The sequence below is a fragment of the Eleutherodactylus coqui genome, chromosome 6 (assembly GCF_035609145.1).
Source record: "Eleutherodactylus coqui strain aEleCoq1 chromosome 6, aEleCoq1.hap1, whole genome shotgun sequence".
In the NCBI taxonomy this organism is placed as follows: domain Eukaryota; kingdom Metazoa; phylum Chordata; class Amphibia; order Anura; family Eleutherodactylidae; genus Eleutherodactylus; species Eleutherodactylus coqui.
In genome coordinates, this window is record NC_089842.1 from 221,579,251 (window position 1) to 221,629,956 (window position 50,706).

The 50,706-nt window shown below is 46.3% G+C and overlaps 2 protein-coding genes across 6 annotated transcripts; one reads left to right on the forward strand and one right to left on the reverse strand.

Moving 5' to 3' along the window:
* The first annotated feature begins 2,787 nt into the window (after window positions 1-2,787).
* On the forward strand, window positions 2,788-12,271 carry USF1 (upstream transcription factor 1). 5 transcript variants are annotated; one of them, XM_066608884.1, is made up of 11 exons: window positions 2,788-2,917; window positions 9,395-9,436; window positions 9,769-9,818; window positions 9,892-10,010; window positions 10,242-10,343; window positions 10,415-10,613; window positions 10,681-10,768; window positions 11,008-11,066; window positions 11,144-11,238; window positions 11,746-11,874; window positions 11,944-12,271. In XM_066608884.1, the coding sequence occupies exons 2-11, from the start codon at window positions 9,429-9,431 to the stop codon at window positions 12,031-12,033; spliced, it is 939 nt and encodes a 312-aa protein (XP_066464981.1). In that variant the 5' UTR covers window positions 2,788-2,917; window positions 9,395-9,428; the 3' UTR covers window positions 12,034-12,271. The 5 variants fall into 5 exon arrangements, with proteins under 5 accessions (XP_066464981.1, XP_066464984.1, XP_066464983.1 ...); XM_066608887.1 differs by having other exon boundaries at window positions 10,415-10,607; XM_066608886.1 differs by having other exon boundaries at window positions 9,898-10,010.
* Window positions 12,272-18,708: 6,437 nt separating this feature from the next.
* LOC136631620 (immunoglobulin superfamily member 11-like) lies at window positions 18,709-34,821 on the reverse strand. Its single transcript, XM_066605908.1, has 7 exons — window positions 34,576-34,821; window positions 28,014-28,174; window positions 27,725-27,929; window positions 20,915-21,070; window positions 19,972-20,091; window positions 19,750-19,885; window positions 18,709-19,180 (listed from the first exon to the last, which is right to left on the reverse strand). The coding sequence occupies exons 1-7, from the start codon at window positions 34,667-34,669 to the stop codon at window positions 18,889-18,891; spliced, it is 1,164 nt and encodes a 387-aa protein (XP_066462005.1). The 5' UTR covers window positions 34,670-34,821; the 3' UTR covers window positions 18,709-18,888.
* Between the last annotated feature and the right edge of the window lie 15,885 nt (window positions 34,822-50,706).

The following is a 50,706-nucleotide window of genomic DNA, read 5'->3' on the forward strand; positions in this document are numbered from 1 at the left end:
AGTAGAGGAGCAAGAGACACCGATCACAAACTAAAATGTTTCTGCACAAATGCCCAGAGCATGGGAAACAAACAAGGAGAATTGAAGCTCCTAACACAAGCAGAGAAATATGATGTCAGAGGCATCACGGAAACGTAGTGGAATGATACACATGATTGGAATACAAGACTTGAAGGACACAACTTATTTATAAGAAACAGGCGTAAAAAAAAGGGGGAGGGGGTATTGTGTTGTATGTCAGGAAAACATTCATCTCCACTGAGATTCAAGCTTCAGAGCATGGGAGTTCTGTAGAAACTGTTTGGGTAAGAATACAAGGAGAGAACAGAAAGCACACTATTGTAGGCATTTACTATAGGCCGCCGGGACAAGCAGAAGATATTGATGAACTCATTTTGCATCAGATGGCCAAGCTCTCCAAAAAGCACAACATAGTGATCATGGGAGATTTTACCCATCCAGACATTATTTGGGAATCTCTCTCAGGTAAAAGTAATGGATCCAACAAATTCTTATCCGCTCTTGCTGACAACTGTATCTTCCAAAAGGTAGAAGAGAAAACAAGGGGATCTGCTATCTTGGACCTAATTCTCACCATCAGGGTGGGAATGGTTGAGGAGGTAAGGGTGGCTGGGACCTTAGAAGGTAGAGATCATGCAAACCTTGTATGTTGTATAACAAGGGGAGGAAGACCTGAGAACACTCAGACCTCAAGGTTGGATTTCAGAAAGGCAGATTTTAATGGACTCAGAAAGATGGTAGGAAGAATCCAATGGCTGGATGTTCTTAAGGACAGAAATGCCCAAGAAGGTTGGGAAATATTGTGAAAAGAGATTCTCAAAGCACAATCGTTAACAATCCCTAAAAGAAGGAAGAACGGGAAGCATTTAATGAGACCAGGATGGATGAACACAGAACTTGCACACATGGTAAAAAGGAAGAAAAATATGTTTATCAAATGGAAAGAGGGGGGAATATCTAAAGAAGAATATAATGGGGTCTGCAGAAACTGTAGGGCAAGTGTCAGAAAAGCTAAAGCTAATAATGAATTGAGGCTTGCAACAGAGGCCAAAAGCAATAAAAAAGGATTTTGTCAAAAACAAAAGAAAAGTCAAAGATGCTATTGGATGCTTACAGGATGAAAATAGGGAATTGGTTGAGAAGGCCGAACTTTTAAATTCCTATTTTGTATCTGTTTTCTCTCAGAAAGTAGATGGAACATCAGCTGATCTTCTCTGTGCTATTGGGGGAATAAAAGAATGTTGTTCAACATCTTTATAAATGATCTGGAGGAGGGAATTGATGGGAAACTGATCAAATTTGCCAACGACACAAAGCTAGGAGGGATAGCTAACAATAGGGAAGAGAGAGAGTAGTCAAAAAGATCTAGAAAAGCTTGAACAGCGGGCAGCGACTAACAGAATGGTATTTAGTGCTAATGCCCACGGGCAGATTTTTGCCACGTTTTACACGGCGGAAATCTGCGGCGTTGTCTCGCAGCCATTATGTTCTAATGAACCTAATAGCTTAATGTTCACGCTGCAGAATTCTGCAGGGTGAAAGAAAATGCGGCATGCTCTATTTGCCGCAGGAATACGCGCAGCTGGCTTGCATTGTAGTCAATGGAAGCCGGCCATCACGCTATACTTCCGCTGTAGCACAGCGGAAGTATCACATGAATTCGTGTCCCCGCCCACCGCGTCATCCAACACTGCCGGCGCGTCACACGCTGTACTGTGAATGCGCGCCGGCTAGCCAGACGGACCGCTTTATAGTCAGCACACCAGACGGACCGCCTTATGGTCAGCACACCAGACGGACCGCCTTATCGTCAGCACACCAGACGGACCGCCTTATGGTCGGCACACCAGACGGACCGCCTTATGGTCGGCACACCAGACGGACCGCCTTATGGTCGGCACACCAGACGGACCGCCTTATGGTCAGCACACCAGACGGACCGCCTTATGGTCAGCACACCAGACGGACCGCCTTATGGTCAGCACACCAGACGGACCGCCTTATGGTCGGCACACCAGACGGACCGCCTTATGGTCGGCACACCAGACGGACCGCCTTATGGTCGGCACACCAGACGGACCGCCTTATGGTCAGCACACCAGACGGACCGCCTTATGGTCAGCACACCAGACGGACCGCCTTATGGTCAGCACACTAGACGGACCGCCTTATGGTCAGCACACCAGACGGACCGCCTTATGGTCAGCACACCAGACGGACCGCCTTATGGTCAGCACACCAGACGGACCGCCTTATAGTCAGCGGGTTTGTGCGGTGCTGCCCGCTTCTGTCAGGATACGGACCCTATTCGGCGGCGGGGATTGACATCTGTGGCGGCGATTCCGTTTTCCTGCTGTTATGACAGAACCGCACAGCGCCGCACGGACCCCGCTGACTATAATGGGGTAGCCCGGCATTTTGTGCCGCATCTGTGATGTGAACACGGCCTTATACCCTCTTTATGGGGTAGAATTAGATTGGTCCCCGCCGCGGGGCGCAGCTTTGGGGGTCATCCACTGGTAACTTCCTACTACCTCTTGGTCCTCTCCGGCCCCCGTAGTTACCACATAGACCAGGACTATGGAGACCACTAACAGAACTACAAGGCCCATCGTCCCCTCATTCATACAGTGGGAGGCAGTGGCGGCATATATTGGGGACACATCCTCCATTTTGCGCTCCGATTCCTACAGAATGGAAGACGTTGCCCGGAACAAATCGGGCGTCTCCGCCCACACTAAAGATGTCCGCAACGGAAGTTCCGTCTGATCACAGAACCAGCTGACAATTTCCGCCCGGAATAAAGAAGGCGACTGCCAGAGTCTTTGCGCATGTGTGAACCTCCATGGCTGGCTGGACCGGGAACCGGAGCCTCAGGTCTGGCAGAGAAGTCCAGGTACCAGTGAAGGAGGGTTCCAGGACAGTCACGTGATACGGGGAGGGGCTTATTATCGAGTCACTGCAACCCTAACCCACCCGTATATATCCCCTTCCGTATATAATGATACACCCCGTATCCCTCTATAGGATATCGCACCCTTGTGTTATATCACCTTCCTCCTCCTATGAGTCATGTCACCGATAGGTTTCTACCCCCCAAACCCCTGTATATTCTGTCTCCCTCAGTATTAACTCTCATCTCCCGTATATTCCCCCCCCCCCCCCCCCCCCACTGTATCAGCTCCTATCCTGTATATTCTGTCCCCCTCGGTATCAGCTTCCATCTCCTGTATCAGGCCCCCCTGTATATACGGACCTCCTCTGTATCAGCTCCCCTCTCCTTTATCTATGGTTCCCCTCTGTATCAGCTCCCATCTGCTGTATATACGGTCCCCCTGTGTATCAGATCCCTCTTCCTGTATATTCCGTTTCTCTCTGTATCTTCTCCCGTCTCCTGTATATATACGGTGCCCCTCTGTATCTTCTCCCGTCTCCTGTATATACATTTCCCATCTTCTGTATATACGGTGCCCCTCTGTATCTTCTCCCGTATATACATTTCCCATCTTCTGTATATATACGGTGCCCGCCTGTATCTTCTCCCGTCTCCTGTATATACATTTCCCATCTTCTGTATATATACGGTGCCCCCCTGTATCTTCTCCCGTCTCCTGTATATACATTTCCCATCTTCTGTATATATACAGTGCCCCTCTGTATCTTCTCCCGTCTCCTGTATATATACAGTGCCCCCCTGTATCTTCTCCCGTCTATACATTTCCCATCTTCTGTATCTATACGGTCCCCCCCTGTATTTTCTCCTGTATATATACGGTGCCCCCTGTATCTTCTCCTGTATATACATTTCCCATCTTCTGTATATATACGGTGCCCCCCTGTATCTTCTCCTGTATATACATTTCCCATCTTCTGTATATATACGGTGCCCCCTGTATCTTCTCCTGTATATACATTTCTCATCTTCTGTATATATACGGTGCCCCTCTGTATCTTCTCCCGTCTCCTGTATATATACGGTGCCCCTCTGTATCTTCTCCCGTATATACATTTCCCATCTTCTGTATCTATACGGTGCCCCCTGTATTTTCTCCCGTCTCCTGTATATATACGGTGCCCCCCTGTATATACATTTCCCATCTTCTGTATATACACGGTGCCCCCCTGTATCTTCTCCTGTATATACATTTCTCATCTTCTGTATATATACGGTGCCCCCCTGTATCTTCTCCTGTATATACATTTCCCATCTTCTGTATCTATACGGTGCCCCTCTGTATTTTCTCCCGTCTCCTGTGTGTATATATACGGTCCCCCTCTGTATCTTCTCCCGTCTCCTGTATATACGGTGCCCCCTGTATCTTCTCCTGTATATACATTTCCCATCTTCTGTATCTATACGGTGCCCCTCTGTATTTTCTCTCGTCTCCTGTGTATATATACGGTCCCCCTCTGTATCTTCTCCCGTCTCCTGTATATACGGTGCCCCCTGTATCTTCTCCTGTATATACATTTCTCATCTTCTGTATATATACGGTGCCCCTCTGTATCTTCTCCCGTCTCCTGTATATACATTTCCCATCTTCTTTATATATACGGTGCCTCCCTGTATCTTCTCCTGTATATACATTTCCCATCTCCTGTATATACTGTGCCCCTCTGTATTCTCTCCCATCTCCTGTATATACGGTCCCCCTCTATCAGATTCCCCCCTCCCCCCTCTGTATCAGATTCTCCTGTATACCTCGCTCAGGACGCTTCTAAGGAAAAGAGGAAACGTCTGGCGTTGGCTAATGAGCGCCATACAGGGGAAGAAGGAATACACTACAGACAAGGAGATGTATTTCCCCCCCCCCCCCCCAGTATATCACATGCCCCCCTTTCCTTGTCTGTAGTGTATACCTTCTTCTCTTTTATATTATTTGACACTTCCCTACCCCTCCGTATATTATATGCGACCCTTTCCTTGTCTATGGTGCATCCCTCCTTCTGTATATTGTATCCCTTCTGTATATCATCTGAACCCATCCCCTCTTTCTCCTTGTCTGTAGTGTTTCTTCTCCTGTATATTACCTGAACACCCCCTCCGTATATTTCATGCCCCTCTCTCTTTGGCTTTAGTGTATCCCATCATCTCCTATATAGTATCACAACCCTCTCTCTTCTCAGTATATTACATGCCCCCCCCCTCCCCGTGTGTAGTATATCTCTTCTCCTGTATATTATCGGCCCCTCTCCTTGTCTGTAGTGTATCCTTTCTCTAGTACATTATCCAGCCCACCCCTTAGACATTAGGTACTCACTTTCCTTGACTGTAGTGTATGCCTTCTTCTCCTGTATATTATCCAACACCCCACCTTCTATATATTACATGTCCTTCTCTGCCTGTGTGTAGTGCATCCATTCTTCTCCTGTATATAATCGTACAACCACCCCCACCAAAATATTACATGCCCCTCCTTACTTGTCTGTAGTGTATCCTTTCTCCAGTACATTATCCAACACACCCCTCTGTATATTACATCCCCCCCCCCTCTCCTTTTCTGAGTGTATCCTTTCTCCTGTTTATTATCCAACGGCCCCACAGTGTATGTAGTGTATCTCCTCCACATTATCTGACATGCCCTCCTGTACATTATTCGATTGCCGCCCCACCCCCTTGTGTGTATTTTAACTGACACCCCTCCCTCCGTATAGTACATGCTCCGTCTCCTTGTCTGTAGTGTATCCTTTCTCTCATATATTATCAGACACCCCTCTTTATATTATATACGTCCCTTCCCTTGTGTGCGGTGTATCCCATATCCTGCATAGTATCCAACACCCTCTCCCTGTATATTACACCCCCCCTCTCCTTGTCTGTAGTGTACCCTTTCTTCTCCTGTATATTATCAGTACACCCCTCTTCCTCCTCCCTGTGTGTAGTGTATCCCTTCTCCTCTATATTATAATAACCACCCTCCTCTCCCTGTGTAGTGTAATATATGGAGGGGGCTTGTGATAATATACAGGAGAATGGGGGGGATGTATCACTCGTCTGTAGTATAGACCTTTTTCTCCTGTATATTATCACAACCCCCAGAGATTGGAGCTATAGGGAGATAATTTACATTTTCCCGGTGCATTCTGGGAATATTGTAGAGTCGCTGTGCGTAGGAAGATTGCTGCAGGGTTTAGCTCGGTCTAGCTGCTTAGAGGACATCACCGGTTTTACACTTAAGCCTCGTTCACACGGGCGACTTTGTAGCACCACATACGAGGTTTTTCGGGGAGGCTTAAATATAATCCTTCCCCGAAAATAAGCAGTAGCTGAATAAGAAAAAAAACCAAAACACACATACATCACCTCTCCTGTGCTGTCAGCCCGGCCGCATCCTCTCCCTGGGTCCCCGGCAGTGATCTTCTCCTCTTCTGGCCAGGGATTCAAAAATCCCCGCCTCCTGGAAGCGCTGGCTGTGACTGGCTGACGCTTAGCCAATCACAGCCAGCGCTCGATAAATGGCTGTGATTGAACCAATCACAGCCATTCATCGAGTGCTGGCTGGGATTGGCTCACAGGATAGGTGATGTATGTGTATTTTTTTTTTTTATTCTTGCAGCCAGGGCTTAGATTTGCCCTTGACAGTGGCATTTCCTACTGTCAAAGTTGCATCGCGCCGCACGATAATCATGTCTTCGTGCGATGCAACAGAAAGGCTCGATAGGGAAACATGGGCTATAAAACCTCACAATCGTGTGCATATAGCAGGAGCCGTGAGGTTTTTGTGTTTTGTAGCATGCTACAAAACATTGCATGTGTGAAGTAGCCCATAGGAAAGCATGGGCTTCACATACATGCGATTTGTAGCCCGTGTGAACGAGGCCTTAGTAGCATCTTACAGGTTAGGTATCTTCACTAGAATTCTTGACTTTTAGAAGGTTGGAAGTGACCATCAACTGACAGCATGGAAGGGGAGAGCAGCCGTATGGTGAGCTGCAATGTATGCTGCGGTATATGTTTACAGCCCTACCAGAGGAAAGCCAAACTTCACCTGCCAGAACTGCAAGCTTGTGTCTCTACTGGGGAAGAAGGTGCAAAGTCTTCAGGAGAGAATAGCTACATTGTAACTAGAGATGAGCGAGCATGCTTGGATAAAGCAGTTACTCGAGCGAGCATCGCTCTTGAGTAACTGCTTACTGGTTCGAGCAGGTTCGGGAGGGCGGCGGGTGTTAGCTGAGGGTAGAGGGTAGAGAGAGAGAAAGATCTCTCGCTCTCCTCCCCCCACGACTCCTCACGAGGGATGTGCTGTCTTCATGTGCACATTCAAAGATGTGTCTGATAGGCTGTCAAGACTCTTCAGTCCTACAGAACACCACCCATTCCTACTAATACATGTACGGACAAATGACACTGCAAAAAAGGACCTTGCTACTATCTGCAGAGACTTCGAAGACCTTGGAAAGAAGGTGAAGGAACTAGGAGCACAGGTGGTCTTGTCATCCATCCTCCCAGTGGATGGCCATGGAATAAGAAGATGGAACAGGATTCTAGAGGTGAACAACTGGCTACACCGATGGTGCCGTCAGTAATGATTTGGATTTCTGGACCATGGAGTGAATTGCCTATATGATTGACTCCTTGCTAGAGACGGGTTGCACGTAGCAAAGACAGCATATATTTAGCAGGCACCTTGCAACACTCATCAGAAGAGCTTTTAAAGCCCAATGTCCACAGGTAGATCTGATTTGCGGCTCACCTGCAAATCAAGCCGCCCATAGGGAATCATGGGTGTTTGCACATGAATTAAAGCATGCAGACTTGATTTGTGGACCTTTTGGTCCCAAAAACAAATAGTAGCATCTTCCATTTCAGTGCGGTTGCTGCACGGACGGCTTCCATTGAAATCATGGAAGCTATCCAATCAGCGAGAAGCAGGAGTTTAAAAAAAAAACCGGCCGGTGCTTTTGCGTACATCAACAGTGGAGAAAATAGAAGACCCGGACAGGTACGTAGAGTCCTCAGCCGTGGGTAGGGTCGGATTCTGCTGCCGGCTCCTGCATGAGGAATTCGATCCGCCCGTGGACATGAGGCCAAACAAGAACAACATGGGAAAGGGAGTCAAAAATTTACACCTATTGAATACATTTGAGAACCTCGCTATTAGAAGTGGAAAGAAAAAAACAAAGACAAAATTCAGAAAGAAAGTAGAGGAGCAAGAGACACCGATCACAAACTAAAATGTTTCTACACGAATGCACAGAGGATGAGAAACAAACAAGGAGAATTGGAGCTCCTAACACAAAAAGAGAAATATGATGTCATAGGCATCACAGAAACTTGGTGGAATGATACACATGATTGGAATAGAAGGCTTGAAGGACACAACATATTTATAAGAAACAAACCTAAAAAAGGGGCGGAGGTGTTGTGTTGCATGTTAGGAGAACATTAATCACCACAGAGATTCAAGCTTCAGAGCAGGGGAGTTCTGTAGAAACTGTTTGGGTAAGAATACGAGTAGAGAACAACAGAAAGGACACCATTGTCAGCATTTACTATAGGCCACCTGGACAAGCAGAAGATATGGATGAACTCTCTCTGCATCAGATGGCCAAGCTCTCCAAAAAGCATGACATAGTGATCATGGGAGAATTTACCTACAGGGAGGGAATGGTTTAGGAAGTAAGAGTGGCTGGGACCTTAGGAGGCAGTGATCATGCTATCCTTGGATTTTGGATAAAAAGGGAAGGAAGACCTGAGAAAACTCAGACCTCAAGGTTGGAATTCAGAAAGGCAGATTTTAATGGACTCTGAAAGAATCCAATGGCTGGATGTTCTTAAGGACAGAAATGTCCAAGAAGGTTGAGACTCGACTCCTTAGTCAGACCTACTCTGGAATACCTATGGAGAAAAGGAGCAAGTTCAAAGAGGAGTTACCAAGATGGTGAGCGGTCTGCAAATCATGTCCTATGAGGAACGGTTAAAGGATCTGGGAATGTTTAGCTTGCAAAAAAGAAGGCTGAGAGGAGACTTACAAGCTGTCTACAAATATCTGAAGGGCTGTCAGTGCAGAGGGATCAGCCCTATTCTCATCTGCACAAGGAAAGACTAGAAGCAATGGGATGAAACTGAAAGGGAGGAGACACAGATTGGATATTAGACAGTGAGGGTGATCAAGGAGTGGAACAGGTTACCACGGGAGGTGGTGAGTTCTCCTTCAATGGAGGTCTTCGGAGGCTGGCCAGACATCTGTCTGGGATGATTTAGTGATCCTGCACTAAGCAAAGGGTTGGACCCGATGACCCTGAAGGTCCCTTCCAACTCTACCATTCTATAATACCCCCCTCCCTCCACTTATTACATGCCTCCCTCTCCCTGTGTGTAGTGTATTCCTTCTCTGTATATTATATCATGGTAATATTTCTTCCCTTGCAGGACGCAGACATCTGATGAGTTACATTTCTGAGAGATGAAGGGGTGAGTGATATTGATGGGTGGGGTACACTGGAAGGTGGGAGATGTATGGTATGATGCACTTGGAGGGAAGACTGCTACTGTATATGGGGCTGATACAGTACATTCCCCTGACAGACAGTATCTGGTTGAGCACCATATTGTGTTTTAAGGAAGGGGGGGGTGCAGTTTGAGGGAGAAGCATTGTACTGTATGTGTTGGGGCACTGTGTTTATGGGGGGTGCTACAGTATGTGGGGGCCTGTGCTGTGTATATACGGGACTGGATGTGGGGGGCCTGTACTGGGTATAGGGGACTTTGGGTTTGGTTTTCTGAGGTTCTTCTTCATTTTGCAGGCAGCAGAAAGCATCAGAGATTGAGGAGGGCACAGTCCGCGTGCAGGAAGGTGAGGGGATAAGTTTGGGATGTGGTCTATGGAGGGTCTTTTCATTTTCCTGACTTGGTCTTCTCTCCACAAGGTGCAGTGGCCACAGGGGAGGACCCCACCAGTGTAGCCATTGCCAGTATCCAATCAGCTGCCACCTTCTCAGACCCTGGGGTGAAATATGTCTTCCGTGCAGATAGCGGTGGTACACAGGTAGGTGACCACAGGAGGTGGGTGGGGGGGTCACTGTAGTACACTGAGATAGGGATTATATATTATACAAGGGGTGGAGGTCTTCTAAAAGACAGGAAGAGAAGGAGGTTAATGTGGGTGGATGGGCTGGGTTATAAAGCTCCTCGCAGTGGTGGTTCACTTGTGGACTGCAGCAGGTTTCCATCCTTTGCTGCATGGTTGTAGCCCGTCTTGTGTGATGCTTCTCTGCAGGTCATGTACAGAGTCATCCAGGTGGCAGAGGGTCAGTTAGACGGACAGACGGAGGGCTCCGGCGCCATCAGTGGATTCCCGGCCGCGCAGTCAATGACTCAGGTGAGTCCTGCTCCTCTTTGTGGGGCACCTCCAGTGTGACCGAGAGGTAATGCCATGCCCGCTCCCTGCAGGCCGTGATCCAAGGGGCGTTTACCAGTGAGGATGCTGGGGAGAGCGACGCCGGCACCACGGAGACCCACTACACCTATTTTCCCACAGCCACTGTGGCAGACACCAGCACATCGGTCGGAGCAGGAGCCACCGCAACAACTGTGGTAACAACGCAAAACAGTGAGGCCTTGCTGGGCCAGGCAGCTTCCACCGGTGCGGGTAAGACTTGGCGTTTACCTCATTGGACCGCCCACAGCACTCGCTAACCTCTACCTTCTCCTTACAGGTCAGTTCTTCGTCATGATGTCTCCTCAAGACGTCCTACAGGGGGGAGCTCAGCGATCCATCGCACCCCGCACTCACCCGTACTCCCCGTGAGTAGCTGCTCCTACCTTTCTTTTTACACAGCTGACACAGGTGCACAAAATCACTTCACAGCCTCAGATGTCCAGGGGGATGTCTTGATTCCAAACCGATTAGATATCACATGACATAAGCGAGTGACGTTTCGGCTGAGCATCCAGCCTTTTCCAAGCTTCAAGTATCTGCTGCGTAGTGATGGCGGTCACCGAGGTTAAAAAAAAAAGTCTCACATGTCCTCTCCCGTCTACAGGAAATCAGACGGCCCTCGCACCACTCGTGACGAGAAGAGGAGAGCGCAGCACAATGAAGGTCAGGCCGAGTAACACTCTGCACCTCAGCTGGGGGGCGCCGTCATCTCCAAGGTAACGTTGTCTGTTTCTTCACAGTGGAGCGTCGACGTCGGGACAAGATCAACAACTGGATCGTTCAGCTTTCCAAGATTATCCCTGATTGCTCCATGGAAAGCACCAAGTCTGGTCAGGTGTGGACCCTCAATACACCCAGCTTGTCTGCTACCAGGCAGGGGCACACCGCGCGGTGCCTAATCTAGTGCTGACCTATTCTATAGTGCTGTACACAGATTGTCATGGGTTTTTTGTATTGCGCGAAGCACAAAAACAGACCCACTGTTTGCAATGGGTATATTTTTATTTTTCCCTGTAATTCGGACTCTTATGGATGCCCCAGCTACTGTGGAAAAGTGGCAAAAAAACAAACATGAGTGACTCCCAAAGGTCTTATGACGTCATGGGTCCCCCATAGTGTCTCTATCCCACTATTTTTACCAGTAAGAGGATGGTGGCCACCATAGACTATGTGGAGCATGTGCGGACTACAGGGGATTGGGGCCGGAGATTAAATCTGACCACGAACGACCAGTGCAGTAAGACCGTGGAGTTGACCGTTGAGTCCCAGTAATCAACTACTCGATAGGTTCTTGTGTCGTCTCCTCGCGGTCAACTCCTAACTTCTCCTCTTGTCCCTGCAGAGTAAGGGTGGCATCCTCTCTAAAGCCTGTGACTACATCCAGGAGCTGCGCCAGGGTAACATGCGCCTGTCCGAGGGCCTGCAGAACTTGGAACAGCTGCAGGTGGACAACGACCTCCTACGGCAGCAGGTGAGGGGTGGAGGCAGGGAGGGCTGAGCAGGGTGAAGGACATTGTGGTGACCGCGTCTCCTCTCTTAGATGGAGGACCTTAAGAACAAGAACCTGATTCTCCGAGCTCAGCTCCGACATCATGGGGTGGAAATCGTCATCAAGAATGATGCCCGCTGACTGTGCTGCCCTGGAGACCAAGGCCGAAGGACAGCGGACCAAGATTTCCCAGCCAGCACTGAGCATCCTGTCTAGCTGTGTGTATGATAGCGCACTGTAAATACGCTGGAAGGAGAAGACTCGTGAGACGAGCTGTAGAAATGTATATTTGTCACTTTTTTGTACTTGTGTGCCGACCCCCTCGGGGCTGGCCGTGATGTCGTTTTGTTTTTATTAGAATTAATTGTGCTGTACAGTCGCTGCCGCCTCCTTTTCTCATCATTGCGCCTGTTTGGACCCGACCAATCATAGCTCAGTTTCTCGGCGCTGACACCCGACAACTCGTCGTCTCGGGGGGCAGCAGAGTCATCTGCTGGAGTATTGGGGTACATGTGTGAGAATCGCCCACATTTTGCCGTCAGTATTGTACTGGAAGCCTTTTACATACCAAGCTCCTATACACGAGTGTGAATGAGACCCAAGAAGGACTCATTTTTATAGTACCAGTTTTCTGACACTAGAGGGTGCCAGCGTGATCGCTCTTATGGTAGAGCACTCCATAGTGTGACCGCTATGATGACCCCAGTTAAAGGGCATTTTCTGTTGATGACCGATCCTCAGTTACGGTTAGGAATAGATGATAGCTGGGCGTCTGCCGCTTGGGGTCCCCTCTTTCAGCGTGTTCAGTACTGGAAGCCGATGGCACTGAGAACATTGCAGCAGATTGTAGTATAAAGAAGAGGAGAGCTCACCACCTCGCTCTACACAGCACATTCATCCTTCATAGGCTACGTCCACCGGTGACGGTCATGCTGTGCGGTCCACATCAGCGCTTGTGAAGATACATTCAAGTAGGAAAAAATGCGTATCGCTGTTTTGTGAAAAATCTGAGCCTTTATTAATAAGTGTTTCACATAGAATCCCAGACAGAGGACGCGTTTCGATTCAAGGAGGAATTTTGATCACCGCACATAAATAAAAAAAACGTCATTTCCTTTATACCCACGTGGTTAAAACTTAAAGGGGTTGTCTCGCGGCAGCAAGTGGGGTTATACACTTCTGTATGGCCATATTAATGCACTTTGTAATATACATCGTGCATTAAATATGAGCCATACAGAAGTTATATACTTACCCCCTCCGGTGCTGGCATCCCCGTCGCCATGGCACCGACCAAAGCCTTCTTCTCCCTGGATTAGACGCGCTTGCGCAGTCTGCCCTCTTCTGTCCAGCTCCAGCCGGAGCGACCCCCCCCCCCCCCCCCCCTTCAGCGCAAGCGCGTCAATTCCAGGGAGAAGGCGGTTTTGGTCGGCGCCATGGAGACGGGGACGCCAGTACCAGATGGGGTAAGTGAATAACTTTTGTATGGCTCATATTTAATGCACGATGTACATTACAAAGTGCATTAATATGGCCATACAGAAGTGTATAGACCCACTTGCTATCGCGGGACAACCCCTTTAATTAAAAACAAGGTGTCATGCTGGATTCTTAACCTCCGCTTGTCTGATAACCATTCCAAAGATACTTTAAGACAAAGCGGAGAGAACCTTCAGGCTGGGTTCACATGGGGTGGATTCCCGTCGGAAATCTCGCGGTTTGGCCGCAGCAAAAACCCCGAGATTTCCGCCGGGAGAATCGGGCGCTTGCTTTTCCGTTGCGGCCGGCGCTCCCATTTGTAAATAAACAAAAAAAAAAAGTAAACAGACCTGCTCAATCTTTTGGAACCGCGGCTGCATGGCTGGCTAATCCTGAGATTAGCGGCCGCGGGCGAATTTGCCACGGGCAGATCTGCTGCGGCAAAACCGCGGCAAATCCACCCTGTGTGAACCCAGCCTCAAACTTGCAATCCTCAAACAGATTATTCTGTTACAGGTGTCAATCAGGTAAACCAATATATAGGCCATCAACGTCAATAGATCCGAATACTGAAAAAATGAACCAAAAAACGAAATTATGAGGGAAATGATATAATTTTCAAGATCATGAAGGATATGCGTAATAGCAGAAGTTATTATAGGAATTTGATGAGACTGTAGTGATTGGATAGCAAAAATAAAGAGGAGGGGGGGGGGATAAGAAGACTCAATACACTTAACTTTCAATAGATATACGTTAAATCTGTTCTGTAGTTTAAGTCATATTTTTCCCCCACCGTTGGCAACCTAACCATGAGTTGGTGGGAAGAATTGTTTATATTTTCAGACAAAACCCCTATTATGGCCACATGATACAATACAACAGCTATATTGACGATGTTCTAATTGCAGTGGTGCACCAGGTACCGATCCAGTGGATGTTACCCTAAAATCTTTTGAAAAATGTATGAATAATAATTGCAATTTAAAATGTACACAAATATGATTCTACATGCTACTCCATCACACTATTCAGGCCGTTCCAATAGGGGAGTTAACCAGGGCCAAAAGGTCATGTTCTGACCCCATTGACTTTGATAAACAAAAAAATGCAATCTGTCAGTGATTACACAAAAGCGGTTACAACAAACAGATTTTAACTAGAGCTATAAAGAAAGTGAAAGATCGAGATAGAATTGACTTTAACCAATTCTCACAAATCACAATCAAAATCTCAAAGTAAATTGTTTTTTTCCACTGCATATAGTAGAAAATTTTCGGACAATAAAAAAAATCTTCAATAAACACTTGTTGATTAGAGATGAGCGAGCCTACTCGGCCACGCCCCTTTTTCGCCCGAGTACCGCGATTTTCGAGTACTTCCGTACTCGGACAAAAAGATTTGGGGGGCGCCGTGGGTGAGTGGGGGGTTGCAGCAGGGAGTGGGGGGGAGAGGGAGAGAGAGGGCTCCCCCCAGTTCCCCGCTGCTACCCCCTACCCCCCGGTGACCCCCGAATCTTTTCACCCGAGTTCTGAAGTACTCGAAAATCGCGGTGCTCGATCGAGTAATTACTCGAAACGAGTGGGTTCGCTCATCTTTATTGCTGATCCTTTCACAAGAAGAGACCGTAAATAATATTCTAAAGTGGTGTTTCTGTGGTTTCGAAAAGTACAAGTCTAGGTAACCTACTTTCTCCCAGCACTTGTAAATCCTCACATTCTAAAAATTCTTGTTGGTTACAACAAAAGGGATTTTTTGGTTGTGGCAGACCTCGATGCAATGGAACTCCCAACACATTTAATGTCAGTGATCGTTCTTGCTCTCAGCACTTTCCCATTTTTTTCCTATATAAATTATGAAAGTACTAATCTTCTTTACATTATTGAATGCACTGAAATATGTGGACTGTATGAACCGTAAACTCAAACTGAGGATAGCCAAACATCTGCGCTACATAAAAAATAGGGAGGCTGGCAAAGCCGGAGCAGCCAAGCATTTTGTAGATATATGAGGGGAAAAAACAGACGCCTTCTGTTTTTATGGCATTGAAACCGTGAAGAAAGGAAGAAAGTATAAAACTGCTCAACAACAATTCTATGCACAGGAGGCGTACTGGATATATAGGTGACATACCAGATATCCCAATGGCTTAAACTACAGAACAGATTTAATGTATATCTATTGAAAGTTAAGTTGGTTGAGCCTTTTTATCCCCCCCCCCCCCCCCCTTTTTTTTTTTCCAATCAAGATTCATCCTTGAATCGACACGCGTCCGCTGTCTGGGATTCTACGTGAAGCACTTACTAATAAAGGCTCAGTTTTTCACAGGTCAGCGATACCTCATTATTTTTCTACTTGAATCTATTGCAGCAGATTGGTTTGGTTCTGCATTAAAGTCAATGGTAGCTGTTTCTGCAATACCAACCCTTGCCACCACACTACAAAAAGCGCTTATGTTCTTCCTATGCTGACAGCCGTACTGGGAATCTGCTCATTGGCAGGCATCCTGAGTGACAGATCCCCACTAATCACCAATTGACCTGCCCTGAGAAAAGGTCATCAACAGAAAAGAAGCCCAAAGTCCCAGAGGACTCCTATAATGTTACCCTGTACTGTTGCTATTGATTATTAAGAGGTTGCCCTCACGACACATCTTGGGGTCTATCACTGAGGGCAGTTTAGCCTGTTTCAACCCCTTCCTTGTTAGTCCAGAGAAAGGCAACCTTGGTGACTCTATAATTGAAGCCATAGTAATCCCTGGATCAACATTTGAGATCAACAACCCCGCTGGTCACCTAATATCTATATCGTGTAATATCATAGCGTTCTAGGAAGGCATCTAGTTCCCTCTTAAACGCCTCAATGGATTTTGCCATCACCACGTCCTCAGGCAGAGAGTTCCACAGTCTCACTGCTCTTACAGTAAAGAACATCCTTCTGTGCTGGTGATGAAACCTGCTTTCTTCTAGACGTAGCAGCTGCCCTCCTGTTACCAACACAGTCTTGGGTATAAACAGATCATGGGAAAGATCCTTGTGTTGTCCCCTAATGTATTTATACATAGTTATGTTATCGCCCCTTAGCGGTCTTTTTTCCAGGGTCAATAATCCCAGTTTTGATAGCTTCTCTGGGTATTCCTGTCCTCTCATTCTGGTTATTAACTTTAGTTGCCCTTCTTTAAACCCCCTCAAGCGCTGCAACATCCTTCCTTAGCACAGGTGTCTAGAACTGTACACAGTATTCCATGTGAGGCCTGACAAGTGCCTTATATAGTGGGAGGATAATGTTCTCGTCCCTCGCCCCTATACCTCTTTTAATGTACCCCAAGACTGTATTTGCTTTTGCAGCAGCTGACTGGCATTGATTGCTCCAGTTAAATCTACAATCCACTAGTACCCCCAGGTCTTTTTCCATATCACTTTTCCCTAGCAGTACCCCATTTAGTGTATATTGGTGACATCCGTTTCTCCTGCCCATGTGCATAACCTTACATTTATCAGTGTTAAACTTCATTGGCCATTTTTTTACCCAAGCCCCCAGCTTATCTAGGTCCTTTTGTAGCCGTACATTGTCCCCTGTTGTATTAATTATCTTGTATATCATTTTGTATCCTCTGCAAATATTAATATTTTACTGTGCAGCCCCTCTATCAGGTCATTGATAAATATATTGAACAGAATGGGGCCTAATACTGAACCCTGTGGCCCCCCACAAGCAGCATTGGCCCAATCAGAGTACAAACCATTTATTACCACCCTCTGCTTTCTATCTCTGAGCCAGTTCTTAACCCAATTACACACGTTTTCACCCAATCCGAGCTGTCTCATTTTATATATCAGCCTATTATGTGGCACGGTGCCAAATGCCTTAGAGAAATCCAGATATACGAGATCAATAGACTCTCCCAGGCCCAGCCTAGAACTTAGTTTATCGTAGAAGCTGATTAAATTAGTCTAGCATTATCAACCCCCTCATGAATCCATGCTGGTGAGGGGGTTATACTGTTGTTTTCCTTGAGGTATTCTAGGATGGCATCTCTCATAAACCCCTCAAATATTTTTCCAATTTTTGAAGGGAGGCTTACCAGCCTGTAGTTACCAGGTTCTCTTCTTGACCCCTTTTTGTATATTGGAACCACATTGGTAATGCGACAATCTAGTGGTACAACCCCGGTCTCTATAGTGCCCATAAATATAAGAAATAGCAAACTAGCTATCATTAAACTTAGTTCCCTTAGAATCCTTGGGTGTATTTCATCTGGGCCTGGCAATTTATCAATTTTTAATCCTCTTTAACTGGTCTGCACTTCCTCCTGTGTTAGGCATGCAATATTTAGCAGCGAGTTTGTTTTATTCCCCTGCATCTCGTGTGACATTTCTTTTTCATTCGTGAATACACTTGAAAAGAAACTATTTAATAGATTTGCCTTTCCCCCCTCATTGTCTTCTATGGTTTCTCCATTATTTGTTAAAGGGCCACTACTTTCAGTGCAAATCCTTTTACTATTTCTATAATTGAAGAATAGTTTAGGGTTATTTTTACTCTCTTTGGCGATCAGTCTTTCTGCCTCCTCCTTAGCAATTTTGATCTTTTCTTTACATATTTAGTTTTTTTCCCTGTATGATTTTAGCGCTTCTTCGCTGCCTTCTTGTTTTAGTAGTTTAAACGCTTTCTTTTTTTTTTATTTACTGCCCCCTTACAGTCTTGCCGAGCCACATTGGTTTACTTATACTTGTAGTTCTTTTGTTTTTAAAGGATATGAACTGCTCACATGAGGTAATTAGGATGTTTTTAAACTTTTCCCATTTGTCGTCTGTACTGTTATTTTTGAGGACGCTGTCCCAATTAAGGTTACCGATTACTAGTTCTGAGCTGATCAAATTTTGCTTTACTAAAATTTATTTATTTTTTTTGTCGCTCCCTGATAAGGCTTCTTATTGAATGAAAGCTGGAAATTAAATATATTGAGGTCGCTATTTCCTAAGTGTCCCTGCACCTGCACCCCCATGATTCGGTCCGGTTTGTTTGTTAATAATAAGTCCAGAGTGACCTTCCGTCTAGTCGGCTCCTGCACAAGTTGGGAAAGCTAGTTTTCTTTAACTGTTCTCAAGAACTTATCACCCTTGTGAGATTTGCAGGTTTCGTCTTCCCATATTATATCTGGATAATTAAATTACCCCCTAATAATTACTTCGTTGCGGTTTAACACCTCTTCTATTTGCCTTAATAATAAAGTTTTCGTAATCTACTCCCATCCTGCTCTTCAGGCTATGTGCCCCATAGAGGTACTGATAACAGAGATGACGGGTCTACAAATCACTTTATAATGGTAGGAGGGGGTACAAGGAGTTGAAAACCCGCAGTTTAGTCCATGATCCTTTCCTATGGGTCTCGGTGTTGCCATCCTCCACGTTGGTATCCTGTCCCTTATCCCAGCGGCTATAGGGCATCAAGAGCTGAGCAGACACCCCACTGGCTATTTGAAGTTCTGCAGACAGAGGGGGAAGAACAGGAGGCTTACACCAGGTAGCCAGAGTAGATGGATGAGCGCAGAGCTGGACTTGTGTGCTCCTCATCCTCACTGCCTGTAGTGTTCTCTTCTGAGGTGGTGGTGGACATCTCCAATTCGGAGCACAAAGGAGCTGGACTCCACTGCCTGCTGATAGTGGACACCTCCTGGGTGAGACGCAAGGAAGCTGGGCTCTGACACACACGGTACAGGATCGGAGGTGGGCCCCTGCTGGATGTGCTACGATCACTGCAGGGGCTCCTGGTCCCAGGACCTCGTCCAGAAGGCACATTGTCCACACTGTGAAGGAAGAGCATTGTAGTTGTATGTTACTTGAAAAGGAGACTCCCGAAAACAGCAGAAAGTGCGCCTGATGCCAGAGGCATCTTACCGCATGACGAATGGCATATGGGGGCCTGTGAGCTTTAACTTACCCTCTTTGACATTAACATGATGTCCTATCCACCACTTCTACACATCTCCAAGAGTGCCACCATTCCATAACTCCAAGACTGTCCATGACCTCCAAAACTACCAGTCTACAACCTTTACACCTCTTCAAGACTATCCCCCATGTCTGCATCTATCCAAGAGTGCCCTGTTCTTCACCTATCCGAGATTACCCCTTCCACCACCTCTATACCTCTCAGAGTTTGCCCCAACCCCAATTTTTACACCTCTCAGACTGCTCCTGTCTACTACCTCTGCACCTCTTCAAGACTGCCCCTTTTATCACCCTTATACCTCTCTGAGACTACATCCATCTATGATCCTCCCTGATAGTTCCCCTTTACGTGACCTCTACAGCTCTCTGATAGTACCCCTGTCCATGACTCCTACATCTCTCCAAGACAGCCCCCATCCCTTACCTGTACCCTCCATCCTGCCACTTTCCTCGGCTCTGCTGGTGTAGACATAAAACCAAGAAGAAGAGTGCCAAGAGAACCAATCCCATGATGAGAGTGATTGTGATTGCCACAAAAATACCCGTAGATCCCAGGCCACCTGAAAGATGGAAGAGAATCCATATGTTGTCTTACATATGGCATACATTTGTCATTCTGTGCCTGCAGCCTTCCATTGACACGGACCTACACGTACATACAGCTCCATGGCGCATGTCTGGGACCCCAGCTGGTTGGTGACGGTACAGCGGTAGAGGCCAGATGTCTCTGATGTGAGGTTTGTCAGAGTAGCGGAGGCTTGATATTCTGCAGGGACAGTAATGGGTTGTGGGTTACGGCAAGCTGATAGGCACACACAGACCTCAGCTTACTACTGTAGTCATGGAAGTGCATCACCAAAATACGTAGCAGGGAAGAGCATGAAAAACGCACAAGTAGTGGCTGCACACAACCATTACAAGCAGCGGTTACATGTGATGGCTACACAGCGGGGCTGCTCTGCTACATACTGTATGACAGCTGTATAGGGTGCTTAAAGCGACCCTCTGGTTTCAGAACAAAACTGTCTTGGGGAGGGGCATATTACCTGCAACTGTTCTCTTTAATCAATAGGTTCCAGGTCCCATTTTCAGCTGCCCAAGATGGCCAACGCAATCTTTAGTCTTGCTAACCCCTCTGCCGTGCACTGCTAGTGTTAGACTGCCAATGCCGTGTACCTGCTCTCTGATTGGCCAGTGCTGGTCATATGCTCAGCACTGGCCAATCAGAGAGCAGTGCACAGTATGCATCCGGTAGTTAGAAAATAGCTGGATGTCCAAAAATGGGTCCTAGAATTAACGTATGAGAGGAGCAGCAGAAAAGAACCACAATAGGTAATGTCCAAAAACCAGAGGGTTGCTTTAAATACATTGGTTACAGGCGGCAGTTAGTTGTGGTGACTGCATATGGTGGAAGTACACTGTGGTTGCACATGACGTTTACATGCAGTGATTACATATAGTAGCGGCATGTCACGGTTTCATGCAGCACTTTGTGAGTACTACAGTTCAATCTGTGCATCTATATGGGATGGGTGTCAGGCATGCTGCTCTGGAGGAGGCGCCCGCAGGCTGCGGCAGCTTCCACTCACCTTCTTGGCTGCTGATCAGCTGCTGAGCACTGGGCAGAATTTTCTCCCATCTGATTGTGGGCATTGGGATCCCTTCCTTCACTGAACATCGCAGCCGAATGCTTCCTCCTTCTAGTCCATGGCCGTCACTGGAACAGTCTGGAGTCGAGGGGGGAACTGCAAACATAATAGAGGCAGGAATGTGAGGCGCAGGTCACCCACATTCTGTGCTCTACCACATCTCACCGACCTCATGTAACAAGTCACCAGCATGCAAATTGTAAACCTAGCCATCACAGCACACGCTTCAGCCTGACATCTAGCTATGACTAAGTGGGGGAAGGCAAGAGGTGTCCATATAGCTGCACAGTGCTGTGAATGGTTCCCCCCCTGTAGGGGGATAGAGCTAAACGGTAAAACAGCATGAACTTCCCACCTGAAAGCACCAAACCACCCACCCCAGTGCAGTGGCTCCCATTTGCTTCTACCCCAGTGCAGCCGCTCCCATCCACTTCTACCCCAATATATCCACTTCTACCCCGATGCAGCCGCTTCTCTATGGCTTTTCTCTATGACTATGATGAGGATGCTGTTATTAGGGTGACACCTCTTCTCTATGGCTATGATGAGTGTGTTGATATTAGGGTGACTGCTGCTCTCTATGACTATGATGAGGGTGTTGGTATTAGGATGACACCTCCGCTCTATGGATATGTTGAGTGTGTTGATATTAGGGTGACACCTCCTCTCTATGACTATGATGAGGTTGTTATTAGGGTGACACCTCCTCTATATGATTATGATGAGGTTGTTATTAGGGTTACACCTCCTCTCTATGACTATGATGAGTGTGTTGTTATTTAGGTGACACCTCTATATGGTTAGGATGAGGATGTTGTTATTAGCTTGACGCCTCCTCTCTATGACTATGATGAGGGTGTTGGTATGATGCTTTCTATCTATGCCTATGATGAGGGTGTTGGCATTAGGGTGCCACCTTTTCTCTATGGCTATGATGAGGGTGCCATTATTAAGGGGACACCTCTTCTCTATGGCTAGGATGAGGGTGTTGGTATTAGGGTGATACCCCCTCTGTATGCCTGTGATGAGGATGCTGTTATTAGGGTGATGCCTCTTCTCTATGACTATAAGAAGGGTGTTGATATTAGGGGGACACCTACTCTCTATGGCTAGGATGAGGGTGTTGGTTTAAAGGTGACACCTCCTCTCTATTGCTAGAATAAGGGTGTTGGTTTTAGGGTGACAGCTCCTTCCAATGGCTATGATGATGGTGTTGGTATTAGGGTGACACCTCCTCTCTATGACTATGATGAGGGTGTTGGTATTAGGGGGACACCTCCTGTCTATGGCTAGAATGAGGGTTTTGGTATTAGGTGGACACCTCCCCTCTATGGCTAGGCTGAGGGTGTTTTTATTCGGGTGGCTGCTTCTCTGTATGCCTGTGATGAAGATGCTGTTATTAGGGTGACACCTCCTCTCTATGTTTATGATGAGGCTGTTATTATTAGGGTGGCTCTTTCTCTCTATGAATATGATGATGGTGTTGGTATTAGGGTGACTCCTCCTCTCTATGACTATAATGAGGGTCTTAGTATTAGAGTGACACCTCCCCTCTATAGCTAGAATAAGGGTGTTGGTATTAGGGGGACACCTCCCCTCTATGGCTAGGATGAGGGTGTTGGTATTTGGGTGACACCTCCTCTCTATGGCTAGGCTGAGGGTGTTGTTATTAGGATGACACCTCCTCTCTATGACTAGGATGAGGGTGTTATTAGGGTGACTCCTCCTCTCTATGTTTGTGATGAGGGTGCTGTTATTAGGTTGACGCCTTCTCTATATTGCTATGATGAAAGTGTTCGTGTTAGGGTGACACCTTCTCTCTATGACTAGGATGAAGGTGGTATTATTAGGGTGATGCTCTCCTGATGGATTGTCACCTTGTCATGCGGAGGGAGCTTGCATGTTCCAGTGAACCTATGGGCGAAGTTGTCGGAGTCATGTGTCCAGAAGGGCTTCCCTGGACGGTACGGCCACAGGGGAGGAACCAGACTAAGCACCATCTGAAGTCCTTAATGGCGGAGCAGGTGGATGATAACATGGTACATGTTGCAATGGCTGTGAAAGCGAAAGAAGGCTGCAACAGATGACAAGCCACCGGTCATCAGGTTAACCATGTCACTGGATGTGAACCTCATTCTGTATAGACAGTGTGTAGATCGGGTATGCACTGATATCCACACAAATCAAATTCACACAAAGGCGCCTTCCGAGAAAATGAAAAAGTCCCATGTCGATCAGCAATTGGTGACGGGAGCAAGACTGTGAAATCTGGAAGACCCTAGTCACAGACTGGCACATGGGCGGTGGATATAGATTCAGTCATTCTGTCTCAGGGACCGAGGCAGCTGAGCAGTTCGGCAGCTGTATGCATGACTCAGCAACCCTATTTAGGACCCACTCTGCTCATCCCACATGGCAAGGGGGCTAGAAAAAGTTCCCTAAACATAGACTGCCTCTCTCTTCCCTGACTGGACTACCGCATTCAGGGGGGTCACCACCTTGCGGTCAAAAAAGAAAATTAAACTTTGGCACATGGAACATTTGGACACTATTGGACAACTAATGCCCTGCTATTGTAGCAAGGGAGCTGAGGCATTTTAACATCGATATAGTAGCACTCTAAGAGACCCGGAGAGCATGAGAGGGACAGCTGAAGGAAGAAAAAGGAGGCTACAACTTCTTTTAGAAGGGCCTGCAAGAACAAGAACAAAGGAACCAAGGAGTTGGCTTTGCAATTTAAAACGACCTGGTGAAGAATCTATCTGAAGCACCCATCGGCATCAACGAACGACTCTCAACTCTCCAAATTAATCTTGCCAAAAACCAGCAGGCAACTATCATAAGTGCTTATGCACCAACTTTAGGTGCTGATGAAGAGATCAAAGAAAAATGTTACTGTCAGCTGGACACCATCCTATCGGAGATACCCAGGGAGGACAAAATCATCCTTCTGGGTGATTTTAATGTAAGATCTGGATGAAACTTCAACCTGTGTTTAGGGACTATAGGAAAAAATGGAGTTGGAAACAGTAAATTGAAAGGCAGCCTACTTCTTAGCAAATGCGTGGAACATCACCTTGTTATCACCAACACGCTCTTCCGACAGAAAAACAAGTTTAAGACATCATGGAAGCACTCCCAGTCAAAGCATTGGTACTATGTAATTATACGTGCCAGAGACCGCCGAAAAGTACTCCTCACAAGAGCCATGACAGGTGATGATTATTGCTGGGTAGACCACAGGTTAATTCAATCTACAATTGCCATCAAGATCGCCCCAAACGCAGACTCCAAGGAAGAAACATAACATGTAAAATGAATACCCAAGCCCTTCAAGAGCCCCCTAAATGAACCCTTCTCCAAACAACACTCAAGAATCATCTATCCATGGATAAAGTGCTTTTTTCTCCCCTGTCCTCCTGCACACAGGACCTCCGACACATCCAATACACCTTTGGAATCGTGTCACCCCCAGGCATCCTGTTGTCCTATCCAGCCGAACTGACGAAGGGGTTCTTCCCCGAAACGCGTATTCTATTGCTGGTTTTTAATTTGTGAAAAAATAAAAAAGAAGTGCTTTCACCATCACACATTGGACTTTGATCTACATCTTCTAGTAGCTTAGAGGGTTGCGCCTCCATACTAGTTCTTTTCACATCCTTTTCATTTAAGGTGGAGTCAGGCATCAAACAGGGTTGTGTTATTGCCCCAACTTCATATTCCATCTTTATAGCTATGATAGTGCACCTTGTTAATAGGAAGCTCTACACCCTCTCTATGACTATTATGAGGGTGTTATTAGGGTGACACCTCCTCTCTGTGACTATGATGAGGGTGTTATTAAGGTGACACCTCCTCTCTATGGCTATGATAAGGGTGTTCTTATCAGTGTGACACCTCTTTTTTGCGGCTTCGATGATCTGGGTGTTTTGATTAGGGTGATGCCTCCTCTCTATGACTGATGAGGGTGTTATCTGGGTAACATATACTTTCTATAACTATAATGAGAGTATTCTTATTAGGGTGGCTCAACTCCATAACTGTGATGAGGGTGCTGTTATTAGGGTGACGCCTCCTCTCTATGTTTATGATGAGGGTATTATTATTATGCTGGGTCCTGCTCTCTATGAATATGATGATGGTGTTGGTATTAGGGTGACACCTCTTTTTTGCGGCTGCTATAATCTGGGTCTTGTGATGAGGGTGATGCCTCCTCTCTTTGACTACGTTGAGCGTGTTAGTTTTCGGGTGATGCCTCCTCTCTATGAGTATAATGAGGATGTTGTTATTAGGGTAAAGCTCCTCTTTATGGCTATTATGAGGGTTTTCTTACTAGCGTGACTCCACTCTATGACTATGATGAGGGTGCTGTTATCAGGGTAACGGCTTTTTTATGCGGCTGCTATGATCTGTGTGTTGTGATTAGGGTACTGCCTCCTCTCTTTGGCTTTGATGATATGTTAGCATTAGGTTGACACCTCCTCTGACTATGATGAGGGTGCAGTTTTTAGGGTGACACCTCCACTCTATGACACTGATGAGAGTGTTGGTTTTAGGGCAACCTCTACTCTCTATGGCTATGATGAGGGTGTTGTTATTATGGTGATGCCTCCTGTCAATGAATATGATGAGGGTGTTGATATAAGGGTGACACCTCCCCTCTATGGCTAGATTAGGGTGTTGGTTTTAGGGTGACAGCTCCTCTCAATGGCTATGATGATAGTGTTGGTATTAGGGTGACACCTCCTCTCTATGACTATGATGATGGTGTTGGTATTAGAGTGACACCTCCTCTCTATGACTATGATGGGGGTGTTGGCATTAGGGGGACACCTCCCTTCTATGGCTAGGATGAGGGTGTTGGTATTAAGGTGACACCTCCTCTCTATGGCTTGGTTGAGGGTGTTGTTATTAGGGTGGCTGCTTCTCTGTATGCCTGTGATGAGGATGCTGTTATTAGGGTGACACCTCCTCTCTATATTTATGATGAGGCTGTTATTATTAGGGTGGCTCTTTCTCTGTATGAATATGATGATGGTGTTGGTATTAGGGTGACACCTCCTCTCTATGACTATAATGAGGGTGTTGGTATTAGAATGACACCTCCCCTCCATGGCTAGAATGAGGGTGTTGGTATTAGGGGGACAGCTCCCCTCTATGGCTAGGATGATGGTGTTGGTATTAGGGTGACACCTCCTCTCTATGACTTTAATGAGGGTGTTAGTATTAGAGTGACACCTCCCCTCTATGGCTAGAATGAGGGTGTTGGTATTAGGGGGACACCTCCCCTCTATGAGTAGGATGAGGTTGTTGGTGTTAGGGTGACACCTCCTCTCTATGGCTAGGCTGAGGGTGTTGTTATTAGGGTGGCTCCTTCCCTGTATGCCTGTGGGGAGGATGCTGTTATTAGGGTGATGCCTCCTCTATGTTTATTAAGAGGGTGTTATTATTAGGGTGGCTCCTTCTCTCTATGATTATGATTAGGGTGTTGGTATTAGGGGACACCTCCTCTCTATGGCTAGGATGAGGGTGTTGGTTTAAAGGTGACACCTCCTCTCTATTGCTAGAATAAGGGTGTTGGTTTTAGGGTGACAGCTCCTTTCAATGGCTATGATGATGGTGTTGGTATTAGGGTGACACCTCCTCTCTATGACTATGATGAGGGTGTTGGTATTAGGGGGACACCTCCTGTCTATGGGTAGGATGAGGGTTTTGGTATTAGGGGGACACCTCCCCTCTATGGCTAGGCTGAGGGTGTTTTTATTAGGGTGGCTGCTTCTCTGTATGCCTGTGATGAAGATGCTGTTATTAGGGTGACACCTCCTCTCTATGTTTATGATGAGGCTGTTATTATTAGGGTGGCTCTTTCTCTCTATGAATATGATGATGGTGTTGGTATTAGGGTGACTCCTCCTCTCTATGACTATAATGAGGGTCTTAGTATTAGAGTGACACCTCCCCTCTGTAGCTAGAATAAGGGTGTTGGTATTAGGGGGACACCTCCCCTCTATGGCTAGGATGAGGGTGTTGGTATTTGGGTGACACCTCCTCTCTATGGCTAGGCTGAGGGTGTTGTTATTAGGGTGACTCCTTCCCTGTATGCCTGTCGTGAGGATGCTGTTATTAGGGTGATGCCTCCTCTATGTTTATGATGAGGGTGTTATTATTAGGGTGGCTCCTTCTCTCTATGAATATGATGATGGCATTGATATTAGGGAGACACCTCCTCTCTATGGCTAGGATGAGGGTGTTGGTATTAGGATGACACCTCCTCTCTATGCCTAGGCTGAGGGTGTTGTTATTAGGGTGGCTGCTTCTCTCTATGAATATGATGATGGTGTTGGTATTATTGTGACACCTTTTCTCTATGATTATGCTAAGGGCGTTGTTATCAGTGTGATACCTCTTTTTCTTGGCTGCTATGATCTGGATGTTGTGATTAGGGTGACATGTCCTCTCTATGACTATAATGAGGGTGCTGTTATTAGGGTGACACTTCCTCTCTATGTCTATGATAACAGTGGTGTTATTATAGTCGCTTCACTCTATGGCTATGATAAGGATGTTATTATCAGGGTGACACCTCTTTTTTGCAGCTGCAATGATCCGGGTGTGGTGATTAGGGTGACGTCTTCTCTCCTTGGCTATGTTGAGCATGTTGTTTTTAGGGTAATGCCTCCATTCTGCGACTGTTATGATATGGTTTGTGTTATCGGGGGGAACTGGCAGATTTTTCTCAGTGTCACTTACCAAGCACAGTAAGGCCAACGATGCCAATATTTGGTGTGGCCCCATCAGGAGGGTTGATGACTGTACATTGGTAGGTTCCAGTGTCGGACACACGACTATGGTTCAGTACGATGCTGGCATCCCGCGTTGGCTGTAAAGCAAATGTGACCCTTCCGAGGTACTCACTGAGACTTTCCACAATTTGTCCCTGTTCATACGAGATGACCTGAGTGAAGATAGATGTTCACATCAATGACAACGGAGACGAAATCTACAGTGTTGGGACAAGGAGTGATTGTCATTCACACACCTGCAGGGGCTGCTGCGGCTGCTGCAGAGGGGACACCGTCCATATGATATTGAGACGGTTAAGGGCCGCTGTCGTTCTGAATGAGCAGGGGAGCAGGATGCTTCCACCTCTTGTCACCTGGATGCTGGGAGTGTTTACAACGACCTTCACAGCCGCACCTACTGCAATACACAAGGAGAAAGAGATGAGCCAGACAAGAAAACCCTCTAGTACGATGGGTGGCATTTTTATAGATGTAAGCCCTTCAAACCAGGCCTCGATCCTACTTACTACTTCATATCTGTCACTGATCCTTATAACAAGAGCACTCTGCCTCAGGACTCAGAAGAGACAGAGCAACGGACAATAGGGAGGGGCCAGCAATCGACCCCGCCCTTCTGCACGGCCCATGCAGCAGTACAACTAGGCAGTGTACAGTACAAAGCCCAAAATGGCTGCCACAGAAAACACAAGACTATAGGGAAAGGGGTCGATATGAGGCCCAGATTGTTTACACGTGCATTCTTCTCCTCTGAGGGGCGCACATGAGCATAAAATTTCCATCCGCAGCCCAGAGTATGAGAATGTATAAGATAACCAAAAACTGGAATGTTGGTTTGGCATGTTCAGTGATATGCCCCCCGACATTGAGTCTCTCTTCATAATAAGAGGTGTAATATGCTGATCTATCCAATGACAGATGAGCTCCAGATAATTTATTCTCTGTATGCAACTAATTCATTGTGACGTTCCACGATAGATCCCAGAGTGCACAGAAAAGAAGTTCCAGGGAAAAAACGTGTCTGAAAGAATCCAATGTAACTGGTTGGTACGGCGACCGCCAGCTTCTTTAAAACCTTTACTCCTAGCATGGAATAAAAGTCTAATCTAATGTGAAGCCCCTCAGTGCGGCATATCAGTACCCCTTGGATTAGAAGTACTAGAAGAAATGGAAGAGGCTGAAAGGATAAACGTCTAATGCCGTGAACCCCTTCTTTCCCTATGAGGAGTGGAGTATATTTATATACCACAATAAGTGTGAGTTTCCCGCTGTGCAGTGTGAAGTGCAATTCTACAAAATCCTGTGAGAGTAGACCAGTAGAGTGTTGGTGGAGTTGTTCAAGAGATGGTTTCCGGGACCAAAGAATCACAGATAACTAGGCCTGTGTAAGTCACTTTGTTCTCCCGTGTTTTCCTCCCTGTCACATTACGCTTTCCTCTGCATTACTGTACTGCCAGTGGATGTAAAGTGGACTGTAACTGTTGGAACTTTGCAAGTTGATTTACAGTAAACAGCTTCTCTGAAAGTTCCCGGTTTGGCCTTTAAACTTTACTCCGTGTGTGCGTACTCTTGTTTCTCTGAGACCACTTCAGAGGAAAGAACAGTGGTGTCACCCGTGACAAAAGGACTAAGGTAATCCACCAGTCGGTTTCCCTATTTAAAATAGTCTGCCCTCGCCCCTTGGTTACCCTCCAGGTGGGAGACGGTAGAGCCACTGTGACAAGTGAACTACCTTTCCTAGGCTGGGGCCTGCTCCTTGGATGATGCACTGCTATATTTGGTTTCTTCTCAATTCCAGTTCATGGCCTCCCAACAGGTCAGGTTTTCAGGATTTCCTCAGTATTGCACAGGTGATGTTATTATTGTCAGTGCCTCAGGCATTGCCAGGTTTTCTTACTATAGGATATCCTGAAAACATGATCTGTTGGTGGTCCGTAAGGAATGGTGTTGAGAAACACTGCCTTAGACCACAGTACAGTTATGTCAGCCACACATACTCACTCAGCTTGCAAGCTCACTTAGAGATGGACTGAAATAGCACTTAGCTTTAGCGACTCAGCTGCTCCTCTTGTTGGAATGGTCCTTTGTTCCATGTCATTTATGGTATCGCCATAATCTGTGATCTGGTCTGGGCTTCCATTGATGAAACGCATATAAACCGGACTTCATCAACCCAACTTTGGTAACGTCTGAAACACTGTCACCCCAACATGCTGACCTCCAGGAATCTATACCCCAGTATAGTGAACTCCAGGACTCCATCACTCCAACATACTGACCTCCAGGATCCTATCACCCCAAACTGCAAAGCTCTGGAACCCTATCACCCCAACCATGCTGACCTCCATATCTTTATTGCCCCAAAATACTTAACTCTGGAATGCTATCACCCCAACAATGCTGACATTCAAGACCCTATCACCACACCTTGTGAACCTTTGGAACTCTATCGATCCAACAAGCTAACCTCCAAGAACCTATCACCCCGGTCCTGAAGACCTTCATAAACCTATCATACCAGCATGCTGACCTTTGTAACACTTACAAACCAACACTGTTGAGCTTCTTGAACCTATAACCCTAACTATGTTGACCTCCAAGACCTTAGTACCCCAGATTCTGACCTCTAGGAACCTATCACCCCAACCATGCTGACCTCCAGGACCCTATCACCCCAACCTTTCTGAACTCTATGACTATATCACCCCAACATACTGATCAGCAGTAACCTATGAAGCCAGCATGCTGACCTGCAGGGACCTGTCACTCCAACATGCTAACATCCAGGAACCAATCACCCCAACCAAGCAGTCCTTTATGACCATGTAACCCCGGCTAAAAAAGATTAAAATCAATAAACCGCTGGGCCCAGATGGAATACACCCAAGGGTTCTAAGGGAACTAAGTGACTGATAGACAGGCTACTATTTCTTATATTTAGGGACTCTATTGAGAGCGGAATTGTACCACTGGATTGGCGCATTGCCCAAGTGGTTCCAATATACAAAAAGGGGTCAAGAAGAAAGCGTGGTAACTACATGCCAGTAAGTCTCACTTTAATAATTGGAAAAATATTCAAGGTGTTTCTAAGAACTGTCTCAGAGATAGAAAGCAGAGGGTGGTAATAAATGGTTCATGCTCTTGCCTCAGTGTAAGAGCAGCGAGACTGTGAAACTCTTTGCCTGAGGAAGTAGTGATGTCAAAATCCATAGAGGAGTTTAAGAGGGGACTAGATGCCTTCCTAGAGTGCTATAATATTAAAGAATATAGACATTAGGTGTCCAGCAGAGTTGTTAATCTCAAATGCTGATCCAGTGATTACTCTGGCTGCCAGAGTCAGCAAGGAATTTTTTCCTCCAAATGAGCTAAATTTGCTCGTTGGGGTTTCTTGGCCTTCCTCCGGACCAACAAGGATGGGAAGGGGTGGTTGAAACAGGTGGAACTAGATGGACATTGCCTTCATTCAGCCTAATATACTATGTTATCATGTACTATGTTACTATGTTAAGAGATGCCATCCTGGAATACCTCAAGGAAAACAATGGTATGGGTTCATGAAGGGACGATCATGTCAAACCAACTTGATCAGCATCTAGACCCTGTTAACTCTTGCTGACAACTTTATCTTCCAAAAGGTAGAAGAGAAAACAAGGGGATCTGCTATCTTGGACCTAATTCTTACCAACAGAGAGGAAATGGTTGAGGAAGTAAGGGTGGCTGGAACCTTAGGAGGCAGTGATCAAGCCATTATTGAATTTTCAATAAAAAGGGAAGGAAGACCTGAAAAAACTCAGACCTTAAGGTTGGATTTCAGAAAGGCAGATTTTAATGAACTCAGAAAGAGGGTGGGAAGAATCCAATGGCTGGATGTTCTTGAGAACAGAAATGTCCAAGCAGATAGGGAAATATTGCGAAATGAGATTCTCAAAGAACAATCGTTAACAATCCCTAAAAGATGGAAGAATAGGAAGCATTTAAAGAGACCAGGATGGATGAACACAGAACTTGCACACATGTTACAAACAAAGAAAAATATGTTTATCAAATGGAAAGAGGGGGGAATATCTAAAGAAGAATATAATGTAGTCTGCAGAAACTGTAGGGCAAGTGTCAACAGAGGCCAAAAGCAACAAAAAAGGATTTTGGAGTATGTCAAAAGCAAAAGAAAAGTCAAAGATGCTATTGGATGCTTACAAGATAAAAATGGTGAATTGGTTAAGAATGATGTTGAGAAGGCCAAACTTTTAAATTCCTATTTTGTTTGTGTTTTCTCTCAGAAAGTAGATGGAACATCAACTGATCTTCCTAGGATACTAAAGGAAGCAGTGGAGGTAATTGCTGAATTACTCGCCATAATGCTTGAAAATGCCTAGTGAACAGGAGAAGTCTCAGAAAATTGGAAAAGGGCAAATGTTGTCCCTATCTTCAAAAAAGGGCAGAAGATGGATCCAGGAAACTACAGACCTGTGAGCCTGACCTCTATACCAGGAAATATCTTTGAACAAATTATTAAACAGCATGTGTGCAAGTACTTGGATAAAAATGGAGTAATTAACCAGAGCCAGCATGGGTTTGTAACAAACAAGTCATGCCAGAAAAATCTAATTTCCTTCTATGACAGAATCACCGACTGGGTTGATCAGGGAAATTCGGTGGATATAGTATATCTTGACTTTAGTAAAGCATTTGACAAAGTATTTCATACCATACTTATTGAAAAAATGACCAAATATGGGATTGACAAGACAACTGTTAGGTGGATTCACAACTGTCTGAGTGATCGTACTCAAAGAGTGGTCAAATATGGCTGCACATCCAAGTGGAAGAATGTATCAAGTGGGGTACCACAAGGCTCTGTCCTAGTCTCAGTGTTGTTCAACATTTTTATAAATGATCTGGAGAAGGGAATTGATGGGAAACTGATCAAATGTACCAACAACACAAAGCTAGGAGGGATAGCTAATACTAGGGAAGAGAGAGAGTATTTAAAAAGATCTAGAAAAGCTTAAACAGTGGGCGGGGACTAACAGAATGGTATTTAACAAGGAGAAACACCTGCATTTGGGCAAGAAAAATGAAAAAAAGCACATACAGAATGGGAGGAATTGGGCTAAGCAGCAGCACATGGGAAAAAGACTTGGGTATACTAATAGACCATAGACTGAACATGAGTCAACAATGTGATGCTGCAGCCAAAAAGGCAAACACGATTCTGGGATGTATTAAGAGAAGCATAGAGTCTAGATCACATGAGGTAATTATCCCCCTCTACTCTTCCTTAGTCAAACCTCATCTGGAATGCTGTGTCCAGTTCTAGGCTCCTGACTTTAAAAAAGACATAGACAAACTGGAGCATGTTCAGAGAAGAGTTAACAAGATGCTAAACGGTCTGCAAATCATGTCCCATGAGGAATGGTTAAAGGATTTAAGAATGTTTAGCTTGCAAAAAAGAAGGCTGAGAGGAGACTTAATAGCTGTCTACAAATATCTGAAGGGCTGTCACAGTGCAGAGGGATCAGCTCTATTCTCATTTGCAAAAGGTAAGACTAGAAGCAATGGGATGAAACTGAAAGGGAGGAGACACAAATTAGATATTAGAAAAAACTTTCTGACAGTGAGGTTGATCAATGAGTGGAACAGGTTACCATGGGAGGTGGTAAGTTCTCTTTCAAAGGAAGTGCTCAAACAAAGGCTGGACAAATATCTGACTGGGATGATTTAGTGAATCCTTTACTGAGCAGGGGGTTGCACCCGATGACCCTGGAGGTCCCTTCCAACTCTGCAATTCTATGATTTTATGATAACCTCAAGAACCCTATCACTTCAACATGCTGACATCCAGGAAACCTACACCTCAATCATGCTGACCTTCAGGCACCTTGACCCCACCATGCAGGCCTTTAGGAACCTATCTCCCCAACTATGCTGACCTCTGCAACTCTATTAACTTAAAATGCTGACCACCAGGAACCTATCAACCAAACATGCTGACCTACAGAGCCCTATTACTCCAACATGCTATTCTCCAGGAAACCTTCACCCCAATCATGCTGACCTGCAGGAAACATTTACTACAACAACCAGGACCCTATCACCCCATCATGCTAACTTCTGGGAAACCTTCACCCCAATCATGCTGACCTCCGGGCACCTTCCACCCAACATTTTGACCTCTAGAACTCTATCACCCCGACTTGCTCTAGCTCCAGTACTGTATCACCCAACAATTGTGACCTCTAGAACTCTTATCACCCCAAGCATGCTGACCTTCAGGACCCTAGCACTCCAACATACTGACTTTCTGGAACCTATCACCCCAACATGCTGACCTGCAGGCACCTTACAGCCAACCATTCTGACCTTTAGGATCCTATCACCCTAACCATGCTGGTCTCTGGAACTCTATTAACCCAACATACTGACTTCAAGGCCCTATCACTCCAACATGCTAACTGCCAGGAAACCTTCACTCCAACATGCTAATCTCCAGAAACCTTACCCCCAACCATGCTGACCTTCTGGACTTTATCAGCCCAGCATGCTGACCACAGGACCCTGTCACCCCCAAATGCTGACCTCTGGACCTATAGCATCCCAACCACGCTGAGCATCAGGTCTCTATCACCCCCAACAACTCTGCTGACCTCCTTGACTACTCCTTGTTTTGTTTTTACCTGAAAAGTAATGTCTTTGAATGCAGAACAAACAAGTGAAAAGCAGAAGTTAATCTAAGAGCAAAGCACCTTGAGAAACAGGCAGAGGACAGGTGTTGAAGGGAGTGGGTAGTTTCTGCAATGTTACCTGTGAAGGCATAGAACAGAAGGCACAGGTGGCTGAGGCTGGACTTGCTGGTCATGTTGCAGTGAGGGAGACGTGTCTGAATGAGTCCCATCATCAATCATCTGTTGTCTGTGCCTGTTTTGCCCCCTCCACCCTGTGCGCTTCCTGGGGTCAACGCCTCCCCCCTTGTAATTTGCTGAATTTGTTTCGCTCCATTTCCCTCTCTGTCTCTTCAGCGGTCTCTTGTCAGTTCATCTGTGCCCTTCACATATTCCTGGAGCTGGAGAGCCCCTCCTGCTTGTTTTCTAGTATTTTTGGCCCCGTGTTAAGGATAAGTAGAAGATGCACTCTGTGTGAAATGTGCAACTCCTACACATGGCTGATCTTACCCCAGAAACCTCTGTCATTGGCAGAGGGCATGGCAGACCTCTGCGGTCAGATAGTGGAATCCACTGTGATTGTTCTATGGAATTGTCAGGGATAGGAGGGACCTGACACAGAGATATAAAAGGGTTAAGCCCACTGCCCCCACAGAAGCATCTGATATGCCAAAGCATGCACTTGTTACCCTCTGGCCTCAGTGATAGATACAGACCACTTTCAGACTGAGCCTTAAAGAGGTAATCCAGTTGTAAACTATTGATGATCTATCCACAGGATAGGCTATCAGTAATAGATAGGCTGGGGTATGCTACTCCGAACCCCTGCAGATCAACTGTTTGCTGGGCTGATGCGCTTCTGCACTGAACTGCAGGAAGCAGCTAGCTCCGTTCTGACTGCAGTGGCTAAGCTTGGTATTATAGCAAGGAAAGGGGGAAAACATGACAGGTGGTCTCAATCTTGGGGTTTGTAGCTCTTGGATATGAAGAGGAAGTCATTTCTCAGGGCACCGCTACATTATAGAATATGTAAGTGGTGGATAATCCCCCCACCACCACACACAGGGGAAGGAATGCCACATTTCCAGTTAATATATAGGCTAGTTGTGTCTGCAGCTCCGTCGGTTTTAAAAAATAAATTAAAGAGGTTGTCCAGGGTTAAAAAAAACATATCTGCTTTCTTCCAAATTCAGCACCACCCTTGTCCATAAAGTTGTGTGTGGTATTGTAACTCAACATAATTGAAGTGAATGGAAGCTGAGCTGCAATACCAGACACAACCTACAGACAAGGGTGGCACTCTGTTTGACATGTTTTTCTAACCTTGGACATCCCCATAATAATAAGTAGCCATGCTCACAGTTTTGCTCATGTTATACAGGCGGAGCCACTGCAGAACTTGGGTAGATTTATGATTCTTAGTAAATTTATTGACTAAGTGAAGCTGGACAGATTCAGCAAACTGAGGCCCTCTACCAAATAGTGAATGGCTTCATTTTCACTGACAACACTATCAACAGACTGGTACATACACAACATTGAGCTCAATTGTCCCAGAATCTAGCCATAGATGCTGTAAACAAACACACACTTCAGCTCTCATACATATATAATATCTGCAGAAAACTGCATGACTACCACCTAAAAACTAAATAAATTATAATAATCTTTATTTGTATAGCGCCAACTTATTCTGCACCGCTTTCAAGCATGGGAGAAACACAAACAATACAACAATTACATATATGATATACAATCAGTTTGAAACAAACGGGGTGGGGGTGATACAGGAGGTACAAGGGGGGATTGGCATGGGGGGGTACAATTGTATCTTGTCACCACCGGAAGTAGGGGTGGAGACAAGATTTAGGCTGCTTGACAGGCCGATGACTCCCCCAGGAGCTGATTGGCTGATGCTGTTGCTCACTGTCCCTGAACCTGCCTTGGTATCTGGGTGTCTGTGCCGGCCCTGCTATCCTATCGGCGATGTGCTGCGGTCCTCCGTCTCCCCGGGATGGAAGTGAGTGATTGCCTCTCACCTACAGACCTTAAGGCAGGAGATCCCACGCTGTTCTGCTTGCTTCCGACTGCAGTGTCAGTGTGGTCGCTACCCCTGCCGTCAGCGTTGCTGTCAGCGCTCTCTGTGATGCCACCCCCACTGTCAATGGGGCCACCGCCGGCGCACTCCCTGCTTCACTATCATCAGTCGCTGTACCATGGAGGGACAGATCGCGGAGGGCTTGAGGATGACAGTGGTGAGCATAGGTGCGAGTGCGGCAATGGAGCGACAGGGAGGAGAGCGACAGGGCTGGCAGCCTACAGCACCGGAATGCGGCCGCTGACGGCTACTCCGCTCCCCTGCCTACTCTCCCTTCAGCAGCTGGCACCAGCGCCACTGCTCAGAGGCAGATAGGGAGTGGAGTCGCCCTCAGCGGCCGCATCTCGACGCTAGAGCATGAGGGAGGACAGTGTGGCTGGCGGCGGTGCCAGGGTCATCGCAGCGCTACAGCATGGGGAGGACAGTGTTGGCAGCAGTGGCGAGGCATATCTTCCCCACCCAAACAAGTATCTTCCCGACCTGCCGGCCAACAATACGGCCAATCAGGAGCTAGGGGTGTGACAGGGGCATTCCTTCATATAAGGGCTGTCAAACCCCTAGCTTCCGGTGGTGACAAGATACAATAATACTGGCATGGGGGAGCACAGGCAGTATTAGGATTCCAGATGGAAATCAGATATTAGAAAGCAAACAGGGTGGGGAGGTAATTAGATACAGTTGTAGAGGTTGTATGTGATAGGGGATTTGGTATGATTCCCTGAAAAGGTGCGTTTTAAAGGCACATCTGAAGTTTCGTGCATTGGGAATTGTCCGGATGCCTTGGGGTAGAGCGTTCCAGAGGATGGGTGCTGCTCTGGTGAAGTCCTATAGGTGAGCCTAGCAGCTGCATTTAGTATGGATTGCAATTGAGCGAGTCTGGTGCGGGGAAGGAATAGCGAGTTGCATTAGTCGCGTCGGGAGTAAATGAGGGCGACCATGAGTGTCTTGTCAAAGCCATTGATGCTGCGAAATGCGCAATTAGAAGCAGCTAATATGACTCGCTTGTGGAACCAAGAAAGAATGTACATCTGAGTAAATAATATCAACCAGTTCTTTAATGTCCTTGACGACAAAGCCGTGATGTATGTTCTTGAGAGAGTGGACACCACCGTTACTTGTCAAAGCCTCGTTTCCCAGTTGCAGTAATGTTTCAGGGAATTCATTTGCATTATTGCCCCGCAGCAGCTAATGTAGAGCGAGATCTTGGTGACCCGGGATGCATAAGATCTGTTGAGACAAGCAGCTACCTCGTCTGCTTGAGTTCTTCATTGGATGACAGGTAATGTTTGCACACAGTACTATGACGCCTCTCATTAGCTTATTATTGCCCATGAGATCTTTTAGTCTGTAAGACCCCCGATTCTCAGTTGTATGGTGGCTGCCCGGCCACCACCTTCGGCCTCCTCCATCAATTTTTAGAGTAGCCATCCTCAGCAGTTGATGTTTCTCTCTGGAAAGCATTCGGATATTGTTTGTACACATCCTTCATGCGAAGGGAATTGCAGTTTACTGGTCTAAACGGTTCGTGCACCATATGCTTTATGATGATCACGACAGGATCGGGAATTTCTGCTAAGATGAGGCTATTCATCTGGTTGAAATCCAGCCCCACCGTGAACAATGATTGTAGTATTACAATTTGTCCTATATCAGCAGTGTTCTCGTCTATTCAATGTACATTATGTAAATGCATATAGTGCAACAAGCCAGACCTAGGAGGGGTTAAGCAGCGAGGGAAATCTAAGATGGCAGTCACGGTGGCTCCTCCTGGCAAGGTAGTAAATGCGGTCTGGAAGTAGTGCTACATAGTGGCAAAATTTGGCAGTCCTTACTGTGAGCTGCCCGGTTGAGCAAGGTAAATTGGTAATACCCCAGCAGGGTGCTACCCACGGAGTCGGGTAGGGAAAGTTGTTAGTTTCTCATGACAGCAGTCCATGTATGGGTAAGGACCCGTTCCGAACAAAATAATAAATATAAAAAAGTGGGGAACTAAACAAAAATGGGGTTAGTAGTTCTTGCCTCTGCATCTCAACCCTGAAAATTCTTTATGAAGCCAAGACATACCTGTCTGCTCCTTAAAAGAACCGGTGCGACCACGCTCGAGAATGACTGCCAATATTCTAGAATTTGATAGGACAAACTTGGTTGCATCGAAGGTGAGCAAATCATCAGAATAGTGGTTCTGTTTCCCTCAGAAGAACATGGGGTACTCTATCACTAGAGAGGCAATTTTGCCTTCTTCCTGTGTGAAGAAGGTGCAATTTCTATCTGGGATGCATAACAATCTCATAACAAGGAGAAATGCAAAATCCTTCATCTGTGCAGAAAAAATGAAAGAGACACATACAGAATGGGAGGAATTGGGCTAAGGAGCAGCACATGGGAAAAAGACTTGGGTATACTGATAGATGTAGGATTTTAGAGCGGGAGTGTACGGTTTTACTTGTATTTGCCATGTACATTTAGCTATAGGTGGCTGTTTCTACCAAATTAGGGAGGGGCAGGTCTCCACAGTTGCGGTATCCAGAAGTGGCAGAGCATGGTGGTGATCTGAGAGGTGAGCAGGTCCTGGACAAAGTTATAGGATTTAGGTGATTTCAGTTACCTGGACCTACTAAGCAACCTGGACTTTATGTTTCTGCAATCTAGGTTAACAGATACTATTTCATGACCAATTTTATTTACAAGTCTCTGAGACAGCTATGGGGAGTAATGTAGTGCCAACCTATGCTATCATATTCATGAATCCTTTTGAAGATTTGTACGTGTATTCTAACCCTCTGTTTGCATACCGTTGATACGGCCTATGTCATTAAAACTTATTAAAGTCTTCCAAACATCATGACTGAGAAGCCTTGTATTGTACTCCCTCACAGTCCCAGTTTTATAGTCATGCCTTGGGAGAAGTTCAAGGATTACCAGTGCCAGCTTAAGCTGGCATTGGCGTGGCCGGAACCCGGACATAAGGCTCATTCAGGTGCAACTACAAAAAAAAATCCCTTAGAAGGAGTTGTCGATATGGAATAAAATCTGTATGTGGGATTGTAACATTGATATTCTTGAAGTAACACTTTAAATTTAGACTAGGCAATAATGTTACGGGGATCTGAGTTCTCTCTTGTGTCCAAATTAATTAATGATGATCATCGGCGAAAGACCAAGAGACATCAACTGTGTGAAGTCACCACTGTGCTCTTTCTAAAGAGCCCAGGCCAATTCTAACTTTATTCATAGTGCGAGCAGACAAAGAGTAGAGTGACCCAACATAGTGGACCACCTTCCTGAAAATGGTTATGACAGACACAGGGGTGTAACGATGGTGCCACCTTTCTCTGGATAGCAGAGAATTAAATAGTTGGAACTGCCTGTGCTTGTCGGATGATCAGATGCTCCTCTCTACTGGTGGTGTGTCGAGGGTGTCCTGAGCCCAGTTGCCTTGTGGCCTGCCCTCAAGCATCCATTGGCCTCAACACATTATAAGTCTGGTCAAAATAGCCTAGGTGGGGAATAATTCTTCGATATAACCATCCAGCTTCTCACTAATTCATCCCCTCTCAGACTCTGGTAATGGGGTGAAATCTCTTCTCTGCGTCGTAGAGGCGTCTAGTGGTCAAGAAGCTCTACACAAGCGGAAGAGGTCACTACACACAGTCATATTTGCCAAAAGAAACAACCCTGAGTGGGTCCCCTTAAAAGTAAACTTTTATTAAATCGCATATAAAATTTTACCTAAAAAAAAAATAATGGACATATATGCTATAGGAGCATAAAAAAAATGATTACACAAACTCAAAGAGCCTGAACATATAAATCAACGGCCTTAAATTAGGTATACATAGCGCTCACTCCATTGACTCCACTGAGCCATAGAAACAATATAACCATCTGGACTAGTGCATATATGACACTAGTCACTGACTACAGACAGGGAGCCTCTGAGACCCTTTTATAGGCCAAGGGGGGGAACCACTTTTAGGGCCTCCGGTGACAAGACCGTTCATCTAATCACTACAACTCTCATTTACATTTCTGCCTGAGATGGAACTGCATGCCGAATTTTGTTTCAAATTACAACTTCTGCGGGCGGAGTGTTTTTGACAGTGTGTGTATACAGACATATTATACATCTAGACATATTACTATGAATGGCGGATTATAATAGGGGCGGTAGGGCTGACCGGCCTAGGGGGTACTGCTGCCCAAACCGTCCCTATTATAATCCTCTATTGGCTGCCATCCCACCATCCTACAAAGCGGATGAGCTCAGCCTCTACAGATTAGGCACTGCCTTTCTGTCCCTGAAACTTTCACCTCTGCGCTTCAAGTAATGTTAGAGGAAGCCCTGTCATCCCACCACACAGGCCCCTACTCTTTGACAGTGTGGTAACCCCCTTCCGTCCAGGGGTCAACCCCCCCCCCCCCCCCAACCCTGTTCATTTGTGCCATTCTGTGATGACAAAAGAAACATTGTAGACTTTGCTTTTCATTCTGGCACAGAACAATGCAAATGATCAGAAACCTGCCAAAACAGAGACCCATTGGTGTACTGGACCTATTAGTCCCAACCTGCTCCTGCTTGATTTCAGGAACAGCTTTAATCCCGCTCTGTACTTCTGCTATCATCCAGGATTAAAGCCCAGAACCAAGCTCTATAAATTAGCAGCAGCATTGGTCCTTAAAGTATTATTATGAGGCAGGAATACATGGCAGCTCTGGGGGCCTTCAGAAGGCAAGCTTGGCTCTGGTATTGTATCCGATTAGCAAGCTTGGCTCTGGTATTGTATCCAGGTAGCAAGCTTGGCTCTGGTATCGTATCAGGGTAGCAAGATTGGCTCTGGTATTGTATCCGTGTAGTAACTTTGGCTTAGGTATCGTATTAATGTAGCAAGCTTGGCTATGGTATCGTGCCTATGTAGTAAGCCTGGCTCTGGTATCGTCCCTATGTAGTAAGCCTGGCTCTGGTATCGTCCCTATGTATTTTGGCTCTGCTATCACATCCATCTAGTAAGTTTGGATCTAGTATGACATCTATGTAGTAGACTTGGCTCTGGTATTGTGCCTATTTAGTAAAGGACAGTCGTGGAGGGGAGCACAGTCTTCATAGTCAACTGCTGATCTCTTCCCACCTGTTAAGGCTCCTTCAGAAAACTGTATTTGCCCGCACAATATGCAGAGAGTAGAATGCACTCGAGTCCCCTGGACCTCAATAGGTAAAATAGCCTTTTAAATCAGGACAGGGTGTTAAGAGAAAGTGCAAGTCTATCTCATCAATTTAGTTCACTGCACAAATACATTGCGCTGAAGGGAGCGCCCTCTTAGGGCTCTTTCACACAAGCAATTTTTGCAAAAATCGCTTGCACAAACTATGTTCAAAAGAACCCATTGGTTTCAATGGCTTTCCTCACATTGGGCATTTTTGCACCTGCATTCCCGTTGGGCGAAAAAATATGCAACATGTTGTATTTTTGTGTGCAGCGCAATAGGAGACTATGAGAGGCACAAATGTGCACTTGTAACGGTTGTGCTGCAGAGACTGAGTAGGCAGGCCTAACGCTTGTCTTGCAGGGACTGAGCAGGCCGCCCTGACACTTGTCCTTCCGGGACTGGTGAGGGAGGGGTGAGGGTCCTGGAGGTGAGAGGGAGGTTGTACCTGGCGGGGGAGGGTCCTGGAGGTGAGAAGGAGGTCGCACCTGGTGAGAAAGGAGAACGATGGGGTCCTGGAGGTGAGAGGAAGGTTGCACCTGGTGAGGGAGGGGTGGGGGGTCCTGGAGGTCGCATCTGGTGAGGGAGGGGTGGGGGTCCTGGTGGTGATATGGAGGTCGCACCTAGTGAATGAGGGGTGGGAGTCCTGGAGGTAAGTCACATCTAGTGAGGGAGGGGGTCCTGGGGGTGAGAGGGAGGTTGTACCTGGCATGGGAGGATCCGGGAGGTGAGAAGTAGGGCGCACATGGTGAGAGAGGAGAACGACGGGGTCCTGGAGGTGAGAGGAAGGTTGGACCTGGTGAGGGAGCTGTTGGGGGTCCTGGAAGTCGCATCTGATGAGGGAGGGGTGGGGGTCCTGGAGGTGAGAGGGAGGTCGCCCTTAGTGAATGAGGGGGGGGGGGTTCCTGGAAGTGAGAGGGTGGTCCTAGGGTTTCCTGTAGGTGAGAGGGAGGTTACACCTGGTGAGGGAGATGTGGGGGTCCTGGAGGTAAGAGGGAGGCTGTACCTGGTGAGGGAGGGGTGGGGTGTCCTGGAGGCGAGAGGGAGGTTGTACCTGGCAGAGGAGGGTCCTGGAGGTGAGAAGGAGGTCGCACCTGGTGAGAGAGGAGAATGACGGGGTCCTTGAGGTGAGAGGAAGGTCGCACCTGGTGAGGGAGGGGTGGGGGGTCCTGGAGGTCGCATCTGGTGAGGGAGGGGTGGAGGTCTTGGAGGTGAGAGGGAGGTCGTCCTTAGTGAGTGAGGGGTGGTTTCCTGGAAGTGAGAGGGTGGTCCGAGGGTTTCCTGTATGTGAGAGGGAGGTTACACCTGGTGAGGGAGAGGTGGGGGTCCTGGAGGTGAGAGGGACGTCGTACCTGGTGAGGGAGGGGTGGGGTGTCCTGGAGGTGAGAGGGAGGCTGCACCTGGTGAGGGAGAGGTGGGGGTCCTGGAGGTGAGAGGGAGGTTGCACCTGGTGAGGGAGAGGTGGAGTGTCCTGGAGGTGAGAGGGAGGTTGCACCTGGTGAGGGAGAGGTGGGGGTCCTGGAGGTGAGAGGGAGGTTGCACCTGGTGAGGAAGGGTCTAAGTGCGACCTCCCTCTCACCTGTAGAATATGAAGGGCATTGATCCCCCAATGTCTGCGACATATCACCATGAATATCCTTCACGGACTTTCCTTGCAGAAACAAGAATTTTATCACTCCTCTGCTCTCATTTGCTGTGAATATCGCCTTAAACTCCGCCATTTTGTTTTCTGGCGTGCCTAGATCACTGTTGCAAGCACAAAAAGTTGAAAACATATATTAGACACATAAGGCTTTCATGTGATGTAACATTAATAGAAACAAAAAAGGAACACAAAGCCAAAGACTTATCAGCACCCCCTCGTATCTAGCAGCATCTTAAGGTGAGAGGGAGGTTGCACCTGGTGAGGGAGGGGTGGTGTGTCTTGGACGTGAGAGGGTGGTCGTACCTGATGAGGGAGGGGAAGCATGGGGTTCTGGAGGTGAGAGGGAGATCTCACCTGGTGAGGCAGGAGAAGGGCAGAATCCTGGAGCTGAGAGGCAGGGAAGGGTGGGTCCTGGAGGTGAGGGGGAGGTCGCACCTGGTGAGGGAGGGGGGGTTCCTGGAGGTGAGACGGGGGTCGCACCTGGTGACGAAGGAGTTGGGGGTCCTGGAGGTAAGAGGGAGGCCGCACCTGTTGAGGGAGTGGCGGGGTGAGGTGTTCCTGGAGGTAAGAGGGAGGTCACACATGTTGTGGGGGGAATAATGGAGGTGAGAGGGAAGCCACACCTGGTGAGGGAGCAGGGAGGGGGGTTAACAGAGGTGGGAGGAGGGCCGCACCTGATAATGGGGTGCCAGAAGAGGGATGAGGCGCTCACTAATGAAGTCTGATCAGCAGTCTACATATGGGCTCCGCCCCCTCTGGATGGCGTGAGTGATATGTCAGCAGACACTAAGAATGGATTTACTTCTCTGAATAAATGTTGGTATTTTTAGCCAGTGAACCTTTTCCTTGCGCCTCTGGAGAGACGCGGTGAGAGTTAGCTGGCGGACACTTGGGCTCCCCATGTGACAGTTGTCATCGCCCCACCTGATACACAGCAGGCTCTAGCTGCTCGGGATAGTGATGAATGGTGCCTCCTCCTGCATTGACCTCACGTTCTGCTCTTGGCAGGTCCCGTCATCTCGTATGAGGATGTGAAAAAGCCGATCTGCCGAGTATATGTTTTCAACATTTTGTGTTTGTAGCTTATGGCAACAGTGATCTAGGCACGCGGGAAAACAAAATGGCGGAGTCTAAGGTGATATTCACAGCAAATGAGAGCAGAGGAGTGATAAAATTCTTGTTTCTGCAAGGAAAGTCCGTGAAGGATATTCATGGTGATATGTCGCAGACATTGGGGGATCAATGCCCTTCATATTCTACAGTTAAAGACTGGGTTGCCAAATTTAAAACGGGCCACTTCAGCACCAATGATGAGGAACGTCCTGGACGACCGAGAGAGGCTGTTGTTCCGGAGATCGTCGATGCTGCGCACAACCTCATACTGGAGAATTGGCCAATTTCAGCTAAAGGAATAGCAGACATCATGGGGATTTCTGGTGAATGTGTTTGTGTCATTATCCATGAAGAAGCTATCTGTAAAGTGGGTCCCCAAATGTTTGACAACAGATCAGAAAAGCATGCGAGTGAAAACCTCCCGGTCCATTTGTCAGCGTTTCCGGACTGATAAGAACTTCCTGGATCGACTGGTCACTATGGATGAGACCTGGATTTATTTGTATGACCCTGAAACCAAGAAGCAGTCAAAAGAGTGGAGGCACAGTGATTCTCCCCTCCCAAAGAACTTCAGCCACTAAGGTGATGGTGTGTTCTGGGATAAGGAGGGCGTGCTGCTAGTGGACTATCTTCAAAATGGTTCCACCATCAATGCAAGGTATTACATTAAACTTTTGGACAATTCAAGGCAGCTCTGAAGGCCAAAAGGCGCGGCAAGCTGTCCAAAGGAATCTTGTTCCTGCAAGACAATGCCTCCGCTCACACTGCACAAGCGACCGCGGAAAACTGGTGGCGCTAGGCTTCCAGCTGGTTGACCACCCACCTTATTCACCAGATCTAGCTCCCTCCGACTATCATCTGTTTCCAAACCTGAAGAAAAACCTCAAGGGTACCAAATTTCACACCATTTCTGATGCCATGGCTGCTACGGATGACTGGTTTGAGGCACAACTGAAATCCTTCTTTTTTCCAGGCTTACAGAACTTGGAATACCGATGTAAGAAGTGTGTTGACATCAGTGGAGAGTATGTGGAATAAATGTAAAGTTTATACCAGCTCTCCCAACATGTTTTACCAGAATCTGGCATTATCAGGGGCATAGGAGCTATAGTTGAAGCCCCTGATGACGCCGGAGTTCTGCTGAAACATGTTGGGAAAGCTGGTATTTTAGTCTCAGCGAAAGGAGGGTGGGCAGAACTTGCCCACAGCTCATGAATATCATGGCCTACCATGAAGTGGAAGGGGGCTAAGTGTCTTAGATAGTACTTCCTATACAGAGCACTTATAACGCTGAATCAGTGTGCCCATCATTACTTAAGGCCTCATGTCCACGGGTGGGTCTCATTCCGTATGCTGGAGCCCACACCGGAATCCGACCCTGTCCGTGGTGAATATTGCCTGAACAATGGCTTAAAATGGTTACTTCTGGCAATAGTCATCCCATGTACACGCAACCACTGACATGGCACTGAGCGAGAAATCACATAGTCACTACTCTCTTCTGCCTGTTCCCTGTGAATGGAGGCAGGCGGCAGGACCTTACGACTATCACTCCCGTGTAACAGTACCCTAACGGTGCCATCACAGGCTGTCTTGCCTTCCCTTTTAAAGTCTTCACACTTTATTAACCCCTTAAAGGGGTTGTCCAGTCTGCTACCCACGATACCCACTGATGAGCTGTTCACTAGATCAGTATGCTCGTACATTTTGCTGATTTCTGCAGGAAACAGATGTTTTATGTTACGACTGTGGTGGTCAGGTTTGGTATTGCAGCCAAGGTTTCCACTGAAGTGAATGGAAACTTTGTCTGTAATACCATGCCTGGCCACTACAGTGATAACAGAGCTGTCTGCTTCCTGTAGAAATCTGCTCAATGCACAAGCACAAGCATTGGTTTTTCAATGACTCTGTACCTTCTGATTGGTGCTGACTAGGATATGTGAGTGCTGCAGTCAATCACTGGTCTAGAAGCTCACTGCGGTGTCCAGTAATTCGTCTCAGTTGCTGGTTCTAGTCAGCAGCGATCAAGAAGTATAGGGCACTTGTGAAGCCTTTGGAAGTCCTAGAAAACCCCCTTTAAAAGGTTTTCTGCCATTAAAAAACAAAAATTCTATACCTTCCCCCGTCAGTCTACTTACCAGATCTTCTCCCTGCCAACCTTCTGTTTCCTGCAGTTCTGGGGTAGGTATCCTCACCTCCAGCTGGCTGATTCCCCTGCTTTCTGTGATGTTACATACATTCACAGACAGTCTCCTTTCTGCCCGGCTATGTACGGCACGTCACAAAATCATAGTCTGGCACGGAGTGCCGAGCTATTGCAGAGACTGCTCATGCCTGCTGTCTCTGCAACAGATCAGCATTCCTTCCTAGCCAGTGAACGCTACATCACAGGGAAGTGACCTTCACAGACCTGCAGGAAGAAAAATGCAGGAATGACGGTCTGCCTATGGAGGAATAGGGGAGTATAGAAATTTTTTGTATGACAAAATCCCTTTAAGGATGCAATGAATATTGGATTTTCATCTCTACTTTTCAGAAACCATAACGTTTTTTTATTTTCAAGTCAGCATGACCATATGAGGGCTTGTTGTGGGGCGAGTTGTAGTTTTTACATCATTTCTGCCATGGTTGTTTTTTTTGTTTTGTAGTGCTCACCATATGGTACGAATGAAGCAACAACTTTTTTTCTGTGGGTTGGTGCAATTAAGATGATGCTAATTTGTTTTTCACTTTTTTTTATCGTTTAAAAAACCCTTTTATTTGGAAAATGTTTTTTCTTTGCATAGCTGCTTTCAAGCCAGAATTTTTCAACGGACGAAGCCTCGTGAGGACTTTTGCATGACGAGCTGTAGTTTTTATTGGTAACCTTTTTGGGGTACATATGACTTTTTTGATGACTTTTCTTTTGCATTTCTTGGGAGGCAAAATCAACAAAACAAAGCGTTTTGCCTGTATTTTCTTTTCCTTTTGCCATGCAGGATTAAAGTGTTTTCGGATGTAATGATGCCATGAATATAATTTTTTTTTTTTTTTTTAAAAGCGTGCAAAAGGGTACTTTTGTTACGTGATATTTTCTCCTTTACAATGTCTGGGACTTGAACCTGCAATCTTATGATCGCTTACATGATACAGAGTGAGACAAAAGTCTGGACACACGCGTTTCACTGGTGTAATAATAAAACAAATTGACTTCCAATGTGTGAAAGCATTAATTGGGAGGGAAGCTGCATTTTTTCTTTTTTGGTGGAGGAGATGTTTGGCTAGAATTTACTCAGAAACACAGTTAAGTCTGGCGATCTTGGAGCCCATTTTACCGGACCTCTACGCACATCCAGCGATCTGCATACACCCACAGAGACATTCATATTAGCAATCTGATGCCCGAAGTAGTTAAAATTAACCTTGAGACTAAACGTTTCTTATCTGAAGGTATGATCTCCTTATCTCAAGAAGCCATCAAATCTTCCTCAAGATTTCGAACAAAGATAATGCTACTAAAGATGATGAGACACCTTATCTCCTGTCTAAACAACAATTTCACAGCACATAGCAAAACAGAACCAGTGAAATCACAAATCAGGGTTCTTAAGTAGACAAGTGACCATGTAACAAAAATGAACCCTTTATGCGGAAATTACTCACCCAACCCTTGGTAAGCAGAATGACGGATGCAAAATGGGGGAGGGGAGAGCAGAACGCACCTATCTGCTGCAGTCTTTTCGCATTGTGAACGTCCGGCCAACCGCACGCCCATCGGTTGGAGTCACATTTCCAAAGATCACTCATCAGTTTTTCCAAGTCGGACACCAGATGTTATGGGAATAAATCATATTCCAGAAGATTTCACTGGTTTGTTCCAGATTAGTTATAATGAGAAGCCTCATGTATGAATATATGTATTTGAACTCACGGATGTTATCCATCAGCCCACAATACTGTTCTGGTTTATTCAAAGAAAGTACATTACAGATATACTGAATATGATGCACCAATTACACGTACGCCCCCCCCCAACATCATAACAACTCATGATTGGCCTAGTATGTAATGACACTAGTGATTAACATATGTTTACGCCCCAGGTGTGTGTTGCTGTGTGAACATGTAATTCCTATATACCCAAGTAGCATAGACTTTATTAATATTTCTGCCTGGATGAAGGAATCCAAGGGAGGAGATAAGGAGCAGCCCCCTCTTATGAACAGTGGGCATCCCAGGTCTTTCTCATAAGCAACACATCTGGAGACAGTGCTGAGTCCTGGGAACTGTGTGTAGCAGTGTGTTGGAGATACTGCACAAGAATCCAACACACACAGTGTACAGTATTGAACCAGTTAACCATTTCACTGCTAGCTATTTTCTATGAAGGTGGATATATGAATATATAAATGTTTGCATAGGCTGATTTAAGAAACACATTTATATTATTATAATTACAACAGTGCATTGAGAGACACATAAAACTTGCATGAATATGAACTCCATTCTTTTGAATAGAGCCCTAAACATGAGCGATGTTTTCAATCACAGCAAAGTTGCAGCGTTTTTGGGGGGTTTTTTGTGCTTCACATGTCCTGTTTTTCTGCATTCCCTCAGAACGCATCACCCATTGTTTTCAGTGGGACAGGCAAACGCATCGCATGGCATGTGATGTGTACGTAATTGTCATGTTTCCCATTAAAATCAAGGGGAAATACTAGCCGATCCTCCGCTGCATGTGAAACAAGCGGCAGAGGATCAGCATTTCACTGAAGTGATAAGTTGTTTTTGCATGGAAAATAAAAAAAATAAAAAAGTTTTGGTACCGTGTTAGCCAGTAGAGAAAAGTGTGAGTGTGCTCAGTAAGAGAAACCAAGTAATCTTGTAGATCTGATACCTTTTTTGATGGCGAATATGTTTCATTTCTATTTGTGTACAGTACATTCTGGTATCCTTCATTAGGTAAAATGAAGAAAAAGGTTTGGTACAGAGTTAGCTAGTAGAGCAAAGTGGAAGTTGTTTCAGTTCCATTTGTGTACGGTACATTTGAAGATGATTAAAAGGTATCATAGTTACAAGATTATTCAGTTTCTCTGACTGAGAACAATCACATATTTTCCCCTTGCATCTGTGGGAAAAATGCACATTGACAACTGCAGTAGTAGGGCCATGGTTTCTCAACTAAATAGCGCACTTGCCAGTTTGAATGTAGCCTAAGGCATAAACTTTCAGTTGGTCAAGTGGCGCTCTCGAGGCTATGCGAGCACACAGAGGACTAGAACTGCATACAGTGATGGTGAGCTGTTGCTTTCATCTAGAGACTTCCAGCAGGTAGGAATGTCACCTTACTTGATCAGTTGAGAACAGGGTGTATGTTGTGTGTGGTAAGACTGATAACCCATATTTGATAAGTGGTGGCATCCTCTGTGCTCTAAGGTGTGTGCAATGCGTGGGGTACAAGTTGTGCTGTAGCCTGAGCTGTGCAGTGTTTACCCCTTATTGTCACATCCAAGAGTGGAGAGAGCACCATCCATGAGAAAGAGGTCAGTGCAGCGCACAGAGGGAGAATTTGCAAGCTAGAAGTTGGAGGTAACTGGTGAGGCTGTGGCAGATCGGTGGCTGCACGGGACGAAGAAGAGGGTCCAGACCAGCACATTACTGATACTTTGCTGTAGCTCCTGGATTTTAGCATTTAGAACACTGAGATCATATAAATGTGGTCGTATGCTTCTGCTGCAGGGTGACTTTATTGCCTGGTAAACTTCCTGGTTCCTTATTGCACCAGATGGGACTTGGCTGAGATATAAATGGGCCAGGAATTATCCGGTCACTCTGGTTAACAGTTGATGACATTCTGTTTAACAGCCGACTATAAAGCGAGAGCCAAATCTTGTTAGCCAGTGCTGCTATAACAGCTGTGAAACTTAATACTTCCATCGTAATCGGGCAACAAAGAAGACCAAAAAATGAAATAAATGTTTTTATCGTAGCATTAAATTGCAGGCTGTGACTCTCAGTATATGGGAGGTCTACAGCACATCCAAGTTATGGTGCGGTCAGGGGAGGTGACAGGGAGCCGGGTGTCCGCTGATGACGTCTGCATGGCGGATGACAATCTCTTTTTAGAATCCTGTGCTTGCGCTCTCCATAGGCTTTTATAAGATAGTCAGATTGTCCTCAGCAACCACCCCAGTGATTGTGTTTCCTTCATAATTAGAGATGAGCGAACCTACTCG

What these genes read in the sequence shown, in the direction of transcription:
- USF1 (XM_066608884.1), top strand. An exon ending in CGCACTCACCCGTACTCCCC is followed by an intron (nt 10,769 to 11,007) that starts GTGAGTAGCTGC and finishes TCCCGTCTACAG; the next exon opens with GAAATCAGACGGCCCTCGCA. An exon ending in ACGACCTCCTACGGCAGCAG is followed by an intron (nt 11,875 to 11,943) that starts GTGAGGGGTGGA and finishes CTCCTCTCTTAG; the next exon opens with ATGGAGGACCTTAAGAACAA.
- LOC136631620 (XM_066605908.1), bottom strand. Translation starts at nt 34,669, where the DNA reads ATGATGGGACTCATTCAGACACGTCTCCCTCACTGCAACATGACCAGC. An exon ending in TCTGTTCTATGCCTTCACAG is followed by an intron (nt 28,175 to 34,575) that starts GTAACATTGCAG and finishes TGTGTATTGCAG; the next exon opens with TAGGTGCGGCTGTGAAGGTC. An exon ending in TGGCAGGATGGAGGGTACAG is followed by an intron (nt 19,181 to 19,749) that starts GTAAGGGATGGG and finishes CTTCCTTCACAG; the next exon opens with TGTGGACAATGTGCCTTCTG.